Source organism: Castanea sativa, chromosome 8 (genome assembly GCF_040712315.1).
Source record: "Castanea sativa cultivar Marrone di Chiusa Pesio chromosome 8, ASM4071231v1".
Classification (NCBI taxonomy): domain Eukaryota; kingdom Viridiplantae; phylum Streptophyta; class Magnoliopsida; order Fagales; family Fagaceae; genus Castanea; species Castanea sativa.
In genome coordinates this window covers 18589223-18650170 of record NC_134020.1, presented here as the reverse complement: position 1 = coordinate 18650170, position 60948 = coordinate 18589223, and the positions used below count along the sequence as shown (strand labels likewise).

Below are 60948 nucleotides of genomic sequence, written 5' to 3'. Positions count from 1 at the left end.
AAATGGTGGGCGTGGCCTTGTTGGACTGCCCTGATGCTGGAGTGGCAGGGAATTGGTGCGCCGTCTAATCGCAAGTCAGGGGACCAGGTAACTGGTGCTCGGCGCACCTCGGCGACGTCCCTGATCTCCCCGCTTTTAACTGAGCGGGCGCGCCCTTTACCCTTGTCCAGCTTCTACTGCTGGGCTGGCGGTGGCTGCTGTTTCAGCTTATTTGGCATCTCGCCACCAGCCCCCTCGGCATCCACCTTTCTTTTCTTCTTAGAATCATCGGTGGGAGGTTTGGGCTCGGTTGGAGGAGGAGGTGGTGGCAAGGCAGGAGGAACTTGGGACCCCCTCATCCCCTTTTTTGCCACTCTTGCGCCTCTCGCTGTCATAAGGCCCTTCAGCTCGTCCATCTCTTTGTCAAGGGAGCTGTCGTCTGGACGCGCTATCACAAAACCTTCGATCCCAGAGGCCTCAGCTGCTTCTTCTTCCTCGTCGAAAAGGATAACAAACGGGTTTCCGCGAGGTCGTGGGGAGTCCTCGAGCCGAAACTGGTCTATCTCCTCGTCCAATGTGTTCGAAGAAGACACTCGCTCCTCTGGGACAGCAATTGCCTGAGAGTGCACGGCGAGTGGGATGGCCGCGATGGGTTGTGTGTACAATACGGTGTGAGGGGCGTCGGGGATGTCGTGATCGGCCAAAAAGTGAGGTCTGGCTACGTGGATTCTCCTACGCCTTCGGTCACCCACGATTATTGCGTTCTCGATCTCCTGGAAGTCCGAGGAAACGGGATCGTACCCCAGAATCAAGTGGGCCGCCCTAAGTTGTAAGTCTCTGCTGACGAACACCTCGGAGCGTAGCACTCTATTCAAATCTGCAACGTTGCAGTGGCTCAAGCGTGGGTGTACGTTTTTCTTATCTACAAAGAAAAACATCCGTATAAACAAACACGGTCGCATGCGTATAACATATAATGAATTAAAGGTAAACGCTCAAGTAAATGCGAATACACATTCCTAGATGATTTAGGAGTTAGCGGGATGGGAAGTTAAACTTCAAAGGTGTCGCACCCGGATCTCCCCACTCAACTCAAGTGCTGGGGGCCGTCGTGCCGCTTGCCGAGACGATGAGGTAGTCATCCTTCATGCCTTTATTGAATTTGGGCAAAATGTGAGATCAACCTAACTACGCCGGAGCGGGATTTGATGTAGTAACCTACCTGAGTTTGTGGCATTCGTACATAAAGACGACATCATGCCAGTGAGGTTCAGGCCCATTTGCTCGTTTAGAGCGTCGACGCTACCCAAAACTCTAAAAACATTCGGGGCGCATTGATCGGGACACAACCGGTGGTTGCGGAGGTACTCCCCGGTTACAAAGCTTCATCGGGAGGGTCATCCCACCTTCTACGAAGGCTACCATTGGGATGATAACCTCTCCAGCCTTCCTAGAATCGGCCACGGCTTCCGCCGGGCAGTATTCTAAACCTACGTCGCTGGGAATACGATACTTGGCTCTAAAGCCTTCCATCCCAGCGGCGGTATCAACTAGACATTTAAACTTTCCCATCAGAAATGAACGAAAAACTAAGTTCTAAGAGGGAGAACTGTTATAAGAGGAGCCGAGGACAGGGTCCGAGGAAAAAGGGTTAAGAGAAAAGAAATGAGAACTTACAAATTTCAAGTTGTGCAACGGATTTCTGCAGACAAAAGGTGATTGCTGATGTTTTGATGGGATTAGCCTCTGGAGAAATGAATGAAGGCGCAGGTTCCCGAAGCGTGACGACGTGCGGGAAGCGGCCTCGAAATTGTATTTGTCCCGCCTAAATTTTCATGGAGTAACAAGGACCGTTGGATGCTCATCTCATCGTTGAACGTGGGGGACAAGGTATAACTTATGGTAATAAATGCGCGCGTTTTTGAAAATAAAACCGCCAGGTGGCATCCTCTGGAACGCGAAACGGTCTTCACGCGTGTAGTTATTTACAGAACGTGTGGGGAAAGTTTTCGTTGGATCAAAACCCCATTTTTCTCCTCGGATGAGGAAAAATAGAGTTTTGAGGGGCTATTGTGGGGAGTAAAAGGACCCAAATGGGCATATGGGCCTTTGGACTGTAGCATGGAGGGCCGACCTGCTCCAGAATCAAACTCTACGAATTGGCCCATACGTCGAGGATCCGAGGGTACAGCCAAGGGCGAGCTTCTCCTCGGACAGATCCAAGAGAACTCAAGACTTCATTATGAAGGTCAAGGCACAACTCTGGAAAGACTAATGGTTAAAGGGGAACACCCTGAACCTTCTAGATGCACCAGTGTTAAAGAAAATATCAAGGGCAAAGGCTGCCACCTCCGCATTAAAGGCTCTGCACCTACCTCCCTGGCCGCATTGATGGGGAAGTGACCCCTAAACAGTAGGGCTGAAACTTCTAGTCACTGTCCAAAAGGTATCAGGGGAGGAAGTATTTAAGGGGGGTGGAGGCCAGAGAGAAGGGGGGTCCAGGAAACAAAAGAAAGAAAGAAAGAGAAATAATACAGAAGTATTCCTCGGCTCACATCCGAGGAGGTCTATTTGCAATTATCGTTTATTATTTACAAGTGTTTGTAACTTTTAGCCTGTTCTCAAGTTCTCAGTACTTCTAATCTAGATTTCAAGCTCACACTCTACAAATTTCATTGTTTAAGGCTCATTGGGCCTGAGCCCGTAGTTGTCTTTGGGTCCAGGTGTAATTGTGCACTTACAAGACTATTATACGTAACTCAATATGAAATCATTATATAACTATAAGGCATTAGGAATTTAGAACTAGGGTAGGGAATTACCAAAATATTTTGTGAACCATTTTGGAAGCACAAAATATATATATATAAGTTGTGTAAAGAACGAAATTAGGTTAATTAATACATGAAAAATTGGAATCAAAATAGAAAAGAAGATACGTGAAAACAGAACAGTGGGGGCAAAAACCACAGCTTTGGGGTTTAATTGGTATTGTTGTGACAAGGAACAAGGAACTTGTAGCAGGTCTTCATTCGTAGCTCTTCAAATAAGTGATGAGCAACGGAGTTTTCCCCATGATTTTAAAATGGACCAGGTTAACATCTAATTGGTCAATAGTCCAGTTTTTAAAGTCAAAAAATGCAGGGGTGTTTGGTAATGTATTTCTAGTAACGTTGTACGTATCTTTTGGAAATACGTGTAGGCGAAAAAGTGTGTAGAAATACATGTAATGTTGTTTAAAAACTTAAAATTGTTGCTCAAAATTACGTACCAAACGGCCCCGCAATTTGAGGGATGGAATTGTCACCCCATTCGCTTTTCACTGTTGATGATGCCCTTTGTCCCTTTCATGTCCTATGCCAATCCAACAACTTTTAGGTTGCGTTTGGGAATTTGGATTTGAAATTAATAGATTTCAAATCAAGAGATTTCAAATCCATTAATTTTAGGAGGTATTTCAAATCCAAACATTTTAAAGATTTAAAATTCTTAGTGGATTTGTCAAATCCAAATCCTTGACCTTTTTTAAACTTCCCAAATAAATTTTTTAGATTTTAATCATCCAAATCCAAATGTCCAAATCATGTCATCCAAACACACCAGTGCAGTTTCATTAGTGTTTGTATAATAGAAAAATAACTACATTTTAGCCGACCAAACTCGAAATTCCACTGTCTTAAAAATGGGAGCGAATTGGTCGGTTCAACCTAGAACGGTTCTGATAAAAACCAGGAAAAAAAATTTAGTCAAAACCATTGAAAACTGGTTAAGAACCAAGAAAAATTGAGAGTCGGTCCCTTTTTCAGTTATTTGACCGTTTCGGTTTTTAAAACCATGCAAAATTCACTTATATTAGACTATACAAAGTTGCGTAAAAATACATTGTTACTACAATAACCGTGTAAAGTTACACTAGCATTATTCATTTTTTATTTAGTTTTTTATTCTTTCGTTACGTATCACGAGAATGATGAAAAATAGTGGATGATGGTTGTTGTGTGTGAAGAAAAAGAAACAATAAAAAAATTTGATAAATTAATGAAATGTAGTGTAAAATAAGAACCAAAGACGATTTGAAGGATTTCTTGTCCTATATAATGAAGACTAAGAGCACGTAGCATCTGGGAATGGGAACCGGTTGCTATTTTACCATCAAAAAATCTGTTTTATTTATTATACCAACTCACTTTACATACACCCTACATTCCTGTTTTTTTTTTTACATACTACCCATTAAAATAATATAAACTGCCTAATAAAATAATAAAAAGTATTTTTCTCTCTCTTTTTTCCCACTCTCTTTTTCTCTTCACCCACAACCACAAATACAACCAATCACCACACCCCAACCACAAATATAACCAACCACCACACACCCGCAATCAAAACTAGCCACCTCCTCCACAACCAACCTCCATCGCCACCACAATCACAACCACAGTCACAACCAGCAACACCACCACCACCACCAGCATCAACAACCACCATTGCCAAATCCATACCCACAAACTCAAATAAAAACAAAACCAAATCAGATCCATATTCTACCATAACCACTAAACCAAAACCCACAATGGCCAATGGCGAGCAAAACCACGGCCACCCATGAGCACCAACGGCCCCATGGTCACCCATAACCCCATGGCGATCTAAATCCCACCCACAGTGATCTACACCCACCCACGATGATCTGAATCCCACCCATGACGAGACACGACCACCCACTAGCCCACGACGATCTAAATCCCGCCCACCCAAAGCCTCCACGCTAATCTGAAGCCCAAAAGATAATCTTGAGAGAGAGGAGAAGCTTCACCGTGAGAGGAAAAGAGGAGAGAGCGTGAGAGAAAGAGAGGTGAAAAGAAAGAAGAGAGGAGTCTAAAAGTGAGAGGAAGAGAGAGTGTGTGAAATTTAAAATAAAAAAAATTCTTTACAATCCCATGAATCTGGGATGTAAAAATTTTTGGGTATATATACTCGGATGGACATGATTTTAAGATTTTAGTTACTAAAATAGCAACTGGGGAGTTTTTACACCCCCAATGCTAGTGCTCCAAGAATGAGATGATATGATTCATTTGGAAGAGATATGTATGGAGAGTAAACAATGGAAAGAACAATTTTGGTTTATGGCCTTATGGGTCAGCAACATGAAGAAAAGTTTGGGAGTTAAGGTGAGATTTTAAGGAATGGAGGTGATGTGGATGAAATGATTGGTTTTGAAGGGAGTCACTAAGCTCATCTCATGCTTGAATCATAGCTAGGGTAGATGAGGAAGAAGAATTTGTGGAGTTAAAGGAAAAGAGTAATAGCTTGTTTTGCCATCTGTACAATTCCTAACTGAAAAGAAGAAAAAAACCCACTTACAATACTTGTGTTTCACAAGTGACAATCCAATCAACTTTTCATAACTAATGAATTCATGAAAGGGCTATAAATATCAAAATTTTAAAGATATGATTGTCCAAATTCAACATCTTCGATGAAATACACTACAAATATTTGGGTTTTTTTTGTTTTTTTCTAATTAAAAACAAAAAATTCATTAATAATAGTTCCTTTGGATTCACCATTTTGGTATGGTGCAAGGTGGAACATAAGATTATTGTGCTCAATATGAAATCATTATATAAGGCTTTAGAAATTTAGAACAAAGGAATTATCAAAATATTTTGTGAACCATTTTGGAAGCACGAAATTAAGTTAATTAACACATGAAAAATTGGAAACGAAATAGACTGGAAGGTACATGAAAATAAAACAGTGGGGGACAAAAACTAAACCTTCGGTATTTAATTGGTAAAATAAGAACCAAAGAGGGTTTGAAGGATTTCTTGACCCAGATATAGGGCTGTCCACGGGTCGAGTCGGGTCGGGTTTATGCCCAACATGGAACCGACCCGCCCATTTCGGATTTCTCATTCCCAGACCCGCCGCCAACCGGTGATTAGAGTCGGTTCGGGTGGTCGGAGTTTCTTCGGGTACAGATCGGTCCTCGGTCGGTTTCGGGTTGTGAGAAAACATGCCAGATTTTGCTAAAAGTTGCCGGATCTCGGCGAGATCTGGCCGGATCTCGATGAGATCTCGAAGAGATCAAGCCGATCTCTGCGAGATCTGGTCGAATCTCGATGAGATCTCGACATATCTCGAAGATCAAATAAGTCTTGATGATTTTCCGGTCAGATGTGTTCTTGTTTTCTCGATAGATCGAATAGAAAATCGGCGACATTCCTCATAGATACAGTCGGGTTGGTTAAAATCGGTTTCTCAGCCTCAAAACCGCCAACCGACCCGCCGTTTTCGGGTTCAGGAGGCTAAGACCCGCCGCCGACCCGTCACCGGTGTCGGGTCGGCCGGTTGTCGGTCCAAATCGGACGGTTTTTGCGGGTGGGCCGGGTCCCGGTTTTGCTTGGACACCCCTACCCAGATATAAAGAAGTTTTAAAGAGAAAGGATATGATTCATTTGGAAGAGGATGGTGGATGGTGGTTTTAGGGTAAGAAGGAGTTAGAATTCGGTCTATGCTAGAGGATTCCAATATCGTGCTTCTCATATTCTCTTCTTATTTAGACATTTTATAGTGGTGGTGAAGAAAGAGAGGGAGAAACATTATATAAAAATAATATTAGAAAAATTCAAGAGAAAGAGAGAGGTACGCCGACATTTGTTTATAGGAATCTTAATTTTTGTGTAAATAAAATTTATAATATAGGTGTTAGAACCTGATGTATTATCAAAAAATAAAAACAAAGAAAGATATTACCTACGTGTAAAACCCAAACCCTTCCCAAATACTAACAAGTTTCGAAATTTGAATGCAAACCTTCCCCAAACCAATAAAGAAATTACTAAGGTCGGATTGGATCGGACAATCTATAAAACTCAACCCATTGTCATCCCCACCTACTGATATCAAATTGGTTAGTAAACAAAACATGTATACATTGTTTGAGATAGAACAATGTGTGTGACGTGTCAGGAGAATTGAGGGGAAAAATAATCCATATACTATAGCTATTATATATCAATAATAAGTGAACTATTTTTTTTATACTATTCCTAATAAGATGGTTCCAACATTGATGAGAAGCATGAGACAGAGATGACTCTAAGAGTACTAAAAGGCTCTTATGATAATATAAAATAATTCATAAGAAATCGAATTATTCTTTCTAATTTGTTGATAATATAACTAGTCCATTTGTGGTAAAAATTATGTATATTTTATATAATTTTTAATAACACAAGGTTGATGAATCTAATTTTTATAAATCCATAAATGAATTCATTTTATTTAATTAGGGGTAATTACACTAAGTCCACCTATGGTTTAGCCCAAAAACATTTTGTCTACTAGTGTTTTGAAAAGTATCACTTATTCCACTTAAGGTAAAGTCCGTTTGTATTACGTAACCCACCTCACCCTCTACCGTTAGAAAAACACCTTTTAACCCCAAAACATAACATAACAAGAATCAAAACACGCTCTTTGTAAATCTTTTCACAAGATTGATCATTCTCAATCGTGTTCTTCTCTCTCGAATCTTTGCTGATTAAAGTCGTTGGGCTTGAAGTTTTCAAATTTAGTGAATATCAAAGTTAGGGCTTGGAGTTTTGGTAAAGAAAAACAAGGTATATGTTGTGGACACAAGGGCGAGTCGCCACCTAGTTTTTGCAATGTTCTAGGAACTATATATATAGCGTCCTCTCGTGGGAGGACCTTTGATCTTACTACCAGAAATATGGGTTTGAAGTTAAGGTACAGTCTTGGGAAAGTGTTAGTCACCCAAAATCGCTCAACCCTATGGTTGGCTTCTCATCATTGTGTCTTATGTCTTAACCCTATTAAAGGCATACTCAATACTTGTATCTAACTCACACACACACTAACACGCATCTAAACACACAACATGGCATCAAACATCCCTAACCATACATCTATCATGCTTACCAACCAAAGCCTAACATTCATCTAACATACATATCAACCAACCTAGCATTCATCTAGCATGGCATAGCACAACATAAACTCTAGCATGTTACCACCATCATTTCATCATATCTTATCCAAGGCAGAAACATATGAATCATCAAATCAAAGTGGAAACAAAATGAATCATGTTATCAACCAAAGCATCAAGAATACAATCATAACATCAAACCTAAGCAAGATCATATCACAAATGCATGTATAATATGAATACATGACTTACCTTTACTTACCTTGCAGCAACTTAACACCTATGGCATCATGCATGAGCATGTGAATGCATTTTCATAGCATTAAAATAATAAAACCCTAATTTTAACATGTGAAAGCAAACAAAGCAATTAAACATGTGAAACAAAAGGCCAAAGACATGAATATATGAAAAATGATTTAAAACAGAAGTATTACATGTGAAAACAAAAACAAAATCAGATAAAATAAAATTAGGATTTCTGGACAAGTCCATGCGAATGCATGAATAACCCTGCGTGCGCATAATCAAGCCAGCGTGCGCAGGCAAGATTATGCACACGTGGGTTTCTGCCTAAAAACCCAAAAAACACAATAAACAAGGCAAAGCTCTTAATCACAAATTCTAGCAACCTAACATGCTTTTAAAACATACAACTACATAAATCTAAGCTAGATAAACATATTAAAACATAAAACAACAAAAACTAAAATAGACAGAAAGATTAAAGAGCAGAAAAGAAAGGAAAAGAAAAAGAAAAGTTTAAAACTAATACCTCAAAGAAAAGCTCTTCAATATTTATTTTTGACCATTCCCCTCAAAAAAATCTATTCACAATTAACAAAAAGAGTGATTAGTAATATTAAACTCAAAGATCAAAGCTAGAAAGGGCCCTAATCAAAAGAAAATTGACTTGAGGATGTTTTGTGAAAAACTGTCTCTTTGATTCACTATTTCTAGTGAATCTTAGTGTTTTTCCGTGGGATTGCTGTGTTTTTTTTTTTTTTAAAATATACCATGTAAGGCTACTTAAAGTGTGAAAATAAGGGTTTGGAATGACTCTTAGCCGATGTGGGATTCGTTTCAAAACTCGACAGTAATGTAAAAAACTTGTCTTTTTTAGTTTCTGAAATTCGCTATGCGTGCACAAGATTGGGCTTGCATATGTATGCAGAAAGTTGCATGCGCAAGCTGATTCTTGCATACGCATAGTGAGGGTTTCCTTGGTTTTATTTTTTGAAAAATAGATTAATTTTCTCATTAAAAGTTATATTTTTCATTTTAACATGTTTCAAGTCAATTTAACATCTGATTGGGCCCTAAACCAACCTTGGGTCTTAGAATTCAGCATCATTGAGAAACGGGGACCCGAGTCATAAGGGGTACAAAATGCGGTGTCTACATGTATGTTTGTACTTCGTTTAGGGTTTTAGATTTTGTTCAAATGTCTACTTACTGTTTGAAATGGTCCATTTGTATTTTGAACTACTCAGGAAGCACTTTTTTTGCTATCTCTTCATCAAGTGGTGATTACTCAAGTTCAAGTGGGTATATGTGCAATGAGTAAGTGTGCTTTTTGAGAACAAGTTTGAGTTTGTATAATTTTGGGAGGAGATTCTTGGGTTGTAGCCATTATAAGGTTGGTCCAAAGTGTCCTTTCTTTGTTTAGGTGGATAACCCAACTTGTAGTCGTGGGAATGAAATTGCGCCTTTGTTTCTTGAAAGGATATCTAGGCTTCAGAGTGTTGTCCAACTTGCCAATGAAAAGGAAAGGGCAACTCAGGAAATGGCGGATACAGCAAGGCCAATGAAGCTAGGAAAATGGTATAAAAAGCTCTAGAAGAGGAAGCCAAAGCCAAGGAGAGGGAGAGAAAGGTTTGTGTTGTCTATGCAAAGTTAAGGAAAAAGCCAAGATTACTCAAGAGATGGAGAGAATGTGCAAGATTGCATTAATTTTGTCATGGCTCTTTTTTGTTATTGTTATGTTGTTGTTGTGTTTTGGCTCAGTTGAGTTTTTTGGAGTGAAAATACTGAGGTTGCCTTGAAGTAGTTAATTAGTTAGTAGAATTAGATATGGCAATGGTGTTAATGAATTTGCATTGTAATAGCACTTGCCTACTGATGTAATGTTTTTATGTGTTAATAGAAAAAGTGTTAGTCAATTGTGTGTCACGATAATCTATTCATACCATAATAATAACTTCCACTTCTATACCATAATAACAAATTCCATATAATTATACCATAACAACCTAAAGTTTATTGTACTATAACAACTTATGGCTAATTACAAAAAGCACATTCCAAGTGCATATTGGTATCTACCTATTTCCCAAAACAAATTATCTGTTTTTGACCTTTGGTCAATTCAACATTAATATAAAACTACAAAAAACCATTAATGATCTTCACAAAAGCCTAACATCTTGTCCCCACTATCTGCACATTCAGGACCTGGTGTTGAGGCCATTACTTCATTTCCTGCCCTTACCTTTACTTCCAGTGTTGGCATGTGTACTCTTTCCACCCATTGACTTTTTTTTTATTAGTCTTTATGCACCACTTCGTCCTCTAGTTCTCACACAATTAGTGCTCCTATTTACATGTGAAGGCTACAAAAGAAAAAATAGATCTAGTTGTTAAAAAAATCCTATTTGCACCACCATTTATGAACTAAACAACTCAACTCAATTCCTTATGAAGAAGTTGGTCTAGTATCCCATGTCTCTTTAGGCATGTGAAACTCTGGCTGGGTGGAAGAGAACCATCCGGCTCTACTATTAGGTGGTTTGGCTGAAGCTTGATTTATTTGTTGTGATGGTGAAGGCTAAGTGGCAGATCTCATGTTGTGAGACTGAGCAAGTGGTTGAGGAGGTGGTTGAAAAGCAGGCTGAAAAGGAGGCTGTGAGGTGGCCTAAGAAGTAGATCCAAAGTTGGTCCTAGCTGCAGGAACCCCTCCACTTGCCTACAATCAAAACCATTTTCAGATATATGCTACTGATGTAAGTGATGAAGCCATTTTTTACTACATAGTACATAACTTACAGCCTTTTATTTTTGAAGTCTTTACCTCCTTTCCCGTGGTGTCTCACCAGTGATGTCTGCCTTACACCCTCTTGCATTATGCCCATCCCTTTTATATTTTCTACATTTTACTAGTCTATTCTATCTAAATGCTCTGTAAGGGTTCATAGGTTCATCAGCATCCCTCTTTCTTTGCTTGGGTGGCCTACTTGGTGGTTTATATATGTGAGGTGCCACAGGAGCAAGTTGTCCAGTCTGAGCCCATTTTGAAGGGCCAGGCATAGGAGGAAACATTTCTTCGTAGATCTACATGTAAGTTTGCTTGAGGTAGCATGGATGGTGTAATTTTTTTGGTGTCTCAATGTTCTTATAAATGGTTTTTATTCCATGTTTGCATGGAATTCCATTTAAATCTCATAACCTATAACTGCATGTCCTATTTATTAAATCAACTACATGCCTCTCCCTCTGATTGTCCACCTCATCCATTAACTTGCCAGTTGGTGTAGAACTAAATGACTTACACTCAACCTTCAATTTTTCCAACTTATCTTGTATGTTTGGACACAACTTTCCAGCATAACTCTTTATGCCCTTCCTTTTGGTGTAATGTATAGTCATAATTCTAACTCTAATCCATTCCAACATAGCCAATATAGGCTTGTCCCTAGATTTCAAAATCATGGAATTAAAAAATTCACTCAAATTATTGACCAAACAATATGTTAAGGCCCTAGAAGTCAAGTGTGACCTTGTCCATTGGGTAGGTTCAATGTCTACAAGGTACTGCCATGCCTCTTCTTCCAATTCCTTCATATACTGCATACCTCTCTCAAACTCCCTAACAATTGTGGCAGCAGCACACCTCCACAATTCATCCTTTAGCCCTCAATCCCCTATGGTTGACTTTGAAATTGTTGTATATGTGTTTCACACAATATCATGCTCCACAGTTGGGAATAATGTCTCCATTGCAAGTACAAGTCCATGGTAAACAAACAAACAAAAAATATTAGTGCAACTAACCAACTATGTAAACCATGTGTGAACTAAGGTACAATTTCATACCTTCTGCCTACCAAAAATAAAGACCAACTGAAGCTCATCTGGCCTCCCAATATCATCAGCAAACAACTCTAAAAACCAAATCCAAAAGTCCTTGTTTTCCTTGTTCCACAACAGCCATGGCAACTGGAAATATGTTGTCATTTTCATCTTTGGCAGTGACAGATAGCAATTGCCCATCAAATCTTCCCTTTAAGTGACAACCATTCAAACCAATAAATGGCCTACAGCCACCTAAAAAACCAACATTTTGAGTATTGTACCTAACATACATCCTCTTAAATTTTGGTTAGGAATTCTCATCATCCATTTTTGTTTGTAATATAACCCTACTTCCAACATCTGTAATGGTTATCATCTATGCATAGTCCCTAAGGAAACCATACTACAGCTACTTATCTCTATTGATCAAATCCTTGACTTTCCTCTTTGACCTATACACTTGGTTAATACTTAGGTCTACAAATATATTCTGCATAACATGGTTGTGCACACTAGACACCTCCCAATTTGGATTTTTTGCAAAATCCTCCAAGAACTTCTTTGCAACACAAGCTGATGTCGCTTGACTATTTTTAAATGATTTAGGGCAAGTACAATCAGTAGTTAATGTCTTTATCTAAAATGTTAGCTCTCCATTTATCATCGATGCATAACATCTCCACCCACACTCATTCTTGCAATGAACAAAAAAATTTGTCCTCTCATTTAGCTTGAATTTGATATCAACAGGTTTTTTTATTGCATCCCTCAAAGTAACTCTGAACACCTTTGCATTACGAAACTTCATCTCCTTCTTCAATACAACATTTCTCATGTCACTCTTAGCATTAAACTGTGGCTACTCAGGTATCTGCTCATCATCAAACCCCTCCATGCATACCAAGTCATCATCAAGAGCGGGCTCAATCCACTCAGTATCATCCACACCAGTTGGCTCAATCCACTCATTATTATGTGGGGATATATGGGGTGCATTGCTAGACTCTGGGATTGTATGAGGTGCATCACTTGACTATGAGACTGCATGGGGTGCATTACTTGACTTAACTCTGGTGCAATAATGGTTGTATCTACAAAAGTGTCATCACCAAAGTCCTCCCTTTCTAAGCCTTCATATATCCAATCATAATCCACACCACCTGATCCATTCTAATCTTCAACTTCTGAACCACCAACTTCATCTTGTTCTCCATCTTCTTCTTCATCCACTATGCCTTCACCATCTTCTTCTTCATCCACTATGCCTTCACCATCATCACTCTCCAAAGTGTCATGAGCCACCCCTCCCCCTCCATCAATAGCTACAGGAACCCCTCCATCATCAATTATACCTTCTCCTTTAACATCAATTGCCCCTCCCCCTCCATCAGCAACGACTACCCTCCCACCTTCAATAGCAGTTGTTCCTAACCCTCCATCTGCAGCTACACCTCCCCCTTGAACATAAGGATCAGGATGTTCAACAAGTGGCATCAAATCAATGCCCACATAGATGTAATTGTGTCAATTGGTCATTCCCTATGAATTGCACACATGTACAGCACATCATCATCTGAAGTTATAAGCCTTAATCCATGCTCCAAATCACGTACTGATACCTACTGCTTTTATGAGCCCCAACCTCAGAACATATATCTTATATTACAAAGTAACTTAATCTATCAGGGTCAACTTCTAACAATCTATGTATAGTCCCACCCACATATTGTAAATCTGAGTTCCACACAAAACATCCCCCAACATTAACCACAAAATCAAATGTGAAATCGTCCATCTGCAAATAAAATAATGAGATTGTTTACATACGGACAAACAGGTAAAGACAACAAGACCAACAAACATATACATAAAGTGCATTTTAATAGAATTTGTTTTGTTTTTAGGAGAAAACACAAGGATAAGGGACCACATATAGCACATGCAAACACATTTTCCCAACAAATTCCTAGGGACCACACAAACCATAATACACAAACAACCATAATCATCAAAAAATACTTTTAATATTGTTAGGTATACACATTTAGAAACAACCATAATAGTATTTTCTAAACTTCCTAATAAATACTACATTTAAATAACCAAATGCACAAATTTAACTATGTAACATTCCCAAATTTTGCGAAAAGAAAAACCCTAAGAACTTGTATGTGGGTCCATAATCTGGTTTTTCTTTACTGAAATTGCAAGCCGTAGCTTCGATATTCACTAAATTTGAAAACTTCAAGCCCAACGACTTCAATCAATAGAGATTCGAGAGAGAAGAACACGAATGGTCACTCTCGCGAAAAGATTTTCAAAGAGCGTATTTTGATTCGTGTTATGTTATGTTTTGAGATTAAAATATGTTTCCCCAACGGCAGAAGGTTAGGTGGGTTACAAAATACAAACGAGCCTTACCTCAAGTGGGTTAAGTGATACTTTTCAAAACACGGATACGCAAAGTGAATTTGGGTCAAACCACAAGTAGGCTTAAATTACCCCATTTAATTAACTCAAATAATATAGTTTCAACTACAATTTAGTTATTAATTATTAGCATAAATTTGTGAAGGGCAAAAAGATTTTAATCTTAGTTTTTTTTATATACAGAAAAAGAATAAGCTAATCAAATAGCTCACAAACAAGCTCAAACTTATTTGACAAAAAATAAACTAAGTTTAAATGTATAATCTTATTTAATTAAGTGTTTATACTCGACTTGTGTTCAAAATAAAATTAATACTTAATCCTAAATTTTTAATACTTAGCTCGACTTATTTACAATCTTATCAATGCCAATTGGCAATGGCAAGCACCACACAATAGTCAATACTAAAAACTCCTACAACAACTCAGTTCAATTTAATCAAGGAAGGACAACTGTCAATATGACAATTACAAAGGGGTACAAGTACAACTAACAATTTGAAAGAAAAAGGATCTCAATGGCACCATTGCTAAATATGAGAAAGAGAAGTATAACTTAAAAGTAAATAAATCGATTTTGATTTTCCAAATCACCACATCTGTAGTGAACGAAACGCTGGGGAAAAAAAACCACCAATTAATCCCAAACAGGATTTGAACATATTGAAATCCCATGTAATACCACATTGGTATTGCACAGTGCAATAGTTTGGAAGTGTTTAGATTTGAAAGTTGTTTTTGTAGCTTTCAATCTACACCGTTGAATAAAATTTTTAAAAGTAATAATAATTAGTCAAAAAAGTAAAAAAAAAAAAAAAACCATCAGATTCACCGTGCAATACCTCATGGGATCTTTATCCGGATTGAACCAACCAAAACCATCAGATTCAAATGGTCACAACGATTTATTGGTGATTTCTTGCACCCTAGGTCACCGGAAACCCCACTTATTTCCCGTTATTATTTGCCCTTGCAAAGAACAAATCAAGAAGTTGTCATTGGTATGCCCTTAAAGAAGAGTCCACTAGTAAGAACATATTGAGATCCCATGTAATACCACATTGGTATTGTACGGTGCAATAGTTTTGAAGTGTTTAAATTTGAAAGTTGTTTTTGTAGCTTTCAATCTACACTGTTGAATAAAATTTTTAAAAGTAATAATAATACGTCGAAAAAGTAAAAAACCATCAGATTCACCGTGCAATACCTCATGGGATCTTTATCCGGATTGAACCAACCAAAACCATCAAATTCAAACGGTCACAACGATTCATTGGTGATTTCTTGCACCCTAGGTCACCGGAAACCCCACTTATTTCCCGTTATTATTTGCCCTTGCAAAGAACAAATCAGAAAGTTGCCATTAGTATGCCCTTAAAGAAGAGTCCACTAGTAAGAACAAATTAGGATGTTGTCATAGTAAGGCCAAAATAGGTTTTTACCCTTTTCTCACAAATTTTCTAACAAAATACCCCATGTCTGAAACTAATTAGAGAAATGTCACTATTTTGAAACTTGATTTTCTAAAAATCGAGTTTCAAATGTATAAGTCAATTTTTGGAATATCAAGTTATAGCAAACATAGACTTAGAAAAAAAAAAATTTCTGGAACCCGAGTTCGAGAAATTTTTTCTTTTTTTTTATTTTCAATTCCTTATAACTCAATTGTCCAAAAAGCAAGTTTTAAATTGAAATTCAATTTTTAAAAAATCAAGTTTCAAAACAAATACATTTCCCTTAATAGTTTCAAAAATGAGGTAAAATGCTAGATATTAAAAATAAAATAAAATAAAAAAAAAAAAGGCAAAAACCCATTTTCTCCGTCATAGTAAATAGTACTTACAGAAATCATCAACCGCCAAGAACAAAATCAGGCACACTGCCACAGTGAATCACAAAACACACGTGGAAGTAAAAATAATCAATTATAGTAAAAACAATTTGGTGAAACGGAAGCAGGCTTACATTACATACAAGGTAATATTAGAACACATTACAAGATTAAAGCAAGCAAATAGAGAATTATAAGATACACGGAATCAAAGTTACCTCCAAATTTATATATGAAAATGTGAACCGTTGTGAAAATATCCATCCATTTGAGGTGTACTCATTGTTAAATTTGACAGTAAAGTCAAAGACAGCTGTAAAAATAGAGTTTTCTCATCCTAAAATCACAATCCTATGAGGATTGGAGACAACCTAACGGTAGTAAATGGATACTTGAGGGATGTCAATATCATTGTCCTCTTCATCTTCGCATGCCACAACAACATCCAAATGGCGACGGTATTGAGGCAATTCCACTTTGGCCACTTCCCTGGCCAAATCCACCATTTTCTTGTCCATTCGGTCTTTGTGACGAGGGAACATACTATTATAGAGCAGGCAACTTCCGCATGAAATGCTATAGGCATTCAGCCCTTTCTCCTTGAGCCACTGCAGAAGTTCCCTCAGAGTAGGATTGCCTTTCAGGATCCACCTGTCCCAAACAGTCCAACTCAAGTTCTGATGCTTGATGACCTTGGGTGGAACTGGCTCAGCCATGGAGAACAGAGGCAGTGCAAGGTTAGCAAATGTGTTACGATAGTCCTCCAATTTGTGCCCTCCATCCAAAATCTTGTACAGCTCCAGGCAGACAAGACCTGTGGCCATCGCAGTGGTTGTTGCAATTGCAGGAATGATCCTTCCAGCAATAAACTTGGCTTTCAACTTGTCAACTTCAGGAATGCTGTAATTCCGTGCCCTCATATTGGCAAGGCCAGCTATCATGTCCATATGGAAGTTAGTATCATCATCCTGCACATTTATGGGACATTTTAACAAAATCAGAAAGTTGATTCTAGCAGAAATATATTTAGAATCTGGAATTTTAGAAAAGGAACTCGAAAGGGTGGAGAAATTAATAATGTATAAAAATGGCGCATCCTAGTGTTTTTTAAGCCCACTCTTATCATTGGCATATGAAGAGTAACTTTCCAACTATGGTCTTACCACATAGGTTCATATGAAGAAAACTTTCCAAGTATCTACTAAATCATGAGCCATACAAGCATATTAGCATAATTAGAGGTTAAAACTATAGACAAGCATGGAAACAGTTCCAGAAAACAAATGAATAAAGGCAATAGACACAGAAAGATATACCTTCTCGAATTGAATTGGTTTCATCCTGAACCCTGATGGTAGGTTCTTCTGACACTGCTCTAACTTCTTAATTAGATCAGCAATGACAGCTGAATCATCTACTGAGGCAGTAGAGATACTGGTAGCCTTCTCATCGGTTACAATTTTCGCATCTTTCTTGGGCTCAAAATCTGGGACCATCACTTTATCAACAGCTTCAGCCAACTTCTTAGGATTCTTGACCCAGTCAGGAATTGGGATTCCAAATGTCTCTGCACGTAGAATGGCTGCTGCCATAACAAAATGGAGGTGACCAGGATCAGCAGCTGAGAATTGCAGCGGATGAGGGAATCGCTTGGGGGCTGACCAGAAAGGAGCCCCAGTACTGGTGGCAGCATCCTCAGGGAACGTATAAATCAACTGCTTCACACGGTTAACAAAATAATCTTCGAACCTGAGTAAATAAAAAGATGATATCAGGAACTCAGAGGAAGAAAATAAAAGCCATTATAATTGTTTTTGATAGGGAAACAGTGGGGAAGGGGTTGGTAAAGAATAAGTGTCAAGGAAAGTACTTCAAACGAGCCCAGGTAATGCAATCTTGGAATATCTCGCATCTTTCTTTATCAAGGCACTCCAGTACTCGTTCCAAGTTATCCCTAGCCTGAGCATCGCCTGCTGTCATCATTGCAGTACTATATTCACTCGGGTTGGACAAATATGCATTCACTTCAGCTGGTGTTTTCTCAAGTAAACCCTCAAACTCTGACCGAGCCCAAGTCAAGCAGTGATCAATGTTGTGTGGAAACGAGTGTACAGTGCACATAGGCGCTTGTTTCTCAGGTGGGTCTCTTGAGGCACCATAGTTTTCTGTGAGATGAGGAATGACCATCTGAGTGTTGCATTTGGCACCAAGAGTTCCTGATTCAAGAAGTGGCTTCTGGAAGTATAAGCATCTCTGATCAACGTACAATCTGGCATTCACATTGTCTAAAGCATTAATAACAACACTCAAATTCTCCCAGAAGGTATCGTCAAATACATTTTCAGTTTCAGGGCCAACTCGATTCTGCAAAGCTTCAATGTTTAGACGAGGGTTTATTAATGCAGTAGCAGAAGCAGCAACAGTGGATTTGGCCTGACCAATGTTCCAATCACGGAAGAGGAACTGCCTACTGAGGTTACTCTTCTCAATTACATCATCATCAGTAACTGTTAGCTTTCCCTGATCACCACATGAAACTCCCATCAAGGCTACATTTTTTAAGAATTCACAGCCTAGTGCACCAGATCCAACAATGAACACTTGAGCATCCTCCAGTTTCTTCTGAAGCTTAGACCCAAAGACAGAAATCTGGGCATCATAACGGCTATTTCTTGGTCTGAAATCACTTGAATCTAGTGGCTCTGTAGGAAGGGACTCCACTGAGTCAAAGTAGAAGAACTGCGGGAACAAGTTAAGTTATGAGAACCAGCATTCAAGGTAAGATGTAAACTCTCTCATCACACAAAAGCAGTCAAGATCTTGTTTTGATAAGTACATCTCAAAAGCAGTCAAGATCTTGTTGCAAATAACATAAGCAAGGAAACTTTTAGGAGCCTAGGTTAGAGGCCTTATAGAGAGGCTCCTTCAGGCAATATAGAGAGCTCAACCATTCAAAGTAAAAAGAAATCAATATTCCAACTCTCCCATAACATGATAAAGAAGAATGTGCACTAACCTGATAAAGTGGATGGAACTTCCCCGAACATGCTTTCACAACCTCTTGTCCCACAATACCACCAAACATTGCAGCCATGGGATTCAGCACCGCCTTTGCACCAAAGGCAAAGTGCCTCAAAAGTTTTGGATTGATATCTTCCACTCTCCCATCCCCCAAACTCTCATTGATGTCACTGGCAACAGATATAAGCTTCTGAGCATCCTCTTCAGAACCAGCAACAGGGAAGCGTCCCAACTCAGAGACAAACTTATCCAGCGCTTGGAATGCCAAGTGCAGAAGAGGTGGGCGATCAAACTTAGAGAAGTCACTAAGAAGAAAATCACCAGGATCAGCTAGTGCTTCTCTCAATGGCTTAAATTTCAACACCTTGGGCTGTTTCACCTGTGTGACAATACCACCCTTCGCATAGGCTCCATAATTTGTGGTATCCTCCTCAAGAGTAAATGAATAAGCCCGGGCACTTTTAATCTTCCTTGGTTTTCCGTCATTCAATTCTGTCATTCCGTGAACTTCAGAGAATACAACAAGATCCCCATCCTGAAACTCAAGCCTTTCATCATCAACACAGGATACTAGCGCAGGGTTGTCATTGCTGATCGATGCAATTATACCCGTGTGTGGTTCCTCTCCATCAATGTCAACAACAGTGAACTCAGGTCCAAAGTCACAAAACACAGAACCAAAAAGGCCTCTGACTTCAGTTTTGATAAATGCAATAGGAGGCTGATGATTACGACAGTAATCATTGAACTCAATGGCTTTCTCAAAATTGACATCAGTAAAGACAACACCCTGCACAACCAGGGAATCAACACATACAAATACATTTCAAAAAGAAAGATACAAACACGCCCACTTGAGAGAGAGAGCAAGTAAACACAACATTGCATACAAAACAAGATTAGCTTATGGAATTTTAAAAATAAACAAACAAAAGAACCAATATTTGAAACTGCTGAAAGTGAATTGAGGTCACCCTAAAACATCACTAGCATAACTTTTATTTTTATGCAAGTACATCACTTTCATAACTTAAATGCAACTACAACCAAGTGCTGCTTCCTACACTCTGCTGCTATCATCTTATACCATTCTTCATGCTTTAAACAAGCAATTCCCAGTTTCATTTCTTTTTCAGGAAGGGATGGGGATGTGGCAAATAACTTGTTCATAGTAGAAGGCAAGTAAAACTATATTCTTGTGTCCAGATAGTAATGATGAAACACCATTCTCTTGTTACAATATTAGGGATGTTGCTAACTCTAAACAAACAATTCCCATTTTCATTTCTTTTTCAGGAAGGGATGGGGATGTGGCAAATAACTTGTTCATAGTAGAAGGCAAGTAAAACTATATTCTAGTGTCCAGATAGTTATGATGAAACACCATTCTCTTGTTACAATATTAGGGATGTTGCTAACTCATGACCAGATAGTTATGATGAAACACCATTCTCTTGTTACAATATTAGGGATGTTGCTAACTCAACATGAGTTAGCAACATCCCTAATATTGTAACAAGAGAATTGTGTGTAGATTTGATGCAGGGCTTTCTTGGCACCTTTCATTGATTACTTTAATTATTATTGAGTCTTAGTATTAAGCTTTTTAGTCTAGAAAGCTGCTTGGTTTTCATTAAGTTTTACTAGAAAAGTTCCCAAGACTCAATAGCCTAAAGTTTGTATTTCTTATATAAGAAATAACCTAAAGTTGTTAGGTACATGTTATTTAAAGGGCAAAACTTAGGTAGAGTTCCTAAGGTGAAGTACATTAAGTTCCCGAACAAATTTCAAACACTTGTTAGCATTGACCAACACAGCACACACTAACAATATTATCTTGTTGAATTAAATTTAGTCTAGCCATGTGTTTGAATTTAATTGTTGAACATAATATATTACACATAAGAATTGTATATAAGTTTTGTCCTAATTTAAAATTAGGAATCCAAGGCCTTCTAACGCTCTGTTGTTTCAACAATGATGTTTTCTAGAAAATGAGTCATTTTTCAAGAAGTATTTTCTATAAAACTATCTCATTTTTCAATGTTTGGTAGCAACTTTAAATCTATGAAGCACGGGTGCGTTTTCGGATTCAGGTGCGGGAGCGGGGCTCGGCAATTTTTGAAAAAGTTGGGTGCAGGTGCGGGTGCGGGCGGGGTGCGGCGATTAAAAAATTATTAAAAATATTTTTATTTATATTTTCTATATATTTTTACTATTAAAATATTCTTAAAAAACACATTACTATGCCTTGATTCACAAAACAAAGAAAGAAGAAGGCAAGAATCACAAAACAAAACACAAAACACAACACAAAACACAACACAAAAGAAAACACAAAAGAAGCAACAAATATTCAAAATAAAATTAAGGACAGATTTAGCATGTTTGGGCCTCATTCAAAGCCGATTTCGGCTGTTCCAGCGTGAATCAAGGCAGATTTCGGCCCATTTCGGTACGTTTCGACTGCCGGCCGATACGGCTTGATAATCTGCCCGGTTCGGCGCAAATCGAAGCCGATTCAGCGCGAATCGAGCCAAGTCGGCGCAAATCCGTGGAAAAAAAAACTCAGACGCGGCACTGACGAGCGGACAACCGCATCGGACTCCGGTGCGGCACCCTCCCAGCCGCATCCATGCTTCATAGCTTTAAATGAGTTGAAAAAATACCTCATAACTTCCCTTATTTAGCTTACTATGAGATATAATAAAAAAAAATTAAAATAAATAAATAAAACTCAGACGCGGCACCGATGCGTGGGCAACCGCATCGGGCCGCGTCGGACTCCGGTGCGGCACCCTCCCAACCGCATCCGTGCTTCATTGCTTTAAATGAGTTGAAAAAATACCTCCTAACTTCCCTTATTTAGCTTACTATAAGGTATAGTTGTTTTTCAAAAAAATTTAATAGAAAACAATCTCTAAAAATAAATCATACTTTTTATGTTGACCAAAGATAGTTTTCCTTTGACTCATCTTTTTTTATGCTACCAAACATTGGAAAATATGAAAAACTATCTTTACACAAGATTTTTCATCAAAACAAACGGAGCGTAAGAAAAGCTAATTTAGGAGTCCTGATCTTTCTAGGAGTATTGGCAATAGCCTATAAAAGAGTTTTAAGGAAAATTACATTTTAAACCCTATAGTTTAAGGGTGTAACAAATTAAACCCTGAAATTTCAAAAATACCAAATTAAACCCTATGTTTTAAAATTTTAATAGATTAAAACCCATAAGTTCAAAAGTAACAAATTAAACCTTCAGCCCATATTAATTCCAAACCCAATGCAGGGTTTTAATTTGTAACTTTAGAAACTATAAGGTTTGATTTGTTACTTATAGGAATTTCAAGGTTTAATTTGATACTTTTGAAACTATAACATTTAATTTGTTACACCTCGTAAACTATAGGGTTTAAAAGGTAAATTACCCCCTTTATGTATTTAATAAAGGATAGTGAGACTGATTTTAATAAAATTCCAACAGCTTTTTTTAAGCTTTGAGGGTGTGATTGCTACCTAGGTGTGATTGCCTATTGCTTATCTTTCTTCATTTCACTACTCACTGTTTTAATACCACGCAGTCATCAAACATATTCAAGATCCAATCTTTTATTCACCTAAATCCTTAAATATCAAACCCTATTCAAGAACTCTTCAAGATCTCATCAGGAAATCTAATTTAGTGCTGAGTTCCTAAGGATACTACATCAAAATTTGAATCAGAGTCCATCCAAGCTTCTCTCCTGCATCACAATGACTCCAAACCAAACTGTTTACCAAAAAAGAGGCATTAGACCAAACTTTCTATTGACACTGAACAAGTTTTCATTCTAAATTAATTAAACAACTGGAGTTAAATAGGTGAAAACTTGAAAAGTGGCTGATGTGTATTTTTGTCAGAAACAATTGTTTGGAGTCTTTGGACAGCACAAAGCAGTTTTACTAGAGAAATCATTGGAATTTTAGGATTGTTGAGATGCCTACTTGAGTAGGTGAGCTGAGGTCTTTCTATGATCTCTATAAGATTGGTCCACTGGATTCAAGAGTGTTTTTATTCTTCTTGTATGGACTTCTTTGACTACCTTTAATTGTATTCGGGAATTTTTTTGTATACATCATGGATGCTTATGCCTCTACTTTTATCAATAAAAGTTGCCTATAACTTATAAAAAATAACTTGACATAGATTCTTGGAATTTACACACTATTGCACCGAGAAAATTGCTGAATTAGCAATTGTAACTTCTATAACAAGCATATATTAAATTCGCTAGTTAGTTTCTAGTTTATATGCAATAAAAGTAGAACTTATAACAAAAGGCCTATGTAAAGATCTGGAAATTCAGATTCCATTAATATCCAAGATTTAAGCAATGTATGATCCCATAGGTTAAAAAACACAAGTAGAACCAGAATGACTATGAAAATAGATTTTGTTTAATAACGTCTTAGCCTAACCATAGAGACAAAAATCTGATCAAAATCCAGCAACGTGGCACAAATTTAACCAACATTACACCAAAAGAGACAAGGAGAGTAACTATTGAAGATGGAGCAAGAAAAATAACATCAATAGATATTTTAACACTGTTCAATCAATTGCATCTAAACTCCCATCCCCTCCTCCAACTATACATTCCTACATGCATGCACGTCTACATGCATATATTCAAACATATATAAACTAACAAGATATAACAATGAACGTTCATCAAATTCCATAGAAAGCAATTTTGATAATCATACATTTGGATTACAAGTCAAATCACAATTTTAAGCCTACGCAGCTAAACCTGAACGGAACATGACTTAAGAAGCTTAAAAATCCAAATAATTTCAGAAAAAGGAACACGGGTAGCTTCAATGAAACTGAGATCTGAAATTAAATCCAGCTTCTCTACCATCATGATGATATCTAATACTGCATTTTAATTTGGTATACAATCTATATGATTCCTTGTCTTAGTAGCCAGATAGTACACATATGTGTGTGGATAGATATATGTTGGTATGTACATATTCATCTATTTCCTGCCCTAAATCACGTGCATTTAAATTATATTTTAAAAATGACAGAAATGTTTCAAAAAGCAAGAAAACATTATGCAAAATTCAATTTTATATGAAAAATTGACAACTTGCATAAATCTGAAAAGCAAACAGTTGATTAAATCAAGAGAGAACGCAAAGAGATGGAGATGGAAGTACCTGGAAATCAGAAAGCTGTTCCTTAGTCAATTTTGTTGTTAAATACCGAACGACCACAGCATTGTTGAGCTCTTGCAGCTTTTGGACAGAAGCAACTGCCCTATTCTTACCAACATCATTCTCTGAGAAAACGAAATTACTGGACAAATCCCACAGCTCCACTGTCCCTTCATCATGCAAGGTCACAGACTTGACACCAGCAAGAATGAGGTTCTTTGCTACAGGAAGCAAAGATAACATTGATTTAATCAGCAGCAAGATTACGGATTATGAACCCAACACCAGCAAGAATAAGAATCAAATCACACATATATAGACATGGAAAGAAAGAGGTATAAAATTATTTATCAACCTTTTATAAAGATAAAATATAGAGAAAGACACTAGACTACCCAATTAAAAGATCATAAATCCAGTGAATATAGGAGCATGAGGTTGCATCTCAGTTACTTATCAAAAACTAAACTAAACTATCCAGTGCATACAGGAGTTTGTATCAGATCATTAATAGGCTCATTTTGCATCATTTTCAGCTCATAAAATTCTATCAACTGTAACCTTTTCAGGGAGTAAATATTTAATCAACATAACAATGTCCAATGACAAAGAAGCAAAAGCAGAAAAGAATGACCAAACGATACCAATAAAACTGATACATAAATGCATATTCAAAAACTGCAAAACATATGTCCTAATCTAGCACACACCAAAAAACCACAAGGTTTCACTACCCCATTATCTAATCAACACACCACAAAATCAGAACAAGAAAATTCAAAACCACTATCCATTAGAGCTTAACAAATTTCCTAACTTAGCTCACACTTAAATCCACAAGATTTCATCACCACCATACAAGGAAATGAAAAGGCAAATAACGAAAAAAAAAATCAAAAATCAAAATCAACCAGGGCTCAAATATAATTAAAGACTTAGAGAGTAGATATATACCTATCTCAGCACCAAGACCCTGCAACCCGGAGACGAGAACATTCGAAGCGAAAAGCCGCCTCATCGTCTCGCGGCCATACACGGCGAGCTGCCGGCTATGGAGATCTTCATCGATATCCTGCGAATTCGTGTTGCCTAAACCCATGATTGGAATCTCTTCTCCTTGCTCTTGCTCTTGTTCTTGTTCTACAACTATGCCGCCGCTACTGTGATTGTGATTGCTGTTGTTGTTGTTGTTGTTGTTGTTGTTGGTCGAATCGGCGTCTTCCTCGGCGATTCGAAGCTTCTTGTTCTTGCTGAAAGCCGAAGCGCCCTCACACTCACACTTGTTGATGGTGTTAAAGTTGCTGTTGTTGGCGTTGTCTTCTTCTTCTACAACCACTCCTTCACTGGCTCTCTTTCTGGGAAGCATATAGTGCAGTAAGCTGCTGAAGAATAGGCGATAAAACCCCAACATTACCGAAATTATCACAACCAAAAAAGCAATCAAGTACCGTTTATCATTACCATTAACATATTTTCGATGAACGATCTGTACCAGAAGCAGAACCAGAAACGAAACTAGTACAAACCCTAACCCTAACCCTAATCCTAATTTCAACATGATTGAATCTCCCAAAGGTTAAGATGTGAAGCAAAGGTATTGATTGATTGTTGATTTATTAAGAGCTTTTCTAAAAATGTAAAAAGAGTCAAAGAGAAGAGAAGAAACGTACCAATTAGGACTGCTGGTTTAGAGAAGAAATGAAGAATGGAATCTGAGAGCGAAAGTGTGAGAGATTTGTGGCTTTTATTCTTCTTTTTTATTTTTTTCGTATGATTTTGTTGGTTGGTTTATATGTTTCTTTCTTGGAGAGGAATTTTTAGAATTTATATGTGTATATGTGAGCTGTTACTGTGAGGTGGTGGGTTCATAAATCATAATCATATAGAGGAGAGGGGAGAAGGGTATTTATGGATTTCCATTTTTTTGGGTCAATTTAGGGTTTTTGGGTGGGACTGTGTGTGTGTGTGTGTGTGTGTATATGTGAGGACAGGTGGTTTTTGTGGAGGACGGTACCACATTTCTCTCTCTTTTTCTGCATCAGAGAGAGAGAGAGAAATTGGAGTATGTTTTGGTGCCGAAGGGTGAGAGAAAAGTCAGCTGAGAAGATTACTGTGCGGGGAAATGAAGAAATGACTAGTACATTACGTGATTATTCGCGAGAGACGTCGTCGTTTCCTGCCATTGAGTACTCTAGACATTTTTTTCAACTGTTTTACTGTCTACATTATTTTCCGTAGTTTATTTACATACCTTAAGATAAGACAAAACAAAATGCTAAAAATTAGTTTATTTTTATTTAAAATAATTTTTTTAATACAATTTTTTAAAATCTCATTTTTACTCATTTTATTGAAGTACATATATATTTTAATATACTTTTAATATATAAATAAATTACTAAAAAATGCTGATATCAAATGCACTCTAGCGTTGTGTGAACCCAAATACAATTTTTTTTTTTTGGGATTAAGAGGAACTAGATTAAAGAAATTAAGACAATAAAGTATAGGGTATATAATACCCCAATAATCAACTAATAATTAGTACAAAATACAGGGAGGGAGATTTGAAAAAACAAAAACAAAAACAAAACAAAAAAACAAATCACTAATAAGAGCACTCACAAGAATGTGTTAAATTGCTAAAATGTTATTTTTTAGCACCACGAACCACAAAAATTGCGCTACATTGATGGTGCCATATTTCTTTAAAAAAAATTTAATAACTTGTTACAATGAACTAGTACTTGCTACTTGCTTTTGGTCTTTTTATATTCTTTTTCTATCATTCTCAACCTCTCTCTTTCTCTCTCTCCTCCTCATAGTCTCAAACCTCTCACTCTCTCTCATCTCAAAATTCTCACTTTCTCTATCATCCCTCTCTCCTCTCTCTGATCGGCTTGCGGTTGTCGTTGGGATGGGTTCAATCGGGCTATGGGTTGTTGTGGTGTTGATTGGGTTATAGGCAGGGGCAGAGGGAAGGGGGGGCGAGGGGGGGCAGGTGCCCCCCTGAAATTTCAATTTTTTTCACTACTGAAATACCATATTTGCCCCCCCTACAAAAAAAAAAAAAAAAAAAAAAATCAATTAAGTTCATTCACGTTACTTCCCTTTCCAGCTTTCCTTTTTTTTTTTTTTTGATAGAAGTGATAAAACCTTTCTAGCTTTCCTAGTAGTAGTAGACTTCTACCCCTATAAGTAGTACAATTCTAATATTCTCTATAACAACTTTGCTACACTTACCTCGGATTAGAAGTCAGTAGAACTCTGAAAAAAAAAAAAAAAAAAAAAAAAAAAAAAAAAAAATTATATATAATGCAAACAAGGCACGCCTCCCATCACAACGAAAAAAATTTCTTTTCAATCCAGTCTCTTTCTTTGGATCTCAGAGTTGCTGTGTAGTTTTTAAAAGCATTCAAGTTGGGTTTTTAAGTTACATTCAAATATTTATAGGTATGCATACTCTTAATACTTTTGCTTTGATTTATTTATTTATTTAATTTTTTAAAGAATCAAATTATATGTTTAAACTGTTTATATTTAGATGGATCTCTTAATTTGACTATTCTTAACCATAAATTTATAATTCAAATTATATGTTTAAACTATTTGTATTTATAATGATCTCCTCATTTGATTATTCTTAATCATAGATTGTAATTTTTTTTTCTTTATTTTAATGATATGACATATATATTTGTAATTAATTGAGATTATGGAGAATCTTGATCATAATAATGAGTCTGGATCAAATCCTAAACGAACTCGTATCGAAGTGGATGTTGCAAATCTTCCCACGGATCCTGGTTTAAGAATAAAAATTTGTAACTATCATCCTAATGAAAGAGATCAAATTAGAAGGAATTATCTACAAAATAAACCTTGTCAACCAGTTGATCATGATTTTCCACAAAGTCAATTTGGTAAAACAAAGCGTCGATTTAATCCAATGTGGTTCAAAGACTATCCTAGTTGGTTGGAATATAGCATTACGAAAGATGCTGCATATTGTCTATTTTGTTATCTATTTCGACCTGATACTAGTGATCAAGGAGGGGGAGACTCATTTGTTACTGAAGGATTCAGAAATTGGAAAAAGAAGGAGAAATTACAGAATCACGTTGGGGACCACAACAGTGCACATAATATAGCTCAAAGAAAATGTGAAGCTTTGTTAAACCAGAGACAAAGTATTCAAACAGTTATAAATAAGCAATCGGATGTTGAGAAAAGGGAATATCGAACTCGTTTGAATGCATCAATGGATTGTATTTGTTTTCTACAACGGCAAGGATTAGCATTTCGTGGCCATGATGAATCTAAAGACTCCAATAATCAAGGAAATTTCCTTGAATTATTACGGTTTCTTGCAAATCACAATGAAGAAATTGATAAGGCAGTCCTCGAAATGCTCTTGAAAATCATCAAATGACCTCTCCTGATATCCAAAAAGAAATAGCAAATGTTGCAGCAGTTGAGACAATAAATGCTATTATTAAAGATATTGGAGACTCATTATTTGCTATTATAGTTGATGAATCACGTGATATGTCTACTAAAGAACAAATGGCAATTGCTTTGCGCTATGTGGACAAACTGGGACATGTGAATGAGTGCTTTTTAGGCATTACACATGTTAATAATACATCAGCAGTGACACTAAAGAGTGCAATTGAGGAAGTATTTAATAAACATAGCTTAAGCATTAGTAGATTGCGGGGACAAGGCTACGACGGGGCAAGCAACATGCAAGGTGAGTTAAATGGACTAAAAACTCTTATTTTGAAAAATAATCCTTCTGCCTATTATGTCCATTGCTTTACACATCAGCTTCAACTAACATTAGTTGCAGTAGCAAAAAATCACATCCAGATTGCAACCTTTTTTAACTTGGTTGCAAAGGTATTCAATATTGTTGGAGCATCATGCAAACGTCATGATATTCTTCGTGAAAAACGTAATGCTGAAGTTATAGAAGCACTAAAAAATAATGAAATTTCAACTGGTCGTGGCTTGAATCAAGAAATGAGTCTAAAAAGACCTGGAGATACACGTTGGAGTTCTCATTATGGTGCACTTGTTAATATTATTCACATGTTTTCTTCTGTAATTGATGTGATTGAAACTATTATAGAAGATGGTTTAGATTCTGATCAGAGAGCAGAAGCAAATATCTTAATTGGTTTACTTCAAACATTTGAATTTGTGTTTGATTTACATTTGATGAAAGGTGTGCTTGGCATAAGTAATGAGTTGTCACAGGCATTACAACAAAAAGATCAAGATATTGTGAATGCTATGAAGTTGGTTGACATTTCAAAGCAACGTTTACAGGTCATGAGAGATGATGGGTGGAACTCTTTGCTAGAGGAGGTTTCTGCATTTTGTGAAAAAAATAATATTGATGTTCCTGATATGGATGATTTTTATCAACCTCGGCCACGACGAAAAGCTCAAAACATGAAAAATTCACATCATTATCAAGTGGAGCTTTTTTATATTGTTATAGATATGCAACTTTAGGAACTCAATAGTCGTTTTGAAAATTCTGAATTATTACTTTGTGTTGCGTGTTTGAACCCAGATAACTTATTTTCAGCATTCAACAAGGAGAAATTGATTCGGCTTGCTCAATTTTATCCAAGTGATTTTTCAACAGTTCAAGTTTCTTTCTTGGATAACCAACTTGAGACATACATCCATGACATGCGGTCCTCTGAAGAGTTTTCAGCACTTAAAGGAATTGGACAGCTTGCTGAAAAGATGGTAGAAATGAAAAAGAATGTTTCATATCCATTGGTTTACTCATTAGTGACTTTGGCATTGATCTTACCAGTTGCAACAGCTACTATTGAAAGAGCTTTTTCAGCAATGAACATAATTAAAAATCGATTACGCAATCGAATAGGAGATCAATGGATGAATGATTGCTTAGTCACATATATTGAGAAAGATATATTCAAGGCTATTGAGTGTGAAGAAATCATGCAGCGGTTTCAAAATATGAAAAATCGTCGAGGGCAATTGAGTAAAATAAGCTAGGTGTGAAAAAATAAATTAAAGTTTACATTTTATGTTAGATTCTGTATGACAATTACATTATCATATAGTTGTTTACTTATTTTGTTATTAATATTGATTAATTTTTTTAGATCAATTTTTTACTTCCAATCTTGTCTTTTAATCTTGCCCCCCTTGACCTAAATTCCTGGCTCCGCCACTGGTTATAGGTTGCAATTGTGGTGGTGGGTCACGTCGTGAGTTGTTGTGGATGTGGTGGGCCATTGATTGGCCTGTGGTGGTTGGGTCAGTGGATCACTAGGTTTGTGTGGTGGTTTTTGGCTTATTTAGGTCGCTAGGTTATGATGTGGTAATTGTTGGTGGTGGTGTGATTGGTGGGTTTGTGGTGGTTTTTTTTTTTTTTTTTTTAATTATAGTTGCGGGGGTTTTTGGTGGGTTTGATATGGAATTTTTTTGGGGACAATGAGTTTATGGTCATGGGTTATGGCAGCTGGTTTTGTTGGTTGTGGATTGTGTGTGATGGTTGTTATGGCCAGTTATTATTTCTTCAGAGAGATAGAGAGGGGGGGGGATGAAGAATAAAGAAAGAATAAAAATAAATAAATAAATAATATTTAAATAAAGAGTTAAAAAAATAGAACCATTAATGTTGGGTGTGTTATAAAGTGGTGTGTTAAAATAGATAAAGTAAGTTTTTAAGATGCTAAAAACTAAAAAATTTAGCTTCACCATTGTAAATGCTCTAAGGTTTCATTCCTTGGCCAAAAGATCCATACAATGATTCCATTCGCGTTAAATATGATTAATATAAACTTCTACAAAATTTTGGAGGAGGGACCTACAATCATAAATTAATGCACTGCATGGGTGAGAATCATCAATCATGGGGTAATGAGATGTAATGAGGCAAATAACAGATTTTGCATCAAGTTTTTGAATATTGAGATTGAGGGCACGAGCCAAACCATCCCGAAAAGCCCATAATTCAACTACCACATAGAATTATACATAGTTTTTCATAAATACAAATTTATATTTATGAGTTAATTTCAAAACTTGAAATTTTTATTTACATATATGTTGTGGTTGATGCTAATAAAAGTAGTGTTAGTAATGGAAACATGTTAAAGTATTGTTGCTCCAATAACAACTTATCATCTTTTTCTTTTTCTTTTTTTTTTAAACTCTATTAACACGACTATTTCCTCATGCGTAGTTCTCCATCCCATATTATCAAGTAATTGTAAGAATTGTGAAAAATATTATGAAATTTTTGTTCCCCTAACATTACTCTCTCTTTTGAAACCGATCCAAATTATGAAATTTGGCTTTTTATAAAAATGAAATAAGATAAGCACAGATAATAATGATGTATTTAAAATTATCCAGAGTGTCCCAGTAAAAGAAATTATTACTAGCAGAGGTATTGACTGCGAAACTATCTGCCCTCTCTGCAGAAACTACTATGAATCTATCCTTCATCTTCTTAGAGATGCCCCTATGCTATGCAAGTCTAGAGGAAGATTGGAATACCGGCTACAATGGAAGTCACCTTCAGTCTGGACTTATTTCAGTGGCTGAGAGCTAACTGTCAAAGCAGTCTAGATATCATCTCCAACAGCATAATGTGGAAAACCTTGTTCACCTTATCTGTTTGGGCACTCTAGAAACATAGAAATAGGGTTGTGTTTGAAAACACACTGCTGAACTCAGATCTGCACAATACTTGCATTAGATAGGCTATGGATTATTTTTTCGGTGCACATAATTCTCTTCGAACCAAGAGGATAAGGACAATGCAAGCTCAGTGGTTCAAACCCCATGAGGCCTAGTATAAGTTGAATACCAATGGTGCTTCATTAGGAAATCCTTGGAAAACAGGTGGAGGAGGAGGGCTGATCTGAGACCATTATGGAACATAGGTGAAAGGTTTTAGTTGCTACATAGGCAATACCACAAGTGTTATGGTAGAATTTTGGGTACCAAGGGATGGCTTGCAATTAGCATCTCAGATGGGGATCCCACGCCTAAAAGTTGAACTAGATGCAAAAATGTTGTAAACCTTGTGCTATCTAGCTCAATGCCCAATAGAGCTTATTCATCCCTCTTGAATGATTGCAGGGTCTTGCTCAACAGGTTCCAACAAGTCAATGTGACTCATGCATTTCAAAAAGCAAATAGGTGCGCAAATGCGATGGCAATGAGGAGATGCCTACAGCAGGAATGTTGTGTTATTTAATGATCATTTATCAATTGATATTTCATATTTTGTCGTATCTGATGCCAATGATATGTATTATGTAAGGCGCTATGTATTATGTAAGGCGCTATGCCAACACTAAGCCTTTACTAACTTCTTCTTTTTGAGAAATAAGCATTTACTAACTTCTTAGTTTATCAATGAATGGCCTTTTAACCAATATATATATATATATATATATATATCCATAGAAGTGATAAAATCTTCTTTAATATACTAAATTAATAAATTTTTAAAAAAAATTAAAAGGATACATGTTATAAAATAAAATATTTTTAAATATCGTGGATAATATTTTTATAATAAATGGATCATATATATATATTCCTCAATATGTATCATTGCAAAGCGGTGTGACTATAACTTTTTCATGCCATGATTTTGTGAGTTGCAGACCCACAAGAATATTTGTTTCTTGTAAGTGTAAAAAAATTGTACAATCACATATATTTTTACTAACTTATTTTACTATTTAATTTATTTTTGCTACTATTCATAGTTTTCATTATACTTTTTGGTACTATTTATAGGTCCCACACTCTCATGATATTATTTCAACTAAATTTTACCTTTATCTACAATATTTTTAACAAAAATTTTTCAATTACAACAAAATAAGTGAACTCTTTGTGAGGATACTTCCCCAATTAATCGGATTTATCCGCTTTGGGGAGCCAGTCCCTCACGGTTTATCGGCTCGTCCCCGAGTGCAGGCAGGATTTTCACCTGGACCAAGGGCTAGACCTTGTAATCGTAGGCTTGACACCAAGTCCCACATCGGTTAAAGTTCCCTCCCACACATGGTTTATAAGCTTCTGGAGCGACCATGTGTGTACCACCACTACACATGAAAATCCTGCCTGCCATGTGTGGGAGGGAACTCTAACCGATGTGGGACTTGGTGTTAAGCCTGCGATTACAAGGTCTAGCCCTTGGTCCAGGTGAAAATCCTGCCTGCACTCGGGGACGAGCCGATAAACCGTGAGGGACTGGCTCCCCAAAGCGGATAAATCCGATTAATTGGGGAAGTATCCTCACACTCTTGACACATAATGTGTCTAATTTCTTTGGCGTTTAGGCCATAACGTGTCGGGTACATGTATATGGGCACAGTGGTTCCAATGTTTTATGTCCCCGATTATCACTGCTTCATGTCACAATGATTACACCCATAATTTACCTTCTAATTAACTCAAAATTAGCATAATAATAATAAAAATATGGAGATGACATTATTATGCTGATTGCTCTCGAGTTTAGGTTAGAACAAATTTTACAGTAACCAGGGACCACCACCAAATGTGGAGGATTTGGGTTTCAGACCCATTATATATATATATATATATGCTTTAGAATAGCAAGGGCCCGAAAGAGGTCAAATCAAGTCTAGCATTCACACAAAACAAAAGAATTGCCTTTTTGAGTAGCACATCCAATAAACAAACCATTAGCTATTAGATGAATTGATGGAATGGAATCATAGAACTTTTTTTTTTTAATTAAATTTATACTCGGGAATCACATTCGTCTGCTGGCGCAAAAGAAGAAGACAACAAGGAATATATAAGAGCATCCACGTCAAGCTAAAAATTTAGCTATTTCACATCACAAAAAATTATTTTATCTATTTTATCTACACATATACTGCAGCAATGGATCTATTTTAGTTTTCTACACAATAAAATAATATAAAAATCACAATAAAATAATATATTCACTATACACAATCATCACAGTCACACACACAACTAGACAAAGAATAAAAAATTGTTTTTCTTTTTAGCTCTAAGTTACAGTGCACATCTATAGATAGATGTGCACTGTAACAATGAAGCTAAAAAACAATAGCTATAACTCCCCTATTAGATGGTGATTTTTTGTATTTAGGTTGAGCTAAAATAATTATATAGCTTTTGAGTTCCATGTGCTACCGGTGCTTTAAGAATGGACTCAGAAATAAATACAAAAGGATGCCCACTGGGCTTGCGGGCTAAACTGTAAGCTGACACAATTACACTCATAGCCTCCTTGGTGCTTTCGTAACTTTCTTAACAATATTTTGGCCCCAAATTGTAGAGCTTCTAGGTTCAGTAGGGGAAGCTTCTAGGCACCATATATGACCCAAAAGAAATTCTGTTAAAAAAATGGTAAATATATAAGAAGTCACATATGGTTTCAATATATTATTTCTTCTAGCATATGAATTTTTTTTTTTTGAGAGATAATTACAATATGCTGCTAACCCCGCAGCTCGAATCCTTTCCCCCTAAACCATTATGCACTTTGTACATGGAGAGGTATCAATTCAGCTATAAGGCCTTTGGCATATGAAACTGTCCTTGTTGCTAGAGGTATATTGATAGTGAATAGTATATTGCTCCAGTTTCACTTGCCCATCGAATGGTGTTTTATAATTCTATACTTGCGTAAAAGTCAAATTAGCAAGAAGAACTATAGAACTTTTAGGGTATGTTTGGTAACTGTTTTTTCCCCTTATTTTTCCTTTTCAAAAATAATTTTCTATTTTTAAGACTAAAAAACTTGTTTGGCAAACCAAAATAGACAGAAAACAAAAATTGTTCTCAAAACTCAATTTATAAAGGAATCTGACAACATGCAAATGACTGTTTTCAGTTTCTAATTTTCAAAAGTCAATGAATATATGTATTTAATTTAATGAATTTATCTCATTTAACGAGTTATCATTAGAGTCCAAATTCTAGTAACAACATATTTTAGTATTTTATATTTTTTTTTGCAAAAAACAATATTTTTAATTTCAACTAACCAAACATTTTTTTTATTTCAAAAATATAAGAAAATTGTTTTTCCTTTATGATGATGCCAAGAAAATCAGTAGGCTGGATGCTTCGGACTAGAAAGGACTACTGGATCTTTCTACGGCCTGAAAAAGAAAGAAAAGCGTATCGTGCGGCGACGGCCGGCTGCCAAAAGTCCTCCGATACGGCAAAGTTAGTTTTTCCTCTAAGTTATTTGAGTTCCAACTTTTTTGGAGTCAAAACCGAACATACCTCGGGTTTGTCCGAGAACAGCCTTTATATAGTGTTATCATAGGCGGTTACCAAAATTGGAACTTCTCCGGCTTCAAGGAGAGATAGAAATCAAACGTAACTTGCATAACCGTCCGGGAAGTTATGCTCTTGTTTCACAACGGGATACCCGCGGTTACGCGTGGGATAAGGGATTATCATATCTCATTTGGAGATTTTCCTAAGTGTGACAACCTCGTCCTTGAGTTCCTCAGTTGGGCGTGCTTTGTTTCGCACGCGGGCCGCCTCGTCTAACGGGTGAATTTGCTCAAGACGAGGATGTCGACACTCCGAACGAGTGCATCACTCGATGGTGCGTACCTCGTCTCGAGCTCTTCTTCCCTGGACGAGGCACTTGTAGGTAAGTTTCGAGGGTGTTTATGGTAGTAGGTGGGCTATGGACGACCTTTATGGACGACTTGGAGATAGGCTATATTATTCCCCTATCAGTTGCCCCCCGTTCTAAGGTCGTCCAAAGCTCTTTTGTTTCTTCGACTCGTTTCAACACATTATTTCACGTGTCTCAAAGTAAGGGACGAGGTTGCCAAGGCTTCATATTATGTCACGTGTCATTACTTACTCGGGTTAACCGTTGTGTGGGTTAGGGTTTTCGAGGAGGTTGCCACGTGGTTCTTCCTGATTGGTCATTGCGTTCTGGGTTTTACTTTTCAACGCCTATAAATAGTGGATTTCCTCCCCTACCCTCCTCATTCTTAAAATTCTCTCGTTTGACATCTCTCGTCCATCGCCTCGTCTAGGAGTATTCCAGCGTCCTTTAGTTTTCTTCGTCTAGAGCCAGGTATTTTCTCTACGCTCGTTTTAGGCTTCCCTTACATTTCCAAAATGTCCGAAAGTTTTTCTTCGTCTAGCAATAGCGTTGATAGGGAGATCGATGAATATCGTAACACAACTAGCTATAGTGGCTCTAGTAGTGACAAGAAGAGGAGTAGTGGTAACACCTCAGACGAGTATGTTTCTGGGGTTCCTGGGGTTCCCTTAGAAGTTTTCCAGGAAGAATTTAGGACGAGGGTAGCATCTGGGTCTAGGGCTGGTCCTTCTAGCGCGCCCTCGTCCACTAGAAGGGACGAGGTTGAGATCAGAGGTACCTGCGCTCGTCGGGGTTCCACCAAGACGACGAGAGAAAACTAACGTCCCTTAGGAGTTGGTACCAAATCCCGACGAGCTAAATCCTAGATTGGCCGTCCGTGATGAGTGGTGTTGCCAACCTCATTTTGGCATTGGGGTTTATGAAGCCTATCTTCTAGGGGGTCTTAGGCCAGCCTCTCAATGCTTTTGCCAGGGAGTTGCTTACTAGGTTAGGTATAGGTTTATGTCAATTAAATCCTAATGCATGGAGACTAGTTGTTTCTATGCAAATTTTGTGGAGAGAGGTTTTCGAAGGGGGCTGTCCTCTTACCGTGGACGAGTTCCTTTTTTGCTATAAACCCTCGAAATTAGTCAATCTCGTGGCTTTTATCAATTCACACGGAGAAAAGACTCGTAGGATAATTAAATCTTTGGTCACCTCGCATAGAGTTGGAAGACGGAGTTCTTCTTCGTCTTAAGGTTTTTGGGCGAGGACGCCCCGTCGATGTGGGCAGGATTCATTTCCCCCATATACAGTAGATTTAGTGAACCTTCGTCCTGAAGGTATGCTCACCACTACCTAGCATCGCCTTCATTACATATCTTTATGGGCTAATTTCTTCGTCCTTGTTGCGAGGTGTTAGTGAGGCCGTCGTTGAGCAGTTCCATCTAGGACGCGTCCAAAGCTCGTCTTCACCCGAGAGGGACTTCCACTCTTTGGTTACCTTGCAGCGTCTCGCAACTTGGGGACTTGGCCCCCGAGCCTCTCCCCGAAGCCTTAGCCCACGAGATTACGCTCCGCCGACGTTAGTTCTCGTCTTGCCTTTCCTCTCCTTTTTTTTTTTTTTTTTTTTTTTTTTACTTTTAATTATTATGATTTATTTTTGGGTTGGCTACCCGTAAGGAAAAACAAGGCAAAGGGGTCGTGGACGAGCGTGGCAAGCAAGACACTGAAACTAGGGCTCGTCCTTCTGTTGGCGATAAGAGGAGCCTGTCAAAGGCCATCAACCTTGAAAACCTCCCCAGCAGGATAGGGGAATAATATAGCCTATCTCCAAGTCGTCCATAAAGGTCGTCCATAGCCCACCTACTACCATAAACACCCTCAGAAACTTACCTACAAGTGCCTCGTCCAGGGAAGAAGAGCTCAAGACGAGGTACGCACCATCAGAGTGATGCACTCGTTCAGAGTGTCGACATCCTCGTCTTGAGCAAATTCACCCGTTAGACGAGGCAGCCCCCGCGTGCGAAACAAAGCACGCCCAACTGAGGAACTCAAGGACGAGGTTGTCACACTTAGGAAAATCTCCAAATGAGATATGATAATCCCTTATCCCACGCGTAACCGCCAGGTATCCGTTGTGAAACAAGAGCATAACTTCCAGACGGTTATGCAAGTTACGTTTGATTTCTATCTCTCCTTGAAGCCAGGAGAAGTTCCAATTTTGGTAACCGCCTATGATAACACTATATAAAGGTCAAGCTTTCGTACAAACCCAAGGTATGTTCGATTTTTGACTCCAAAAAAGTTGGAACTCAAATAACTTAGAGGAAAAAACTAACTTTGCCATCGGAGACTTTTGGCCGGCGCCCCTCGCTTGATACGCTTTTCTTTCTTTTCGTGCCGTAGAAAGATCCGATAGTCCTTTCTAGTCCGAAGCATCAGAATTCCTTTTTAATATCATCACTTTATATTCCCAAAAACAAGTTTTTGAAAAAAAAAAAAAAAAAACTGTTACCAAATATAATCTTAGTTTTTAGTTGTAAGCTCACACATTTTTTTTTTCTTTTTCTTTTTCTGGGGTAGGGGGGAATGGCCCAAATAAAGACAATATTGGGCTTGCGAGATTTCAAGGGAGAAAGAGATGAACTGAGACTGAGAAAGAGAAAAAAATAGAGGTAAAAGGCTCGGCCCACCAAGGAACAAAAAGCCCATGGCTGAGAGTTCAGCCGAGGATCATTTCATCCTTTGTAGATGGTAGTGTGCCAAGGTTGCCTCATAGTTCAAGGAAGGCCAAGAAACTACATGGATAGAAAGGGAAGCGTATCAGACCAGCCATAGGAGATAGCGCCCAGATTCGGCAACCTTCACCTCTGCATTAAATGGGCTATACCTATTACCTACCACTACCAGTCATGCCACACTTATTACCGAATGACCCATCAGAATAGTGAAGTGTGAAAGTGAGAAAGCGAATAACAAAACTTGTAAGCACCATCTTCGGTTAAAACCGAGAATGCTAAATTAATACTTTTGGATGTCTTTTTCTCAAATCTATTTGTCCTTTGCATAAAATATTTTCTTCAAGCGCTCCCCCTTGTATCAATTTTTCTCCCATACTTTTCTAATTGGTTGAGACGATCCAGCCCCCTGTTGAATCAGAGTTTTTGACCCACACACATTCAGAGAGATTGGTTAATTTGTTCATCACTTCATTGATGTCTGCGTAGTGAAGAACGAAATATGCAGTCTTACTTTTATCCTCGCATACGGAATGCATACAGGATTGTAGTAATGTTGCCTAAATGAAAGTGGACTTGAAAAATTGTAATCATAACCTTGATATAAACTTTTAATTATTTTGTATAGAGTTGTTGATATACTGGGTAAATTGCAAAGCCACTGGGATTTTCCCTTGATTTGAATACTTTGCACATGCTACACATGTCCAGCGCCGTTTTTATATTTAAAAAAAAAAAAAAAATCCTTTTCTTGGTCATGCATGTGCACCGTGCAGCCTTCGTGGCTTCGTGCATGATTAAACTGATCCGGAGAATGCACTGGGCCATCAGAAATGGATATAAAGATTGACAGACTTCAGCAACCAATGCCAATGCCATTTTAATTTAGGTGCAATGCTTAGGGATAAAATATTTTTGAACTATTTTATTTATTTCACAACGGTTAACATTACCTATTATGATTGAAAGCAGAGATCACTTTTCCTGCTCAATGCTTACCACAAACATCACTTTTATGCACCTATTAAAACAAAAGAAGTCAACAGTTGTGAAAAAAGTTAGACACCTAGACCCTTTTTGTTTTTATTTATTTATTAATCTTATAGTTAGAGAGATAGATTTGAATCCTGAATGTCTATTTCAGAAACATCAAGAAGTGAACTAGTTGAGTTACAAGTTTCTTGCGCCTTGGCAGACTTATTATTAGTATAATAGAAAGTAAAGCCAGACACTAAACCAAATTTATTCTTGGTATATTTACTATCAAATATGACTAATGAAAACCAGATTGAGAATCACTGAATTTACAATTGATCAACATCAAACAAGATTGGCTCTAAGCCTAGGTCAATTAGGCCTTTTGCCTAGGACCCCATTTTGAAATAGGGCCCTTATTGTAGGCCTATAACTATTTTTGTTTGAAGAAAAAAAATCCATGGGGTCTGAACACTCTTTTTCACCCCAAAAATTGTGGACCCAAAAAAATTCTACCTAACTGAAAAATCTGAATTGTTTCACCAAAAAAAATGTGTTTAAGTGTATGTTTGGGTTGTGTTGAAAAGCACCCGCGTCTGCGTTTCACGTTTTCAAAGGTGGGTCTCGTGCACTGTTTACTATCAAATATGACTAATGAAAACCAGATTGAGAATCAATGAATCTACAATTGATCAATATCAAACAAGATTGGCTCTAAGCCTAGGTCAATTAGGCATTTTGCCTAGGACCCCATTTTGAAATAGGGCCCTTATTGTAGGCTTATAACTACTTTTGTTTGAAGAAAAAAATACATGGGGTCCGAACACTCTTTTTCACCCCACTCTTTTTCACCCCAAAATTGTGGACCCAAAAAAATTCTACCTAACTGAAAAATCTGAATTGTTTCACCAAAAAAAGTGTTTGTTAAGTGTATGTTTGGGTAGTGCTAAAAAGCACTTGCGTCTAAGTTTCACGTTTTCAGATGTGGATTTTGTGCATTGTTCACAGGACCAATAAGTACTTTTTTTTACCAAAAATAACTTCAAAACTGGGTCTCACGGCACAATTCACACATTTAAAAATTATTTTGCTACAGTGTTTTCAGTTTTCAACAATAAGCGTTATTCAAAAACACCTTAAATCATCATTGACAATCAATAACCCCTAATGGCTTGGGCTTCAATTTTCGTACTTCAATCTCTCACATGGCAGATGCTCAATATTAGTAGCACAATCTCCCACACAGTTACACACAACAATCTCTAAAATTCCTTCTGAAAAATTACGTTAATCTCATTTCGTTGAATTTTATTTTAACGATGATATTTAATTCTCTATTTGAATCATGGTAATAGATTCTCTATATGAAATTAATCGTTTTTTAATATAATATATATGAAATTAATCTTGATTTGATTAGTATTAATTTAACGAGCATATGTTAAATTGTTCTTTGCTTGGCCATGCTAAGATTATCATGTATATTGTTAAGCGAAATTGCAATAATGCCTTTGATAAATTAGATTCTATTATTTTACACCTCAAAATTTATTTTATTCATGCCATACTATAATTTTATACTATTATAGATAGTATTTCTTTTATTTGTAAATGTTTCCTAATTACAAATGTCTACTAGTAAACTAAACATACGAAAGAAGAATATTAGACAAATTAATTGAATCTTAAATGGAATCTCTCGATAAATTGTTACTGCAATTTTAAAAATATAATAGAAGATTTGCGTGAAAAATCTAACAAATTAATAAGAAATTCATTATATATATCTGTCTATATATATATATATTTATTTATTTATTTATTTAAAAGAGTTCAAAGATAATGAAACAATACAATAAAAAGATAACAATAAGAATAATCATAATGAAATTCAAACATGTAATATAACAATCCTTGATTATATAAAAAAACTTTTTCTTACAAATACATGTATCACTTTATCACTTATAGGATTTTAATGACAATACTTGTTTAAATTCAAACATGTAATATAACAATTCTTGATTATATAAAAAAACTTTTTTTTACAAATACATGTATCACTTTATCACTTATTGGATTTTAATGACAATACTTGTTTTAGTTGTTTCTGTATAATTTTTTTTTTCCAAAAAATTAAATTAGTAAAGTCCTAAGTTAAGATGATTATGTCAAAAGAAGATTAAATGAATTAGTCATATTATCAATTGAAAATGAGATATTAGCCAAATCTAAACATAAAAAAGTTATTAATTTTGCATATCAAAATGCAAGAAGAATGGATTTTGAATAAGAAAATAAAAAAAATAAAGAAATGTAATTAAATTTATATTTGAATATTAAAAATGACCACTTATGTGGCCTTAGGTCTTAAACAGAGCCTGATACTATTGTAAAGTTTATATCCAAGTGTTACCACTTTAGCTGTCATTGTAGTAATTCAGACCCTAATTCTTTTCTTTTTCTTTTTTCAATTTCCTACTGCTAGATAGAATAATTTATAAATCAATCATGATCCATGAATATCATCTCCACCAGTGTTATTAATGCCTCAAAAGAGTTAAAATTCAAACCTCTCAAAAAAACCAAGTCACTGACACACCTAGGAATTCCTCTCTTGCCTTACTCCACACACTGGTCAGGAAAGCTATCCCATAAACACCTAATCATAGGACCAAAAACATAGAATTGAAAATTTTCAAGCATAACTTTATCTAAAAGATGTGGCCCTCAGGAAATGATCCGCATAGAAGTTGAACCATTAAGGTGAATTCAATGAAGGGGGGGGATGTATAATAGTCCTTGCCCCCAATGTACTCATGGGACACAAAAACAAGGGAGACCACTCTTGGGCCCCTCTGATAGCCACTAGACAAACAAAAAGATAACTTTAGTATGCAAAGTCCCTTGTATTAATCAAAAATTGTAGGCCCGCAAGCCACACATGTACCACTTTTAAGCAAATATATCCTATTCTTTTACATGCAAACGGGGATTGCCTAGTTAATCATAATAACACGAACTGAAAACATGTTATAATATTCCCACCACCGCTCATCACTATCATGAATCATACGATAGCAAAACGCGTTTTACAGAAAAGGGTATTTCTTTTTCTTCTTCTTCTTCTTCTTCTTTTTTTTTTTTTTTTTTTTCTTTTTTTTTTTTACATATAATTCTTACTAATATGATATCAATAGAGAATTGCAATGGAAAAATTTTAAAGGACAAATATTATATCTTCATTTCTGCTATATAAGCTTCTTGGATCTACACTTGTGCTTAGCAACTCCTAAACCAGGGGCTGTTTTGCATTAACTAGTATCAACAGATGAGGTGCCACAGAAATTAAATATATGTTTACCTGTTATTGTTGTTGCTGTTGCTGTTTGGCCGAAGCAATATCGATAGAATATCAGAAAATTGAGGGCGCTTTGCAGGAATATTGTTCCAGCACTTTGTCATCAAAGATTTTAGAATTTGTGGGCAGTCCTTGGGGATCTCTGGCCTAAGGCCACAAGCAGCAATCCCAACCGCTGCTTGCACAGGTGAATATGCAGAATAAGCAGCCTCACCAGTCACCATCTCCCATATTACCATCCCAAAACTATATGCATTACTCATCCATGTCTCAGAAACACTCTCCGGGTCGCCTGCAATTATCTGTTCACAACCCCAAAAATAAAAAAAAGATGGAAATGAGTCAAATGATTACCAGTTTCAGAACTTGCAAAACTCACTGAATGCTAAAGGAGGAGGCCAATTTTTGTATACTACAAGTCACTAAGCTTGGATATATAGAATTAAATATATGTGAGTTGAATTAAATTTCAAAAAAAAAAAAAAAACTTCCAATTAAGTTCTATTTTTTAAGTGTTTCCTAACTCCTACAAATGCTATACTTCGGAAGAACACAGTGAGTCTAAAGATATTAAGGCTGCCACCAAATGGATTATTAAGTTAAAAATTGCAATCTACACTCGCATAATCTTTTCCTTCCAAAATAAAGAATGTGCACATAAGCCCTCCGAACATATTCGGCACTTATCAAAAGTTATTGATCCTTAAATTGCTTTGTAAGACATCAATAGCCTAAACATTTTGTAGCTAAAAAAGTTAGGAAAAAGTAATGCCCACACCGTGGGCTACAAATTATACTTTTTTTTTCCCTTCTTTGGCTTTTCTTTTCGGTGTTTTCCTGGGGTGGGGGAGGAGGTGGCTTCAAAAGGCAGGTTAGGAAAATGACTAATAACATTCGGACTAAAATCATGCTATAAAGCTAAAAGATGCATTCTGTGGGCTCCATTAATTGAACCTAATTTGATAAAAGTGGCACTTTGGGACCAAGCTGATTTGTTTACAGAATATATAGGAGTGCTTAGATAAAGGTAAACACAATATTGAAATGTAAAGCAAATACAATTATGAAGACATGTTACGCATGCTCAAACAATGATGTTGGGATAATGACAGAAAGTCTCTTTAATAAGTATAGACTGATCCTTAGAACTGCAATCACACACAATGGATCTAAATGTTTTTGAAGACAGTAAAATATGTACTATTTTTTCCTAGAAGGAAAAATGTTTACAATTGGATACCTAAAAGGTTTATTTAGGTAAAGTTGCATTACCTTTTCCGGTTGGCAATTATTAAGATAGCAAAAATGCTTTAATGTAATGGTTGACACATAATTTAAATCAAATCTGGTGTAAAAGTTATATACCAAACATCCACCAAAACTTGCAAAAGACACTAAGTTCAAACTAGTAAACAGTTCTCCCTGACCGAATTAAGGATATAACAGTAAAATAATCAAACAAGCGATCAAGGTTTCATAAAATGCATTCAGATGATTGGACAACACATGGATGGATTTGAAAGTGATTCCATCATGTCAAATGATATTAAAACTTCACATAATTAAGTTTCTTAAAATCCTAAGGAGTATCACAAAATACAGTTGTGTAATTAGGAAAGCAATGATAGTATTTTCTTTCAGCATCGTTCAGCAGTCAAAGGCGCAATTCCCATCCATGCATTTAATGGCTCTATCGAGTTGTAGAATAATTTATTCTAAATGCAATTGATATAGAGTGGAATAATATCATTACTGTTTATGTGAAATGCTCTTAACTAATTAGATAAATTACTTTGACAAAGAGAAATCATAATTTTATAGTTGTAATTGTCTTGCTACGCAAGGATCTAGGTTAATTGAAATCAAGGTCATAGGGGGCAAACCTCTGGAGCTAGCCACCGATAACCATCAGTTTCATACTCCATGGCCTCACCAACACTCTTGCAGGCAGCAACGATACCTGTATCCCCCAAGCAAGCATTTCCATGCCTGTCCAACAAAATCCTTTGCGTATTTAGGTCTCTATATGCAACACCATGATCATTCATGAACTTAATACCCTCGGCTACATCAACAGCAATTCTGATAGTTTCCTTACTCTGAAGCTTCTTGCTCTTTAGCAATAAGTCATGAACTGATCCACCTTCCATCAACTTTGTCACCACACACAACCCATGATTTTCATCGACACATACACCATAGAATTGCAGAATGTTTCTATGTCCACAAGTCATCAGCTCCAACAGATCCTTTCGGAGCTCAAATTCATAAGAATTCCCCTTGTCACACCCCTTAAGCTTCTCAATTCCAACCCTTTTTCCCTTGTAAACTCCCTTAAAAGAATTGGGTCCAATCTGATCGATAAACTCAAGACTATCCGAGCTCAACAGCCATTTCCCAATCTCATCCCCTCCTGACTGAATCGTTTGCCATTCATCGACCGAAACAACAAAAGACGAAGTTGGTAATGGCATCTGAAGTTGAATCTTAGTGTTCAAATTTTCAATCCCATTTCTAAAATTCTGGTCACCAGGTTCTTCTTCAATCTCCCCAAAGTCTCTCCCTCTGGTGCTCTCTTCCTGACACCCACAAAGCCCAAATGGGAGCTTCACTGTACTAGTTTTCGGCTTCTTAATAGCATATTTAAGAGCATTTTCGACCCGGGTCTTGAACGATTTCTCTTGCCCAGCTTGAACCAGAAGAATAACAACCCCAAGAGTAAACCCCTTCTTTTCAAAGATCTGTATCTTCTTGCAGCAAATGGACACATTATCCAATGCCCCCGACATCGCCGGCCATGAAATCGAAGAGTTACAAGCAAATGTGAGCTTATATGCACACCCTTGACCTTGAGCTTCATCATCTGTCGCCTCTTGAATCAACATCGCTGGTTGGTCATCCCCCGATGCCTCCTCTATCAACTTAATATGAAGAAACACTTCTTTCATATCAAATCCCGCTTGAGCATAACTGTCCAAATTAATCACTTTAAAGCAACTTATAAAGAATTGTAAAATAAATAAAACTAAATTCAACTATTGTCTATATCATTCAATTTCTTCCACTTTCTCAGTAACCAAACAGAGTAAAAAGCTAAAAGACTGAATCTTTGAGATAGATAAACCCAAACCTGAGTGGCAATGAATCATAATGCTTGCGAATATTGGAGACGAGCTTCTCAGGGAGCTGGCTACCTGGGTACAGCTGAGTGAGGTTCCTTACAACGCTACCCCACACCACCTTTCTACAGCTCTCCACCTTTGACGAAGAAGAAGAAGAAGAAGACGAAGACGAGGAAGAGAGAGGTGGCACGTCACGTGCGGAGTCCAGATTCAGTGTGTTCTTCAACGAAGCGAGTGCCTCCGACACGTTCCGGCTCAGCTTCTGTAGCCGCTTCTGCATTGCCGAAGACTCCTTACTGGCTCCGGCTCCAGCTCCGGCTACGGCTCCCGAGCCAGCTGAGATCCCCATGGGCGAGCCCTCCGATCTGTCGTTCGTTCTCATCAGCACCTGCTCCACCATGTCCTCGTCAGTACTGGCTCGGCTCGACCAGCACTCCAGCGCGGCAGCCATATATAGCTAGCTAGCTAAAAAACACCAAATGTGGCTCAGCTTCAGCTTCAGCTTCGGCTTTCAAAGTTCAAACTCAGATTTCTCTCTCAAGTGTTTTGTTTATCATATCATTTGTTTTGCTTTTCTGACAAGAGTGGAATGGTGCCTGGAGGTTTGTTTTGTTTTGTTTTGTTTTGTTTTAGTATGGTGAGTGAGTGAGTGAGCGAGCGAGCGAGTAATGTAAATGGAATACTACTAAATAATGCGCGGTCTGAATCTGATTGATGGAGTTGAAGGCGAGGGGTGTGTGATTTATTTGACGACGGTGATGATTCTAATGGGGATGAGATGTACTACGTAAACGTGGGTCCCGCTGGACTCAATGAGAGAGATAGAGGGTGAGGGTGGGGGTGGGGTCACTTAGTACTTTGGTCTGCCATGTGACAATTTGGAAAAATTGGGATCAAGGGAATTTCTGAGCCGTTGATTGGGGGGTAAAGGCGTTGGACTTTGGTGTTTACAGCGGTTCAGATGTGCCCTCTGGCCTACGTGGTTGTGGTGTCTGTTTTTCTTTTTAAATAAAACTGGGTCCCCTGCCTAATAAAATCAATCTCCTTCCTTCCGATCGTCTATCATATCATCCCAAATTCCAATCCCACTAGTATAGTCTGTAGTATGTACTGTGCACCACTAAAAAACCATTGCCTAAGAGCATCCACACCAGCTCCTTCATTTTACACATTCACTTTTACACTAAAAATTCAATTTTTCTATTTTACGCATCTAATTTTACAAAACATTCACATCATTTCATCTATCCTACCACTCTTTTTAATTAAATAATTAATTTTCTTTAATATTTTATTATTTTCCCCCAACTACCTCTTAAATTACCGCTCTCTCTCTCTCCCAGCTCATTTTTCACTTTTGCTCTCTCTCTCTCTAAACCCATCTCTCAGACTCTCCCTCTCCCTCTCCCTCTCCATCAACTCCCTCTCCGATCACCATCCGCGAGTCCGATCGGCGAGCTCAGATCACCATTCGCGAGCTCCAATCGCGATCTGCGAGCTCCGATTGCGACCTGCGAGCTCCGATCGCCATTCGCAAGCTCCGATCGGCAATCCGTGAGCTCCGATCGGCGATCCGCGAGCTCCGATCGCCGATCCTCGAGCTCCGATCGTCGATCCGCTAGCTCCGATCGCCGATCCGCTAGCTCCGATCCAGCGTCCGCGAGCTCCGATCCACGGCAAGACCCACGAGCTCCGACCAGTCAAGCACCGATCCGTGTTTGTTTGTGTATGTCTGTGTTTTTTTTTTGAGCAAAGCATATCTCTGTATATTCTGTGTTGAGAAAAAGATGAGAGAATGAGTCTGTTGAAAACGGATCAGAGAGATAAAAAAAGGAGCGAAGGAGAAATGATAAAATATTGTATAAGCGAGCTACAGTAACCGTGTAAATATACACGGTACTGTAGCTCGGGAATGGTTTTACACTATTTTACCCAGTTTTAGCTCCACTGATGTAGCTCAAAATGTGTAAAATTGAAAAAAATTTGCATTATACATGATTATCCACCAACTGATGTGGATGCTCTAATAACCATTGCAATGAAATGGTTTTATCCAACCAAAAAATATACTATCATTACTTGATCTGTAACATTTTTCAATGATTTAGAGTGTGTTTAGATATCGTTTATTACTGAAAATTAGAAGTGGCAAAATAAGCCCAAACTTATTTGCCCACCCACTCTAATTGAACCCAAACTTACCCAATTATTAGTTGGGTTAAATGGGCATCAACCCAATTAGACCCAGTGATTATTGGGTTTTAACTAAAAACCCATTAAGTCTTATTTAACCCAAAAACAATATACCAAAATTCAACCCAACCCTTCCCATTAAAAAAACCCCCTTAGATGTGTTTCAGGTTTTCATTTTCCTTTTCATTTTCTCAGCATCCAAATACTTCCTTCTCTCGCTTGCTCTCTCTCTTTCTCACTCTAGCTCTCACCGAGAACAATGAGGCACAACCCAACTTTATCATCCCTCCTTCTGAGGTAACAATATCATCACCATCAACCTCTCTCTCTCTCTCTCTCTCTCTCTCTCTCTCTCGGCTCAGAATTGAAATATTTTGGTTCAGGTCCGAGCGAGAATCGATCTCTCTCTTTTCTCAACTTGTTCACTACGAAGAGCACTTTGTCAATGGTGGATCTTACTCACTGAGTCGAATTGTTCGTTGAGCCGAAGCGAGTCCGAGATCGACAACAATGTTGGACGGACTTCTTGACCTAATCAATGTTTGACGAAGACTTGGATTGATGTGATACGGAGGAAGAGAAAGGCGATTGAGAAGTTTTTGAAGAAAGATGTGGCTGATTTGTTTGCGAATGGACTCGATATCAAAGCTTATGGAAGAGTAATTACTCGCTTGTTCTTTTAGCTTTACGTTATGCTCATCTGATTTGATCTCAGAGTTGATAGAGTTTTTCTTTTTTGTTTGGTTGCTGTGAAAATTTTTGGAGAAAGAAGAATTCAAAATTTTGAATTTTGAGTTCATTATCAGAGATAGAGAAAATTAAAAATTTCAAATTTCATAGTCTTTGATTTAATTGTGCTCGTTAATTAACATAATCTTTGTTTAGCTGCTGAGAAAAAAGAGTGGAAATTTGACTATGAAATTCCAGCTTTCATTTTTAGCTTCAAAATGGTCATTTTTACTTTAATGGCATTTTGGTAATTTTAATAATAGGTTGAGTTGGGTTTACCCAATTATAATTAGGTTGGATTAGAAGCAATTAGTTAAATGGGTTTTAATGGGCAAATAAATTTTATATATCCAACCCAATAATGCCCACCCCAAACCCACCCATTTGACATCCCTACTGAAAACTGAAAACACTGTAACAATTTTTTCAAATGTGTGAATAGTGCCGTGGAACCCAGTTTTAAAGTTGTTTTTTTATTTTTAAAAAAGTAGTTTGTGGGTCCCGTGAACAATGCACGGGACCCACTGATTTTGACGCAAATGCAGCTGAAAGGAACTTTTAGCTCTATCCAAACAATCACTTAGGGTCCATTTGGAAACAACTTATTTAGCTGAAATTGAAATTTTTTTGCTGAAAATACTATAGATAAAGCTAAAAGGTAGTTGAAATAATACAGTGGGACACATGAATAGTATCAAAAAGTGCAGTGGAACCCATAAATAATAGCAAAAATAAGTTAAATAGTAAAATAAACTAGCTTTTTAATCTAGAGCCAAACACACACTAAGTTGGCAAAAAATAATTTAGCCAAACAAACACTTAATGTGTGTTTGGCTCTAGATTAAATAGCTAGTTTTTTTTACTATTCAACTTATTTTTGCTAATATTCATGGGTTCCACTGTACTTTTTGGTACTGTTTGTCCACGTCTGGGCCTCGAACGGTTAGAAAGCCGTCGGGCCTTTGTTCGACCACCGGCTACAGTGAAGCTCCCACGTGCATGGGGCTTGTTAGAGGCCCCTCTCAATAATGGTATGGTTCGCGCAGAGCTTCGGGTGCTTTCTCTCTCAAGGGAGAAAGGTAGGTCTACAATTGGAAGTATGGCAGGAATCTCGGCCAAATTTTAGGTGATTACCAAAGATAAGTGAAGTTGCCACCAATCATTGGGTTTTATTAAGGTGTGATTGGTCACCTGTTTCTAGTTGATTTTATTACCAATCCTAGGCTAAGAAAAATGACATTTTTCCTAATCTAATGTGGATGACAAAAAATCTTGATTCTTGAGTTCGGAAGTTTGGTTACGCGTGGGGAAGATGTTAGGCACCCCACAACGCCTGTCCAAGGACAGTCCTTTGTTTTGATAAAACCTTAATTTTTGGAGATTAGCAGTAAAAAACATGATTTTGGCATTGGCTTTCAAGGCTTTGCATGCATGGGGACTTTGAGGTTTGGCTTTTGAATGAGTGTGGTCCTAATCTATGCTTTCCTAAGGCATTCGGGCAAAGTACCAGATTTCCACGACGAAAATCCAGTGACATGTCACCTTACTTTTGCGGTGGAAATTAGGCATCGCTTTGCCTTAAGTGACATGGACTGCGACAATCACACCAGAAGGGGTGAACATGTATATATATATATACATACATCATGCACAATGCAAGCACATAGAGTAGGAAAGTAAATGCCTACATCCCTAAAGCATGGTCCAAAATATAGGTGCAAGAAAGTAAACAGGGGTCGACATACTTTAGAGATAAGGACGAATGGTACATGACATGATATACCTAATACAACACATTTAAGAGAGAAAGGAGGGAGGAAGGAAGAAAGGGGGTTTAAAAGAGTACATAACCAAATGGGAGAGGCTAGACCCCCAAATCTACTAAACATAACTGCTTGGATTATATCCACATGCTAGTATCCTCGCCCTTTTTGCTTGCGCATAGGAGACAGTGCCCTTGCCCTATGTGTCCTCGCTCCATGTGTGCACATGCAAAGGCAAAGACAAGAAACCAGCAGACAAGCAATAGAAGGAAAAGATGCAAAGAGCATATGAAAGAGGCATAAAGCAAATAAGCATGATCGACATGGCAAGCAAAGAAACAAGAAAGCAAGCAAATAAGTGAGAAGACAAACAAGCAAGAAAACCAACAAAATGTGGTGTTTACGAGGGACAAATGTAGGTTTGAATCGAATGTCCATAACTTCATTGTGTTGAAGCATGGACGACACAACACTAGCAATCAAAACTCGTGCATGGGCAGGTGAGCAAGCTGTAAAGATGCATAGAAAGCCAACGGGTGGTGCAAACAAACATGGTAGGCATAGCATCACATGGAGTGAAAAGGGAAAGGTATGTACGAAGCAACCCGGTATCTAGAGATGCTTCCCAAATGGTCACATCCAAACAAGGCCCCATGGGCGTTGGATGTAATCAAACAAGATCAAGGCCACAGAGGGCGTCAAGCATGGCAAAGCCTAGAACAAGAGAGGCTAGCACAAGCATAAAACATTAAAGCAAGTAAGCATAGACATGCAAATAGGATGGTCCAAACCCTTTGATGTGGGCCTTGGTGTTTGGACGATGACAAAAACCATAGGGTCTAAATCGGGTCCTAGCCATTAGGCCAAAACACAAGAAAATGCAATAAAAGGAACAAAAGGGTTATAATAGCACATGACATGACAAACAAGGTCTAGGTCTAAGCACATAAACATGGCGTGAAGCACACAAGCAGATAGATGATGTCATAAAGCATGTAGAGAACACATCGATCTAAGCATGTAAACACACCGATCTACACATATAAGCATGTAAGCGTGTGGATATATATATATATATATATATATCTAAGCATGTAGATATAAACAGAAAGGCATGGGAGAATACAAACCCAAGCATACAAGCATGTGACCGACATGGACATAGGCATGGGAGCATAGAACATGCATACAAACATGTAGATCTAAGCAAGGCATAGCCGAAGACATAATATCAAGCATGTGAGCATGTAGACCCAAACATCAACACATGGGAAAGAAAAGATCTAAGCATATAAAGCATGACATAAAGCATAAAACATGTAGAAGAGGCAACTAACACATGAACAAACATGGAAGCATATGGAAATAAGATAAAAAGCATGCTAAAAGCAAGATAAAGCAAGAATCATGCTAGATAAAGCAATAAATCATGTTATTAAGGCAAAAAGAGTAAGATAAATGCTAGAAAAAGATTTAGAAAGTTAGGGGTGTGGATAGTAGCTAAAAAGCTACATCCACACCCTTAAACCCCAAATTCAAGGTATATAACTAAGAAAAAGAAGATCGGGTACAAGGACAATACCTTGTATTTTTGGTAAAGAGAAGAATCACAAGGCTTTGATTTGTTTTGTGAGTGTTTTTGTGTGTAGAAAACGTCCAGGCAGAGAGAAGGACCTAGGAAAGTCTTTTTTTTTTTTTTTTTTTTGGTCTGGAGGTGCTTGGAGCCTTTTATAGCCCTAGTATGGATTACGAGGTGCTTGGGACCTTCAAGGGCCACCACCTTCAAATTCTATTGGATGGTGTTAATCTCAACACCCCTGAATAGATCTTGACTTCTAGTTTATAAAAAGGTATGGAACTCGAAAATCCAACGGTCGGATCAAAAGTTATGGCTCCGAGAAGTTAGTGGTGCATCAATCGGTGCGTTAACTCGGTTTTCATGATATCTTGGCCGTTCTAACTCCGATTTCAACCCATGAATAGTCGTTGGATTGAGAATTTGATAATCTTCGCAATGACGTTGGTTTCAACCCGTTCTGATAGCCGAATCAAAATTAGGGTTTTTAGGGCCTGCCTAGAGTCAACTCCGAGTTAAACTTGGTTGAACTTGCCAAAAATCTCTGAAAAGCTCGGGTTTGATGTAAAACTATGAAAAATACTGTTTTGAGGGGATGTTGACTTTGTTTGACTTTCGATCAACCTAGGGTTGACCAAGGGCATTTTGGTCATTTTAGCTGAAAAATGCATTTTGGTTGCTCCAGTGTCCGAACAGGTTGCGTCATGTCATTGTAGATGTTCTCGCAGCCCCATGGAGAGAAAATAATATTTTTGGATTTTTTGGGGTCCGACACGCAAATTGAGGGCGAACAAAATATGGTATCAACAACTGCCCCTTCTTTATCTGACATCTTGAGTGCAATGAGAGGTGTCGGATAAAGAACGTGATTTTGAATTTTATCGCCCCTAAATTGCTTGTGGAGACTACTCACAGATCGAGACCAGATTTTACTTGACTAGACCGATCTGCTGCAGTTGCTTTTGAAACATCTTCTAGACCTTTCTTTGAGCTCTGGGAGAGGAAAAGGCTTTTTTTTGGGAAGTTTGACCGGGTCAACCGGTCAACGTTGACTTGGCCAACGCTGACCGGTGGCCCTTCAAGGTGCGCTGAGCTGACTTGGCAACCCAAGAAGGTGCGTTGGGCAGCCCAGGCCGTACAAAGGCCTATAAAAGCCCCATTTTGGCTCCTTTTGACCTCCTTTCACTCCTTCCTTTGGCTTCTCACTTCTAAAAAGTTCTCTAGAGCAACTTGCAAACTTAGTGGATCCTGATTTTTTACTTCAGTCTGCTGCTTCAGTCTCTTCTGCACTTGAGGTCAATGTCTATCTTTCTTCTTCTCTTCTTTTTTTCTGCAAAATGTTAGTAGCAATACTACTAGGGATGCATGCTAGTGCTTATTTTATTTTTGGAATTTTCATAAGCATTTATATATATTTTTGCCATATATATGCCATGCTATCTTAGGAAAATGCATATATTTTTTGCTTTTTGTTTGTGTTATATGGGTGTGCAAATATGTGGGAATTTAAATGTTGAAAATAAAATGCGGGACATAGGTAAAGGGACTTACCTAGTAGTTGGGAATAGTGGAAATGGTGAGATGTATGGCATGGCTGCTAGTTAGCATCAGCATAGGATTGGACAAAGAGAATTATGTGATGGTGAGCGTACAGCACGGCCGCTAGTTAACCCCCGGTAGATTAGGAACTTGGAAACTTTTCAGTGACTTGATAACTGTATGATGGCAAGGCGTACGACATGGCCGCTAGTTAACCTCTAGATAGGATGTGAGCATACGGCACGACCGCTAACCTATTGTAGATTAGGAACTTGAAAACTGTTTAGTGACTTAATAGCTGTATGATGGTGAGGCATATAGCACGACCACTGGTTATCCTCAAAATAGGATGTCAGCATACAACACGACCGCTAGTTAACCTGCTGTAGGATGTGAGCATACGGCGTGACCTCTAGTTAACCCACTATAGATTAAGAACTTGAAAACTTTTTAGTGACTTAATAACTGTGATGGCGAGGCGTATGGCACGACCGCTAGTTAACCTTAAGATAGATTGTGAGCATACGGCATGACCGCTAGTTAAACCACTATAGATCAGGAACTTGAAAACTCATTAGGAATTTGATAGCTGTGTGATGGCGAGGTGTACGACACGACCGCTATTAAACCTTAAGATAGGATGTGAGCATACGGCACGGCCGCTAGTTAACCCATTGTAGATTAGGAACTTGAAGACTCTTCAAGAATTTGATAACTGTGTGATGGCAAGGCGTACGGCACGACCACTAGTTAATCTCAAAATAGGATGTGAGCATATGGCACGGCTGCTAGTTAACCCACTGTAGATTAGGAACTTGAAAATTTTTTAATGACTTGATAACTATGATGGCGAGGCGTATGGCATGACCGCTAGTTATCCTTAAGATAGGATGTGAGCATACGGCACGGCCACTAGTTAACCCACTGTAGATCAGGAACTTGAAAACTTTTTAGTGACTTGATAACTGTGATGGCATGGCGTATGGCATGGCCGCTAGTTAAGCTCAAGATAGGATGTAAGCATACGGCACAATCGCTAGTTATCCCACTGTAGAGACGTACGACACGGCCGTTAAATAGCCTTCAAATAAGATGCGAACATACGGCACAGCCACTAGTTAACCCGTTGTAGGATGTAAGCATATGACACGACCGCTAGTTAACCCACTGTAGAGACGTATGACACGGCCGTTAAATAGGCTCCAAAAACGATGGGAGCATATGGCACAGCCACTAGTTAACTCACTATAGGATGTGAGCATACGACATTGCCACTAGTTAACCTACTATAGAGACGTACGACATGGCCGCCAGTTAACCCACTGTAGAGACGTTCAGCACGACCGTTAGATAGCCTCCAAATAAGATGCGAGCGTATGACACGATTACTAGTTAACCCATTGTAGGATGTGAGCATATGGCACGACTGTTAGTTAACCCACTGTAGAGACTCTTGTAAGAATCTATTTTCTTGTGAGAACATATGCTTGACTTGAACCTGCACAACATGCGTAGGAAACAATGTTAGTTTATAGGCATTGCCATTTGTTTCACGGGCTTACCACTTGTGTCTAAATTTCTGGTTGTTTTGTAGATTATGCCTCGAAGGGCAAGTTCCAGAGGAGACTGAGAGAAGGCCCCCATTTATGCTACGTCCCATGGGGACTCTTCTTCTGATGATGAGTCTATTTCTGCTGGTGAACAGGTAGCTCAAGTTCTACAGAGCCATTTTGACCACGGGAGTGACAACATCAGGCCCATCGGTGGGATCCCTATGGAGACCCGATCCAAGAGACAGTGTTTAACTGAGATAGTTAGTGCTTCCTCTAAGTCTCAAACTATTTCTACTGGGACTTCCTCACGGCGCATGTCGGTTATGGAGAGGGGGGGCTTGAGTGGAGCAACCATGGATGAGAATCTCCTATTTGACCTAGAGGCCAATTTGTCTGGCGATGAGGAGATCAATCCAAATCCAACCGTCCAAAGGTGTAGTTTGAGGCTGATACTTACACTGGAGCAGTGGATGACAGTATCGGGGACACTCACCTTCAGCGGGAGCTAAATGGGCATCCTTTCGCTCAAGTGCGGAAGGGACATGTATGCTATCTTCATTTTTTATCATTTAGATTCTTATTGAATGCATGTGCTAACAGGTAGCTTTTGGTTCTGAATGTGAGGGCCCAACAAGATCCGTGGTTGGGGTGCTTAGTCTACTTTCGTTCAACAGCTGTCTGAACCTGAGACCAACAGGCGCTACGCGGATTTCTTAAAAGAACAGGGGTTCGAGGATTTTTTGAGGATCCTTCCATATACCATGAGGCATGGGATTGGGGAGGCTTTGGTGTAGCAATTTCATGCTGAGACAGGCACCTTTCATTTAAGTTGCGAGGAGTATGCGATTCTCCCTCTTGATTGGACGGCCATCCTGGGCATTAGATTTGGTGGATACTCGATCTGACTGATGCCATGAGTTTCGAGATGGCATGTGAGCTCTTGGGGATTCCTTTCCCACTGACTGAGGCACGAGAACGTATTTTGGGCCTACCACGGCGCCACAGATCCGTACTGAGTGGCTGCAGGGTAGCATCTCCTAGAGTAACGCCGTCTGACATCCACCTTCATCGGTTCTTCATGTATTTCCTCGGTAGTTACTTTTTTGGCAACAACTAATTAGTATTGACCTACCAACTGTGGTGGGCTTTGAAAGAAATTTCAGACGTTAGGAGTTATGATTGGGGGTCCATCACTTATGGCTTCTTCATAACCTTCTTAAGGCGAGCTTCACAGCAAGATTTCAGGAGCCTAAGGGGATGTTCGCAGATCTTGACATGATGGGCCTATGAGTATATTCCAACCTTGCAACCATGGTTCATAGGTTTGTCTAAAATTGTTTATCCTCGAGCTTATGCTTGGTATCTCAACACTATTACCAGAGTTGTCTTACTACAGCCGGTTACTATCACAGTGGCCTTGGATTGCATCACCTGGGGTGAGATAGTGGTTTGTCCTTATGATGGCTCATTGCTGGGGAAACCGGAGCTTACTGTTGCCATGGGCTAGTCGAGAGTACGACGCTGGTTCTAGGCCCTGTTGAGTTAGGAGTTCTTCTTGGTTGAGAGGACCTTCCATCAGGTCATGCCGGTTTCTAGAGTACCTAGGGATCCACTTCCTCTCGATTTGTCATTTAAGTCCATCGTTGTGGACGATCTGGATTACGCGATGGGCTCCTTCGATGCGTATGTGGATACTAGCATAGACTATACCACTTGGTTTGCAGCGTCCTCTGCGGGACCTATTATAGGAGACGTCCCTGTGAGTAGGGGCAGAGTGCCAAGAGGCATCGCTCGTGCCCAGGTAGCTTCTGGAGCTGAGTGGAGATCGCGGGTCGAGACTTTGCAGGCCAGGGTGACAGAGCTTAAGACTGCTGCTGCTGCTACTGCTAGGGAGGCATATATGTAGGAGGAGATTGCCCAAGCGTTAGCTCGAGAGAGGGAGCTTTGGCAGAGGGATGGAGAGGCCAGTGCTACTACTGTAAACAGAGAGAGGACCTAGCTTCAGGGAGAGCTAGCCATACTTCACGGCTATACCATGGTTTTGATAGGAGATTGTGGGTGGCTCGTGGCCATATTCTGCCTTTATCTCACATTCCAAGTCGGGGGCCCATTATTCCTTCATACGAGTCCAGGTATATGCCAGTTCCTCTTGGCCCAGCAGGCTACTAGGGTCCCTATACTCAGACTCAGGGGTCTTCTCAGGATCCAAGATACACTCTAGGTGTTTCAGGTGGAGCCGATCCTTCTACCGATCCTTTTACTGGCGACGACAACAACGACGACGACGACGACGATGATGATGTCGACCAGTTTATCAATGACTCTTTTAGAGATGATGATTCCTAGTAGGATTAGCTTCCTGTTGTAGCATGATGTAGCCCCTGCGTGGGCATGTATATACCTTCCATGTATTTTGTAGACATTGCCCTATGGTGGGCTTGCTATGTATGTATATAATGCATCGCCTCTTGATAGGCCTGGACATGTGTGTATTATATTGCCCCACAATAGGCCTTGATGTATGATACTATCTCTTTACTTCATGATGTATGTATAAAACAATGCCTTTTGTTAGGACTTACATGTATGATTTTGGAGACTACCTTTGAGAGGGCTGATGTATAACTTTAGGAAAAGTGCCTTTGAGAGGGTTGTTGATATATGTGAAAAATAATGCCTCTAATTGAGACTTACATGCATAGTTCTAGGAAATCTCCTTTGAGAGGCATACTGATGTATATGAAAGACAATGCCTCTGGTTATGACTTATATGTATAACTCTAGACAAATCGCCTTTGAGAGGGCTGTAGACATATGTGAGAAGCAATGCATTTTGGTAGGGCTTACATGCATAACTCTAGGAAATTACCTTTGAGAGGGTTAATGTATCACCATAGAAAAATCACCTTTGAAAGGGTTGTTGATGTGTGTGAGAAGCAATGCCTCTAGGTAGGACTTACATGCATAACTCTAGAAAATTGCCTTTGAGAGGGCTACTGCTGGTGTATGAGAAACAATGCCTCTGATTAGGACTTACATGTACAACCATAGAAAAATCGCCTTTGAGAGGGCTGCTGACATGTGTGAAAAACAATGCCTCTGGGTAGGACTTACATGCATAACTCTAGAAAATTGCCTTTGAAGGGTTGTTGATGTACCGTAGCTTTACGGTTTTATCCATGAGTCTTGACAATGATCGTCCCACCGGGGGGAGAGAGAATGGAGAGATCACACGAGATAAACTGCCCCAGTTTAGGGTTTCAGCGATTCTCGTCATGAGGGAAATATCCTCGGTGGGACGGACCCGTTCTTGCATAATGGATAAGGCAGAGAGAACTGCGCGAAATAAACTGCCCCAGATTTAGGGTTTTGCGAGGTTTGAAGCTTGCAGACTGGTTGAAAATGGCCTTGACTTCATAGGCCATACCGAATGCTGGTAATGAATGCGGACATTTTGAACAAGATCTCCTTAAGCACGCAATGAGGCGATATGCACTGATTGCTCCTATTATTGCCCGGGCGGGCTAATAATTCAAAGACAAGCTTCTTGGGGTAACATCATGAGAAATGACTCCCTCTGTCCTCCAAATAAGTTAAAAAAGCTGTCGGATGGCTGAGAACAGGTTCTAATGTCCTTCTGTTGTGAGCTTTGATTACCGGGGTTGAACCAACCCCTGAACTAGGTGAACTGGGCTTAGAAAAATGAGGTTCAAGATGTCTGGAAGTGCTAAACAAGACGCACAAAGATAAACTACCCTAGTGTGGGTTTTGTGTAGTCTCGGTTGCATGAGAGAGAAGATCTAACAATCCAGTTCATTGCTGGGCCGATCGCGCACTACGACGGGTGCTAAAACAAGGGAATCTTTACTCCAAGGCAGTCAAAAACATCCCAAACAAAGGGGTAGTGGTCAGAACACAGTCGGGTTTGTGCCTGGGGGGTTAAAAAACCCTAGCACGTGTCTCGAGGGCCAACGGCCCTTGTAGGTGCGCCACCTCAGTTTTCATGCATAAAAGGCTAAGTTCAGCCCAGTTTCAGCTCATTCTAGTTTGCAATTTTCTAGGGTCTTCTTCTACCCTTTTCTTCACCCAAAAAGTGTAGAAAACACAGTATCATTTTTCGCATAGATTCTCATCAGATCATCAGATTCAGTAGGATCCGTTCATGGATGCTCTGGGTGCTCACTCTTACGACACTTTGGTCGAGCTTGAGAGGGAGTCTTACTATGAGAAGAAGCTTAGGAGGTGGTTGAGCTCCTTTTCTTGCTGTGACCAGGCATTCATCCGACTACTTCTTGGAGAGGCTACTGCTTTTCTTCACACCACACTAGATTGGCATTTGTTGGAGGTCATTACTTCTTGTTGGGACCCCATCTTGAGATCTGCCTACCTTGGAGAAGTATGATTGTTTTCTTTCTCTTTCTACCCCTTTGAGCACTATCTTTGTTCCCCCAGTGTGTCCACGCTACCACCAGAGACTCACTGATCTATTGGGCTTGAAGAGGTCCGTTGTGGAGGCGCTGACTTGGTATGGTGGCAGGATAGGAGGGAGCATGTCCTTTGATTTCTTGTATATTGGTTCCACTCTTTGGAAGGCCCTGCTGGCTATCGAGATGACTTTGTGGACTTAGGGGAGCGGTGGACATCTTACTGGCGTTAGGCCTTCCTGGTGCTGTTTCCTTCATTATAAGGAGCTATCAGCTTTGTCGTTCTCCCTTTGGTGAGTGGCCTACCCCATGGTACCACTTTGATTCCTACTCTACTTTCTGAGATGATTAGGTCATTGTCTTTTTGTTAGGGGACTAGTAGGGGTAGGTTAGGTTGCTGTGTTCATTTGCTACAACTGTGGTTTTGTTGCCACCTGAGTGTTATTGCCAGGGATCAGCCTGAGGGCTTTGCCATTAGGAGTAGAGTTCGGGCCACTATAGTTCTTGATCTTCCCTTTTCTAGGGATACCGAGGGTTGGCTGAGGTACTTGTGCAGCCTGAGTCTCGCTGACTAGACCTGGAGAGTTAAGTGGGGTATCACTAAATGGTAGGGGCGGATCCATTGTGTTGGTTTACTAAGCATTCCCCTGGTGGGCATCTGGGGATGCATGAGGTACTTTTTGGGCATGGCCATGCGGCAGTTTGGGGGTATCCAGCATATCCCTCGACTATGTGATCTCTCTATCGTCACTTGCAAGTACGGGCTCGTGGATGTCGATGTAGCAGTGATAGGGCGTACCTTTGACCTATGGAAGGTGCGCAGGTTGAGCATTG

General features: G+C 38.5%; 2 protein-coding genes and 1 pseudogene across 4 annotated transcripts; 1 reads left to right on the top strand and 2 right to left on the bottom strand.

Moving 5' to 3' along the window:
- Positions 1 to 16470: 16470 nt before the first annotated feature.
- Positions 16471 to 26609, bottom strand: LOC142606666 (ubiquitin-activating enzyme E1 1). 3 transcript variants are annotated; one of them, XM_075777996.1, is made up of 7 exons: positions 26171 to 26609; positions 25455 to 25879; positions 24504 to 24721; positions 19288 to 20082; positions 18142 to 19010; positions 17588 to 18020; positions 16471 to 17239 (listed from the first exon to the last, which is right to left on the bottom strand). In XM_075777996.1, exons 2-7 carry the CDS (start codon positions 25864 to 25866, stop codon positions 16643 to 16645), a joined length of 3324 nt encoding a protein of 1107 aa, XP_075634111.1. In that variant the 5' UTR covers positions 25867 to 25879; positions 26171 to 26609; the 3' UTR covers positions 16471 to 16642. The 3 variants fall into 3 exon arrangements, with proteins under 3 accessions (XP_075634111.1, XP_075634112.1, XP_075634110.1); XM_075777997.1 differs by having other exon boundaries at positions 25455 to 25882; positions 26171 to 26375; XM_075777995.1 differs by lacking the exon at positions 26171 to 26609 and having other exon boundaries at positions 25455 to 26073.
- Positions 26610 to 28215: 1606 nt separating this feature from the next.
- On the top strand, positions 28216 to 30542 carry LOC142605951 (uncharacterized; annotated as a pseudogene).
- Positions 30543 to 43072: 12530 nt separating this feature from the next.
- LOC142608307 (uncharacterized) lies at positions 43073 to 47070 on the bottom strand. The gene is made up of 3 exons (XM_075780056.1): positions 46346 to 47070; positions 45099 to 46185; positions 43073 to 43517 (listed from the first exon to the last, which is right to left on the bottom strand). The coding sequence occupies exons 1-3, from the start codon at positions 46786 to 46788 to the stop codon at positions 43215 to 43217; spliced, it is 1833 nt and encodes a 610-aa protein (XP_075636171.1). The 5' UTR covers positions 46789 to 47070; the 3' UTR covers positions 43073 to 43214.
- Positions 47071 to 60948: the final 13878 nt, after the last annotated feature.

Bases quoted from the DNA above. Each gene is read 5' to 3' on its own strand.
- LOC142608307 (XM_075780056.1), bottom strand. From the start codon at position 46,788: ATGGCTGCCGCGCTGGAGTGCTGGTCGAGCCGAGCCAGTACTGACGAG. The intron at 46,186-46,345 runs GTTTGGGTTTAT...TAATTTGGACAG, and splicing joins TATGATTCATTGCCACTCAG to TTATGCTCAAGCGGGATTTG. The intron at 43,518-45,098 runs GTTTGCCCCCTA...GGTTGTGAACAG, and splicing joins ATCGGTGGCTAGCTCCAGAG to ATAATTGCAGGCGACCCGGA.
- LOC142606666 (XM_075777995.1), bottom strand. From the start codon at position 26,058: ATGTTGAAATTAGGATTAGGGTTAGGGTTAGGGTTTGTACTAGTTTCG. The intron at 24,722-25,454 runs GTATATATCTAC...TGCTTCCTGTAG, and splicing joins GGGTCTTGGTGCTGAGATAG to CAAAGAACCTCATTCTTGCT. The intron at 18,021-18,141 runs GTACTTTCCTTG...TTATTTACTCAG, and splicing joins ATTACCTGGGCTCGTTTGAA to GTTCGAAGATTATTTTGTTA.